Genomic DNA, 72,089 nt, shown 5'->3' with positions numbered 1-72,089 from the left:
CACCAGGTTGCCTGCTGGAGTGACCTTGGAATGCAGACCCTGGACTGGCAGGAACTCCTTGTGCTCTAGTCCAGCTTCGACCAGCTTTGGGGAATGAGCTCTCTAAGTCTGAACTCAAAAAGGCATTTATTTAGCTGGAGTGCTTGCTGGCTCTTTAATCGGAGGTTTGGACAATTTGGGGGTCCATTCTGACAAGTCCTGCTGATGCCTTTAGAAGATGGACCATGTGGTGGACGTAGGTGCTGGGCCATTCTTGGAGAGCAAATGTGACCGCTCTGACCTCAAAGGGCAGCTGCCAGGAGAAATGGGGGTTTTTTTGTTTGTGTTTGGGTTGCCATTCCTTGTGGTGAGCATGTATGTGTGTGTTTGCCTGTGAAGCAAGATGCGGGTCTCTCCTCACCTTTTTCCGGGGGGAACTAGGGGAGATGAGGTGTCTGGTGCACATGAGAGATGCAAAGAGCAGCAAGAAAGAATCCGGTTAAATAGCTGCCTCAAGCTTTGAATGGAAGTTGATCTGGAGGGTTTCGGTTTATGAACCTAAGTCCAGGAGAAGTTAAACCCCAACATAAGAATTCTGAAATTAGGTTTACTCTAAGTCAGTTAACTGCTTTGGCCCAATGAAAATGGAGGAAAGTTTTTCATGGTCTGAGATGCTAGAACTTAAGGGGGATAAAGGTTTTTAAAAAGCTTCCTAGAAGCTCAAAAACTTAAGTTCTGGGTTTTCTGTCTAGTGTATTTCTGATGCATATCCTGAATGGAGGTTTCTCTAGAACAACTTTAAACGCTTGTCGTTCACGTTGGCCACTAATGTTGGAAATTGTCCTAATGGTGGCTTCCCCACCAGTGGAGAATGCAGAACTTGTGATCTGCAAATCTGAACCTCCCAAAGGAAAGGTCCAGGATTCGTGCCTCTAGTGGATGGTTTTCCTTACCGCTTCTGGCATGGCGGGCGTGGAGAATGCTGCACAGAGGGCTGCTGGTTTTTTAACGAGAGCAGCGAGGTGATGCATTTTTTTTGAGGTGATGCATTTTTGAGCCTACGGATCAACTCTTCTTTTGATCTGAATGTTGGGGTTTCAGAATTCTTAAGCCATCTTATTTAGTCTGTCTCGAGAACATAGAGCTTTTCTGTTTGACACACACGGGTTCTGGAGAGTAACAAGGGTAATTTGGGTTTGGTAAACTGCAGACCCGACTGGTTATTGCAGATAATATTTGGGAAAATACTTTATGACTAATGATAAAGGACAGGGAGCCCAAGTTCCTCTTGGAAGACCAAATGAGAGATGGTTGGGATGTGGCTGGTGCAAAGGCAACCTATTCTTGGAGTCACAGGTGAGAGTAGAGTGAAAAGGTAAGAAAGGGGGATGGACAGCTCCCAGGAGCACTTGGAGCCTTCAAATGGGATGCTCCGAACTTCCAAAGCAACTGCCCTTTGAGGAAGAAAGAGAGGAATTCAGAGGCAGAAAGGGAAAAAGCATTCTGGGGAACTTGGTGTAGTGAATGACTGTTTAGACTGAGCTACCTGAACACGTAAGAGATTTTGCAGTGACATTAGTAAGTATATATATACTTATTAATGTCATATATATGTCATCTATACTTATAGATAATAAAAATATACATCTATATACATATTGTAAGTATATACTTAAGACATTAATAACTAATGTCTTTATCTTGTATTATCTAGTATGTTATATATACTATTAATAATGCATTTATTAGAAGTATATACTAATATATTAGTATATATACACATATATGTTTACATATAAGTATATATACTTCTACATAATATATTAATATATCATTTATATACAATATAATATATATTAGTTATAGATATTTATAAATTAACATGCATATATACTAATATACTTATGTGTATATATACTAATAAACTTATATATGCTTATATATAAGTATATACTTGTACATAATATATTAATATACCATTTATATTCAATATAATATATATTAGTTATAGATATTTATATATTAGTATGCATATATACTAATATATTTATGTGTATATATACTAATATACTTATATATCCTTATATACAAGTATATATACTTGTACATAATGTGTTATGTACAAGTATATATGTATACATAATATTTATAAGTATGTATAATATATTTATCCATTATAAGTACATATACCTATCACATTTATATATTAGTATATGCACTTATACGTAATATAATAATATATAATTATATACATATGTATGTAATATAATTATATATAATTATATATTATATAATAAAATATAAAAATATATAATATACATAATATAATAAAATGTACTATTTTATATGTATATAATACGTAATAGTGCATGTACATTGCATGATATAATATTGTATATGCATGTAATATAATAGGTAATATAATAGCTATACCAAATAACATATTATGTATAAGTACATATATTTATACATAATATATTTATATAATATATATACTAACATTTATATATTAGTATATATACTTATATTTATAGTCATATATATACTTATGCATATCATTTATATATTAGCACATAACATTATACACATCATGTTTCTATATTACTATGTATACTTATATAATATTCATATATTATATGCATGTATACTTATACATAATATATTTACATAAATAGATATTTAGATATTTCATGTATTATAAGTATATATAAATTACTAATCTGCACAATTATAATAGAAAACCAACCAGTTTTAAAATGGATTGAAATGTGCCTTAAATCTCTATCACAATGTGATTTCAAAGAGCTCCCTCAAATAATAAAAATTAGGATAGGCTGGAGCCTAAAACAAAAGAGTGTCCCGTCTAAAGAACTGATGATTGTTAGTCTTTATAAGGTGCTTGACATTCTTAGGTCGTGTTGAATAACTGAAAACTCAAAGGTAGCTCTAAAACACACTGTCTTCGAATCTTCAGTTTACTGATTTGTAAACTGAGTAAAAATGCTTAATTTGATAGCTACTTAAACCTAGATTTTGGGGGGGTTATAGAGTAAAAGAGGGCTCTGGTATTCCTTTGAAAATTAAGGATTTTCTGTAATTTTGATTTTAATTGTCTAAAAGGCTGAGAAAGACATATTTATGGTAATCAAGATATAACATAGAATCAGGTTTGTATAAGGCTCAGAAGGACCAATTAGGTGTTTTTTAATTTTGAGAGCACAGATTACATTTTGTGCCACCACGGATATTCATCATTTTGTTTTTTGGTATTCACCCATGAGAAGCTAGCTGTAAAAACCATCTGTTGTTCCATGTATATAAGTGGTTTTGAGTTGGTATCATTTCATTTTTTATTTATTTATTTTTTTGATTTTTAAACCCTTTAACTTCTGTGTATTGACTTATAGGTGGAAGATTGGTAAGGGTGGGCAATGGGGGTCAAGTGACTTGCCCAGGGTCATACAGCTGGGAAGGGTATCATTTCATTTTAAGAGAAATTAAACATGACCAATCTCTTGATCATATTTGCTTAATTGGGGCTACAATAACTTACTTATATTTGGAATTTTTTGACTCAACTAGGAAGTCCATTTATAAACTTTTTGGAAACTAATTAGCTTATAGCAAAGGAAATTAACTTCAGGCAGCTGAGAGTTGCGCCTATACCCTAGCAATTAGATGTTGTTGGGTTGCTATAATACTAGGTATTATTATTTCAAGTGTTCATTTCTGGTTTAATGGTGATCTTCAGCTTTTCCTTAATCATTCTGGTACATCTTTGTGCTTTGTGGGAATCCTTATGGATTCTGCTTTTCTGAGAAGAAAAGGTTCCCCCATAGTGACCTAATTTTTTTGGAGTTTCTAATGTAATTTTCCAGACTGCAACCATTACATAGAAATAATAAAAAATATATATAATGTAATTTTTTAAAGGTTACTCCGATGGCTGTTTTTTCTTTTTTTTTTTTTTGTGGTGATGGTGGATTGGCTTTATCTCTTCCTCTTTAAGTCTGGAAGATTGATTTTATTCAGCTGCCATTCTCTAATGAATGGAGCCACTGGACAGGCAGTTGTTGGAAAGGATTTTCCCTCCTGGGAATTCCCAGTGACATCCTGTACCCAGTCCTCAAGGGTGGTAGAAAGTATTAAAATTTATTGAGGTTGAATTTGCTAGATTCCTTATTGATCTTTTTGTCCTGTTTCAGAGAACTCAGTCAGAACCCTGGGGCTCTAACTATTCCATCCCAGTCATTTCTTAGGGAGCCAAACCTCCCTGACAATGTCACTCCACAGCTGGGACCTGAAGGAGTCCATAGAAGATACCTGTTCAAGGACACCTTCCGGCCAAATGGAGGTAGGACTTCGACAAGTCAGAAGACTCCTACTATGGCTAAGTATCCTCTTTGCTCTCTCCCTTCTTTCTATTAGTTTTCCTTCAACCCTTGTTCCTGAGCCAGCTAAAGAATTGGACTTGCTGATTTTCCCCAGAATTCTAGTGATCCTGATGAGTGAGGTCCCTTTTTAAGATTGACAATTGGCTACAAAAGTCCTAAATAAAATAAAATCAATGTAGCTAGGAGACTACAACAATATGTCACCAATATTATACATTTTGAGCAAACAGGATTTATACCAGGCGTGCAAGGACGGCTTAATATAAGGAAAACTACCCACATAAATGGATATAATATCAGTAGATGCAGAAAAAGCCTTTGAAAAAATATAACCCGCATTCCTACTAAAAACACTAGAAAGCATAGGTCTAAATGAATTTTTTTCTTAAAATAATATGAAGCATCCACTGAAAATAGTCAGCAAGTGTTATTTGTAATGGGGAGAAGCTAGAAGCTTTCCTAATAAGATCAGGAGTGAAACAAGGATGCCTATTATCACCCATATTATTTAACATAGTATTAAAAATACTAACAATAACAATAAGAGAAAAAATTGAAGGAACCAAGAACAGGAAAGGGATAATACTTTATTTTTAAAGTTAGTTGAAACCATTTTAGCAAAGATATAAAATAAACTTCCATAAATCTTTTCATATGCTACTAACAAAATCCTTCAAAAAGTGATGGAAAGAAATATTCCATTTAAAATAACCACAGATACAATAAAATACCCAGGAGTCTACTTGCCAAAACAAACCCAGGAACTACATGAATATAATTATAAAACACTTTACACAAAGTTAGATCTAAATACTTGGAGAAATATGAAATGTACATGGATAGGCAGAACCAATTAAAATGACAATCCTTTCTAACCTAATCTACATATTCAATGCCATCCCAGTTAAATAACCCCTCCCCAAATTTTATTGAATTAAAAATAAATAATAAAAATAAAATAAAATAAAAAATAAAATTCATTTAAGAATATTAAAAGAATTTCTTTAAAAATGTAAAGGAAGGCAGTCTAGCAGTACCATATTTTAAACGTGCATTATAAAGCAGTAATTATTAAATATATATAATATAATATATTTAGATATATATAGTATATCTAAATATCTAAATATAATTTTATACATAACATTATATATAAAATACAGAAAAAATTTAAATTAAATTACAAATGGCTAAGAAATGGGAAGGTAGATCAGTGGAATATAACAGATATACAACAAACAGCATTAAAAGATTATAGTAACCTTGTATCTGACAAACATAAATCGATATTTTGGGGATAAGAACTCAAAAACAAATATAGATATGTTTGAAAAAAATGCCCTAAATCACTCTTGATTAGAGAAATGCAAACCAAAATAATTCTGATATCTCACAGCCATCAGACTGGCCAAAATGATGAAAGGGCAAAATGACAAATGTAGGAGGGGATGTGGAAAAATGGGAATACTAATACACAATTGATAGGGCTGTGAGCTGAGCCACCTATTTTGGAGAGTAATTTGTAACTACAAACAGAGTTCTAAAACTGTAAACTCGTGTTTCCCAAGGAAAAAAGGAAAAGAATACACATGTTCCAAAATATTTATAGTAACTCTTTTTTGTGGTGGCAAAGGATTGGAAATTGAGGGGCTTGGAACATTTGTGGAAAGGAGTTATTAGATAGATATTAAGAAAAGTCAAGTTAAACCTATAATAGACGTGATTTCATTGATGTGTAGGCTTTTTCTCTGTATATGGTTTTATAAAATTTTGAATAAAAAATTTTAGGAAAAAAATTGGCATTACCCTAACCTGAGAACTAGAAAAATTGGAAAGGGAAAAAGCTAGTCCTCACAGATAATGACAGGAAGAAAGTTTCAACTCAGTTATGTTTATTTAGTCATGAGGTTTAACAAAATTTAATATTTAAAATTAGAGATTTACAACAAATTGTCCAGAGTGCTGTTTTATGTAAGGCGTAAATTGTCTTGTATTTATTATCTATGTAAAATGTAATTAATTTTTCAGTCTGATGTTAGAAGAATTTAGAAAGGATAGGGGAGCCTGATTTTTTTTTTATTGGAGATGGTTGTAATAACGTGAGAGTTATATTTAACCCTAACCACAGTTGGAGAGAATTGCCATTTGAGGTTAAAATTTATAGGAATGTAATTAAAAGAAATGCTATGAAATGAATTGGTCTATGATGTCATTAGCCCCAACTGGGTGTCTCCTGGGAGCTACAGGTATGGTTTTGTCCCTGGGAAATCTGAGAGGGTGCTCAGCTGGATTCGCTAGAATGAAACTTCATTTGTATACCTGGCAAGTTCTGTACACAGATATGCATCATAGCTAATTTCCATCTGGCATTAATTAATATTCCACACTAGGGGGACACTTCTCTCTTATTTTTTTGTCCCTCTTTTCTCTTGGTATGCTAAGTTTTCTATAATCATGAAGATAAATACAGTCGCAGATAAAGATGCTGAAACATAAAAATTAGACATGGAAGTATATTGAATTTTAGTCATTTTAACAATCAAGTGGATGGATACCATTTGTCATCTTCCTGGTACTCGTTCTCAGGCCTTTAAAAATATGAGGTTATAAGAATAATTGGAAAATGTTGTAGTAGTTTTTGCATAAATCTATTTAGTGGAGATTCAGTGAGGTTAATTTTGATTAAGTTAATATAGTTATTAGTAGAAAAGTATGACCTACGATCTTGGTATCTTAAAGACATCCAATCACTGAGATGTGATACTTGCTTGAAATAAATTCAAAAGGTTCTGAAATAAATTTAAATAATAAAGTTAAGGTAAGTGAAATGTCCAATCCATTTGAGCATGCTTATGGTTGTTAAATAAGCAAGTAAGAAGCTAAAGTGAATTAATTTTCCTTTTAGATCCTCAGCATCTCATTCTCCAGAAGGGCAAATGAGAAGTTTGAACTTAAGTTTTAATTGTTGAATTTGTCACTTAACCCCCATTGCCTAGCCATTATGTCCTTCTGCCTTGGAACCAAGACACAGAATTGGTTCCAAGATGGAATGTGACGGTTTCAAACAAACAAACATCCTGTCCATAAAATCTCGCTTGATGCCTTCACCACCTCCATTGTTGGCACACTCTCCCAACTTCTCTGGATCTTTTCCCTCCTAATTTTTATTTGCTTATCTATAAATAGTTTGTATCCCTGAGGAGAAGGCAGGTTTCTGGAGGACAGGGACCACTTCCTCCACCATGTTTACCGAACTCAAAAGTGGCAACTTGATGATTTCCTTAAACACAGCTGGTTCAACCGCATGGGTTAAATGTTCTAATGAACAGAGTAGGGTTTAAGAAGCACATTGAATCATCTCTAACAAGATAAAAAGCTTTCAGGGTTCCCTTCAATCTGCTGGTCCATGTGTCTGTTGGTTTCTGTTCATATACAAGCTGACAGACCTCTGGGAGTTCCAAGGACTTTGGTTCACCAGGTAGCCACCAATATGGTGGAGGTAGAGAAAATTATCCAGATAATGGTCTCCTTCAAAAATAGTAGAGCATGTAAGTATGCATTGGCCTGGTGAAATTGGTGTTACCTGGAAAGTGGTTTTGGGTTCTGATGACAACATTTAAGTAAAACAGATTTACAGCTACCAACAATTTCCTTTTGGCCCCAAGGAAAGCTTGTTCCAGAAAAGTATGCAAATCCAGGGGCTGGCAACCTCATCTCTGTGCCATTCTAGTAAGACAGATGGCATGAGCTGGATTAAGTTGGACCATTTCCCCATTCTCTGCAAAAACAATAGGCAAGGTTTAGTGAAGAACAGGCATTCCTGAAGTAGGAAGGCAAGAACTGGACCTGTTACATAGATGGAGCCCCCTTTCCCTGCCTCCTTGTTACACACACACACACACACACACACACACACACACACACACACACACACACACACACACACAAATCTGCACACAGTGGGGGGCTAAGAGTATCGAGGAGGAGAGGATGAGATTAACTTCGGTTATTTGCCAGGTCTGCTCAGTAGACGGAGAAGAATAAGATGGTCATGGGTGAGTGACCCATCCTTTTTTGTTCAAGCACTGTTCTTGTCCTTTCCCTATCCCCCAAGAGGGTGCTTCTGGGAACTGGGAAAGCTTCATAAATGGTTCAAATCAGGAGGCAAAGTACTCACCGCATGTGCTAGGAAAAAAAAACATGGTTTAATATGAGCATGGATCTTGACTCTGCTCAACCACCATTTTTTTCCCTTTCCTCTTTTTTTTCTCTCTCTCTCAACAATATCTTGTTGCATTGCCAACTCCAGTCATGACATTGCCCCGGGCAGAAATCAGAAAATGAAGAATAAGCAGAGAGGTACTCTGCCCAAGACAGAAAAGGTATCGAGTTCTAGGGCATAGGATGAAGTGTGGTTTTGTTCCACTCAAACAATCCAATCCCTCTCATTTTACAGATTTATACCTATGAGATTCTCAGTGGCAGAATATAGGACAAATTAGAAAATTCAATGTCGATTTGCTAGGACTGAGAGGTTGGGAAAGGAGCCAGCTGAGTGGAGAAGAGATTGGGTTAGGTAGGGGCAGGACACAAGTATGGACTGCTCCTTCTTAAGTCACACTTGCCTTGGGTTCATCCAGTTCTCCATTTTTAACTGAGGTGGTTGGATGAGATGGCCTTGGAGCTCCCTTCCAGCCAATGCCAAAAGTTAATAAAGTCTGAGAAAATTCCAAACTGAGGTTAAAGGGGGCTGGGGAGAAGCAGAACAGTGGATGAAAAACGAGGGGAAGTGGCATTAGAAAACATTACCCTGAATTGCCTTTCAAGCCGTACTAGGTTTTTGGAGAAAACGCAGAAGTAGTAGGAGGCTCTTGTCCTCCAGGAGAAGACAATTCCAGTAATACAAGGGTGAGCAGTAAAGCCACTTAGGAAGGGCTAACTGGGAAGAAGAGCTCTGGGTCAATTTTGAGCAGGGCTTTGAAGGAAGACTCCATGTAAAAATAGGGATGGGGAGAAAGACATGGCCCAGACTGAACTTGTTCACCTTTCCACAAGCTTTGGGTTATTAATTATTGAAATGGGGGCAAACTGGCCCACCTGTTTCCTCTACTACTTTAGTAGTCATTTAGGTAAAACACCAAATGGGTTGCTTGAAGCTTTGAAGGATCCAGGTATTGCCCACAAGTCAAATTATTTGGAAAAGATTAAGCTTTCCTGTCACTTAGATAAATCCATACATTTTTTACAATATAATCTAAAGAAGTTAAAGGAGGTGGGAAAATGGTAGCAGAACTGTGTTGTATTAATTTCTCACCTGGGGCAATTTCTGTTTCTAACTACACCCTCATCTTTTCATCCCTCCTTCCTCTCCCATTGTGTCTTAGGAGGGAGGGACAGACGCCAGCTTTGACTGGTTTATTTTTCTACTCTTTAAAAAGATATTCCTTGAGAATACACGTATAACACAGTGGAATTGTTTGTCATCTCTCCAAGGGGGGGAGACAACATGAATCATGGAACCATGGGAAAAATTTCAAAATTAAATTTAAAGAAAAGGTACTCTCCAGGTCCTCTTCTCAAAGCATACTGGAAATCCTTAGAAAGAGGGCTGAAGGAAACAGTGGGGAAAATGGGGAGACTCATCCAGTTTTTCCTGTGTGTGAGAGATCTCTTCCACTAGAAGCCTTCAGAGGTGGGGCAGCTAGATGGCTCAGTGGATTGAGAGCCCGGGAAGAGGTGGTAAGTCAAAGGTTCAAATCTGGCCTCATTCACTTCCTAGCTGCATGCCCCTAGGCAAGTCACTCAATGCCCATTGTTTAGCTCTTTGGAACCCAATACACAGGACTGATTCTAAGATGGAAGATAAGGTGGTTTTGTTTGTTTGTTTGTTTTTTAAGTCTTTGCAGGAGTTAGGATAGAGAGCAAAGACTGGAGCTATTTAGAAGGCTAAAAACACACTGGGATTTTGTTTCATGTTGTCTTCTGGGTCTGGGTCACCTATTCAAACGGGGCTGTGAGGTGGGCATCCCCCACACTAATCCCGTGGATGGGCATCCCCTCCTGGCTCCGCTTGTGTTGTAGCTTGTCCGCCACGCTTCCGTCGTGGGTCCTTTCGGCCCCTGGGAAATTTCTCCCAGAGCCTCTGCTTTGGGGAGAGGCCCAGGGTCTCTCGTGGTTGTGAGCGGGGGAGCTCCCCCTCGGGAAGAGGAGCGCCCTGCCTGCGGGTCCTGCCTCTTTCTGCTTGTATCAGACTCTTCAGCCCTTGGCAGCGCCGGGCGCACAGAACACCGGAAATGCTCACCACCAGGCTGTCCCCCGTCCGACCTCTCCTCCGTCGGTTGGTCAACATCCGGGACCCCTCTTTGTTTTCTGGCGGGGCGCCTACGCTGCCCTTCCTTCGTTTTCACATCTGCAGCCCCTCTTCTTTTGCGGACCGTTCCTTCTTGGGTGGCATTCTTTGTTGGCACCTGCGGGGAGCGCCCACTCCCACAGGCAATCCGGGCTGCTCAAGGGTGCCTCCAACGCCTCTTCCATTTCCAGCGTCCGCTGAAGGAGAGCTCTCTGGGTCCCCCATTCGCCCGTAGATCAAACCAGGGCGCTCTTCATCAACTTGAATGGTTCCGGAGGATGGTGTTTTCAAGGTTCTCCAGATTGATGGGAATCCCCCCTTCCCCCCCCCCCCCCAAGCACGCCTTTAGCTGCTCGCTTTGATGTCTCGCTTCCCGCACATCGTCAGGTCACTGAATAAGGCTCTCCGTTAGGAAGTCATTGGAGGAATCTTGCGGGAAGAGAGCGTTTGAAGGGCTTGGCGCTCCTGAATGCTTTTGTAGCGTGACAAACGAAGCCCAGCGGGATGTTGTATCGGCTACCTTTCAGGGAATGGTATGACGGTAAAGATTTTAAAATTAAAATAAAAACATAGACTGTGGAATGCTCGACGAAAGCCTGGCTCTCATTCCCCAAGGCACCAGCCCGGGAAAGTTTTCAGAAAAACCAAAGCCGTCAAGTCTTCTAAAAAAGCGCTTCCAGTCATGAACCGAGAAAGGCAGGTTACAACTGCCCGGAGGGATCCCCTCCCACCTCCCGAGGGCAGAAAAGGAAAGTCACAAATCCTCCAACACAGTGCTCTGTGGTGGTGGGGAGTTAGTTTGGAGCCAAGCCCAAAAGCCAGCCTGCCCTGTGCCCCAGCCATGAGCACCAGCGAGTCTCCGTCTCAAAGAGGTGAAAATCGCAGGGATGCCCAGCCACCGGGAATGCCTGAGCGAGTTGTTGTGGCTACCAGGAGCGGGAGCGGATGGTTTCCGAAAAACATGGCGCAGCTTCCGCAGTCTGAGCAGGAGAACTTCATAGAGAGTCGCAGCAGCCTCGTCCCAGGGACTGCAGAGAAAGGTTCCGTGATTCTGCTCCGGACCGGGACCAAAGGCGATTCCCAAAACCCCAGGATGAGATGCTGTCCGCTTCCGGGGCGTGAATGGCTGCAGGCAGACGGAAGTACGCTTTTTTGGAGGGGGGGGGGTGGGGCAGTGTGGTGGACGTGGAAATGCTTTAACGTGACTTCTCGGGGATAGCGGTGGCTGTGTATCCTAACGCTCGCCTTCTCAGTGGGAGGAGGAAGATCGAGGGGCTTTATTTTTTTTCAACCCTCATCTTCCATCTTAGAATCAATACTACATATTAGTTCTAGGGCAGAAGACTAGTAAGAGCTAGGCAGTGGCGGGTAAGTGTCTTGCCTGGGGTCACACAGCTAAGAAGAAATTGAGTCTAGATTTGAATCTAGGACCTCCTGGTCTGGCTCTCTAACCACTGAGAACCACCTAGTGTCCCTCCAGCTAATTTATGTTTTTCTAGAAGTCTTCGGGCCATTTTTACATAATGTTTTAAGATATTCCCAGAATCCCGAGGAATTTTTAGTGTTGGGGGAGACTCCCCGCCCCCCCCCAACTCTATAAAACCTCACAGCCGGTCCCCCAAACACATACAAACGCAAGCATGGAAACCATAGGCTGCCGTCCCGTGAGCCTATTCAACTCCAAAGGTTTCTCCTCTGATCCCCCAATTCCCGTGAATCTAAAGACCCCACCCGCAGGGATACCGAGGGGCTTCCCTCTCTGGGCAGACAGTGGTACGGAGTCTGCTGCCCTTTCAGAGAAAGCCCCGGAGGCTCATTTCCTTGTTCTCCCTGCTGACGCTGCGCTGTACACGAGGGTCTGTACACGAGGGTCATGCACGGGGCTGAGTGCGAGTACAAGAGAAATGAATTCATCTCCAAGAATAATCTATTTCAGGCAATGTCATCTTTTTATGCTTTCATTTTAACGTAAGAAACTAAATATGGTGATAGGGGAGCCTCCTTGACTAACTTGGCGCTATATCTGGTGATAAGATTTTAGGAGAACGATATTGGTGAAGGGAAGCTTCCCTCCTGCTTGGCCCAGCGCAGGGCACCCCGACTTAGAGAGGGCGCTTGTCGTCTCTCCGGAGGGGCCTGCTGGTTCTACCCAAAGCTCTCTGGTTTTGGTCTGCACATGGATTTCAAGAAGGAAAATGCGCTCCCCCAAACCAGTTATTTTCCAGGCCCCGTTATTGATCCTCGTGTGAAAAGCGGTTCTATGTTCCACACTGGGCAGACAGTAACTCTCCCTTCTGCCACGGAAAATTAAACTCGGCCGACATTGCTCCCGTTTTTAAAGCTCAGAGCCGTTTGTGCTCAGGACCCAAACTAATCCAGCAGCACCTCTTCACTTCACAAATCCACGCCAAACCAACACGTTTAAAATCCATTTTTATTTATCTTCCTCCTCACACACAGAACTTAAGGCGTCTCCACACGTCACAATTCTTGCAGAGTTATAAATCACTGTAGGTGGGTCAGGTACCTTTTTTATCATTTGATCCCTAAAGATGTGTTGGCATTGAGATAATGACAGTTAAACCAGTGTTAAATCAATACAATATTTACATAGCACAGCACATTAAGCTTTATAGACACTTGGAGATAAAACCACATTAGAACAGGACAAGACCACCATTATTAGACGTTTAGAATCAGCTATTTACAGGTCCCTAATATGACATGTCTATGTCTGCACACTGGTCCAATGGGGCAGGCAAAGGCAAAGGCAGTTACTCGGAGGACATTACACTCAGAATCTGGAAGCCCATTATTATGCTACCCCCAACGTCCTGTACCACCCTAGACTTCTCCCACGTGGTTTCCAATTCTAGAATGGCAGGTCCCGCAGATACGAAATGAAGATAGACAACACAACGATAACTCTGTGGAGGTGGGCTGCTCAGCCTAGTGAGCCAGCATGACTTTGAAGGCGATGTGGCCCAAGAACTTGTCCCGTTCATCCTCGTTCTTCAGGTTGGGCGACCCTTCCACCTTGCACTCTATGCTCGCCTCCTCGGAGCCGTCCTCAAACGAGACCTTGAGAGCGACCAGCGGCTGCAGGTAGTCCTTCTGGCAAAGACAGAGAACAAGAGGTGGGCACGAGGGAAGAACCTGGCCGCAGGGCGGGAGAGCAAAGTCAACTAGGCCCAGACTGGGCAGAGGGCAGAGGCGCCGAGAGGCGGGGCTAGGTCCAGGCCGCCCCCATCACCCACCCTTGGGCAAGGCCCACGCTGAGAACGCCAAATCAAAGGGGGGCACGTCTTTGTGGGCCACCACAGAGAAGAGACTCTCAAGCGGCAAAGTGGCTCCAAAGTTCTCGGAGGGAGCATCTAGCCTTGTCCTCAAGCGAACCTTTCTTCATGGGAACGTGGAGCTCTATGTAAACTTGCAGTTTTATAACAGAAATCAAGGACGGAACAATTTGCATGATAAAAATCCACTTGACTGAATTTTGAGAAAACACCCTATCTGACGTGCTAAAAGGCCAAGCGAGCTAAAAACCCGCGCATACTTACCTGCATTTTTTTCCCATAATATGGAAAATACATTAAGTCAAGCTTTCCAGTTTGTGGGAAAGTTCTTAGCGTCACATTTTCTTCCTAAAGTTTAAAGCACAAGAAAACCACGTCAACAAAAGAAAGAGGGCGCCAACGCTAGAAAAGTCATTTTCATCATGAATGGTATGGAGGAAAATGGCAATACGAGGGAAAGGAGGGCCTGCTACTTTTCCCAACTATTAGGAAGTTAAGATTCTCAATGGGAGCCGGAGGGGCCGGGCTGGTGCTGGCGTGGAGAGCGACTACTCGTAGCAACTGCACTGGGGACCTGGGGAGGCTGTGGGAAAGCAGTCACGTGGGCCCCGCCCCGCCCCGCCCCGCCCCTCTCTGGCTCCCGGGGGTCTTTCGGGGATTAGGAACAAGTTAGGAACAATTCACTGGAGCTCTCCAAGGCGGTGTGGCGCTCCAGATCTTAATAGAAGGGCCGCCACCTTTGCGACTTTCTAAATGGATTCCTCAATCTAGACTGCAATGCCTGGTTTACAAACATCCGAACATCTCCGATGCATCGACCTAAATGTCTGGATCACGCTGCAGCACCCACACAAAACCACACAGCAAAAAACTTAAGGACTTGCTTTAAAAAAAAAAAAAGCGGCCTCCCTAGAGCCCCCGAGTGTGCGGACAGCCGCCGCAGCCGTCCTCTCCGCCAGAAAGCCCACCTGACCAAGCGTCCCGGCCTGGGCGCAGGCTTGAGCTCTCAACAAATCCATTTTTCTCAAAACTTTCCATGAATCTAAGATTTCGGTTTTACAATGTAAGCATTTTGTATCCCAACATAAACTGGGTCCAACACACTTGTGTTGCTTTGCTTCCCTTGGGCGGGCCAGCACATTCTCTACATCAAATCACAATCCTCAGCCCAAGTTCTGCTCCTTTTACCCAGCTCTTCCTAAGCAGGAAAAGGGAGTGAGCTGAGCCCCATGCAATACACTAGAGACTTTCTAATGTTCGTTTTCAAAGACTGCTAGACAGGATGTGGGGGACCAGAAGCTTGGGGTCCTTTAGCGGGAGAAAAGGGGGGGGAATAATAATATACATATATAAATGTGTGTGTGTGTGTCTAGATCCAGGAAAGACATTCTTCTTCTCCCAACTGGGGGTGAGGGGAGCGCACTCCAAGAGGAAATGGGCTTAAATTGAAGCAGAAGACATGCATATTTGAAATGAGGGCCGGTTATAGAAAATATATATGTTTGTCTAATTTGGATTTGCAGCATGAAGAAAAACAAAACAAAAAGATATTAAAACTATGTAATAAGTTTGACTAAAGGTCTGTGAGGGAAGGAAAAGCCAGTGTCATGTACACCTATCACCCAAAGGCAAGAGTCTGCATGAACCTGGAAAAAACTAGATTTAAAATCTGGGCACAAGGAGTTCCAGTGAGGTGCGCAGTCCCCACAGATTCCCCAGCTGAGCCTGTGTCTGGGCATGGCTGTGGCTCCAGATTCCCAGGCTCTTTCCACGAGGGCTTTCTCATCACCAAAAAACTAAATGAATGGCATAGTATTCTCTCAGCAACGAACTAAAAAAAGACAGACATTTTTCAGATTTAAGCTAGTTCTATGGAATTTTAAATATTGTTTTCAAAATGATACTAACCTTAACACTACACTGTATATATGGATTTCCTTCAGGTTTTAATCCGATTATCTAAGGTAAAGAAAAATAGATTAATTTTCATATCCTATATAACATTATAGTTTCACCCTGTTCCCAATATAATGGAACCCCTTTATGATGCTGGGGGACAAGTTAACATTAAGTCATATAAAGAGGGGGATCTACCACACTGTATTTTGAAATCCTTTGCAAACCATTTTTACTCTTTGTCTAGGCCTCTTTATTCATGCTTGCTATTTCCCCACCTCCTAGCATACGCCCAAGAGGTTCACCTGTTTCACCTGAACATTCAGGTAACTCAGAAAATACTAATGCTTTATGACTCCCTCCCTCAACACTCTTGAGTGCAGCCTAAACCACATTAAAATGCAAATGAGAAGGAAACAAACTAAAATACAATCAGCAGAAATCCTTGGAATTGGGTCCTGGGGCTGCCTCTACTTTGAGCTGGACCCCCTGCCCTTGATGCACTCTCTCTGCACACCCAGTTTATGCCAATCACAACATGTAAAGAGTTTGGTAACGAGGACATCTTCATAATGAATTATCACACTCCAGTAGGTTACTCTTGCCGGCATTTCCCAAATGATTTAGTCCTCAAATCACTAACTGAACATTTTGGGAAAAGTTAGTTTATATCAAGACATTTCAAATGGTAACAAACAGGAGGATCAGCCTAGACACAGCAGTAGTTATCCTCGGGGGTTGCCATTGTTTTTAAAGGTACAAAACTGCTCCTTTCTGAAGTCATGCCCAATTGACTGTTGTAAGTGATGAAAACAAATACTGTAGTGCCCGGGTACATGAAGCTGATAAACTCCAAGGGTCCCTGCTGCAGATCACAGCTGCTAGGATCACATTAACAATGTTTCTCCAGATGATCAGAATGAAATTCTGCATGTACCACATTTATTAATATTTATCTCAGTTCTAAAAAACAGGCTTTGTTATTAAATAGTGCAGAAAAATCTGAATATACTCACGTTGTGATTTAAGCAAAGAATTTGTCATTTGAAATGAATCTGACTGTTACAAAATAAAATCTGCAAACGCATTAATGTATCATTTTAGTTTACAGAATATTTCAATCAAAATAACCCAGTAACAATGTAAAAAAGTAGGGACCTCCATTATTAATCTGCAAAAAAATCATTCTCATAGGTCTAGATATCATTTCATTGTTTTGCTTAAAATTTAAGATTACTCAGTTTTCCTCTAAATCAACTGAGTCATAGAATTTCATTAAATTCTGGAAGATGGTAGCTCAAAAAGTTGAAAAAAGCATCCAATGGTACATTGCTGAAGCTCCCAACCCTCAATACATACTTACTCGATTCATTTTCAAAATTATACAAGGACTTCCTTCATCAAAGCCAAAACTGGTGTCATTCATTCCAGAGCAGAGTTCAAGTAATTTAAGAGAAAATTTACAAGCCAGTTTAGACTTGCTCTTTTGTTCAAAAAAGATTCCACTTTCACAGTCTAAGTTTTTTTCTTGCATACTGTCTTCATATCCTTATGGGATTAAAAGAAATAACATTATTTGCACACCAACCTCAAACTATCCAAAGATAAGCAGATTTTGTAGGTATGATAATTTTAAGGGAAAGATTTCAAAACACAAATTTCAACATCAATTCACGTGTTTCTTGTCTTTTTTTTTTTTTTTAAACTATAGGACTATTTCTTGAAATGTCTTTTTGCTATTACGACCACAGCAGACTATTAAGTCCAATTTTTTTAGTGTTTTCCTCATGAACATGACAAAGTTTTATGGATATATGTATTTGCTATCTTCCTAGCCTGATATTTTTCAACTATTGCTTGGCTCATTGCTAACTCTTTCTTGTTATCCACTCTTGAATAAAAGATGAGTGGTGGGACTGTGCTGTCATTTGTCCTTCATTGCCACCTGATGAAAAATATGATGACTTGCAAAGAGAATAAATATAAAATATAGGAATTAAAGAGAAGGGAGTGTACTAGCAACTGCTAGATAAGGAAAGTCTCATGTAGGGGGTCCTTGGTATAGAATTATAATAATGATAATTTGATGCTTAATACTTTGAATATTTTTTTCAGATCATGGGTTCTTAAGCTTGGGTGCATGAAAAGCTCCCAAGGGATTGGTGGATTTCCCAGAGGAGTGCCTTTGAACTTTTATGGGGAAAACTGTTTCTTTTTAGTAATATAATTGGGTTTCATTTGTAATCCTATGTTATTTCACTTTATTTATTTAAAAACATCCTAAGGAGAGGTCTGTAGGTATCAAAAGACTCTGGGGGGCACAATATCACCCCCAAAAGTTTTTTTAGGGTAGGGTAAGATATAATGATTATTATCTTCATTTTCTTTTCTTTAAAGCCAGCCACACAAACTTTATTTGCTCCTATATGGAGTTCTTGAATAAGAATAATCTCTATTTACTATGAATTCACTATATTGACCTGCTCATCTATGCTCTTCCAAATAAAACTGGCAAGAACAATCAATACAATTTACTCTAAAAGACAGAAACATCCAATTAATTTATATGAAAATTATTCACCCTTTATGTTCTGTATCTTGCCTAGAGTATCCTAGTGAGTCAAAATTATTTGGAGAACACCATTTGCTACCTTAAAGTGAAGAAGAGCCCCTCTTCTCTCCATCCCCCATCCCTGCCCCCTCTTCCTTGAGCTAGTGAAGACCCAGTTAAACTTATTAGAGATTTGAGTTAGCATTCTGGAGTGATCGGAGGACCTCAAAAGCTGAAGGAAATACTTGTATCCAGAGTCCAGGCCTTCCTGGATGTTAGAAGGAAAAGTAGCTAAGGCTCTACAGGGGAATTCTAGAACCTCCCAAGTCCTCAAACTTCTAATGATAGATATACATTTTCACTTCGGAAGGAAATAAAATTTAAACAAATCCCTTTGACAAATAAAACACACGTATAAGAAAATAATCTCACTCTTTAAAAAGTGTCCAACTGCGGTAACATAATGTTCATAGGAGGTTTTTTCAGAGGTATTGACCAAGATCTCCAATGCATTCGTTGGTCTGGGGACAATTGAAAGCCCTGTAGAATCAAAAGATTAAAAATCAATTTTCACCTCAGAAATGTAATGACCAATTAGAAAATCCACCCAAAACCCTACAGGCAACCAACTCCTGTCCCACCCCCTTCCCCACTCCTTTGACTTAAAGGGCAACCTGGGAGGCAGCCTACGACCTTCCCCATTTTACCCTTCCCTATTTTACGGTTGAAGAGAAGAAGGCAGGCAAACCTCAAGTGACTTGCCCAGGGCCATCTTCTTGACTCCAGGCTCAGTGCTCTCTCCTAGCCCAACAAGGAGTCAAAGATAGCACAAACAACCCCACTCCCCCAGCCCACCCCAAACAAAACCTCCTCAAGTTCTTGGATATTAATTCCTTGGAATAAACCTTTTTCCCCTCTATCTACTGCAAGTTACATTGTTAGGAAAAAGCTATTTTACAACAGAATGGTCAGGGATTGCTCCCAATTTCAAGTGAAAAGGCTGTGGGGTCCCACCTGGGGAGGAGATCAGGTCCCGGTACTTTGGTGTTTCCTCATTCAGTGTCTGCAGCATCACCCACATCATGAAGGAGAAGAGAGCAGCAAGGAAGCCATAGAAGACCAGGTAGAAGAGAAGGATCAAACCTGCAACGGGACACGCTGGGCCTTGTCACCCTGCCCTGGGCACCAAGGAAACCCATCCAAAGAGGCCAAGCTATGGAGGCAGCCATGCAAACAGCCAGTGGTCTTCTAGGAGACCATCTCCCCTACAGGGACCCCTGCCCTCCAGCCCCCCAAAGCCTCAGGGGATCCCCAGGGTCAGGACAGGACTGACCCAACCCAGGCAAGACCCCTGGACTGGAAGCTGCATTAAATGCAAGAAGAGCTGACCAAGTTCCCTATTCTTGGTCGTTTTTCTCTTTTCACACTTGATGAGGTCTTGGTAGATACCAGGTCAACCATCCATTTCTGGCCCTTGAAGCAACATGGCTCAAATAACCAAGGCTCTAAAAGTAACAATGGGCATTGCTGGGGGGTGGTTCGTAAATGAGTTGTTAAATGCCATTAACATCAGGTTAGTGTTTTATTTAGATGAAAGCTCAAATTATTTGAATTAACGTTTTTCCCAGTAAAGGCTAGTTCTAGTGGAAGGGCTAGAGCTGGAGCTGGGTGGGTTCACCAAGTCTATCGGCATGCCTGAGGCACTCTGTTTCAAGAAAGGATGAGGAGGCTTAAAGCAATGTCTTCTTGATTCAGAGTAACACTTTTACCAGAAGATCAAAATAGGGGGAAGAGGCTAGCAGAGAAGAGACAGCAGAACCGCCTGCAGACAGCATCACTTCCCTACCACATAGCAGGAGCCTGTTTCAGAAAAAAGAGAAAGGAAGACCCGACTCAAAGAAGTCATCATGTCAGCAGGGAGGGAGAGTCAAACAGAGTTGCAATCCATAGGATCAAGCAAGAGAACACAAATGGTACTTTGAAGTCTACTCATTTGGATAAAAATAAGGTCAATGATTAGGAAAACTTACCTGCATTTTGATATAAAGTATTATCACACCATCTCCTAGGAACTGATGTAAATCTCCAAGATAAGTATTCCAGCTGGGCTTTTGGAACCCAAACTCACTGGATTAACCTCCCTTCCTCCCCCCACCTCTCACATGCATTTTCCATTTTATCTGTTTCTCTGGTAAAGGTGTGAATTGTTCCAGTCACTATGGAAAGCATTCTAGAAGGACCCTCAAAGTGACTAAGTTGGGCCTATGCCCTTTAAGCCAGCAATATCTTTATACCAAAGAGATCAGAAAATAGAAGATTACCCCTGTGCACATTTTAAATTTTTTCTATGTCATTTTACATTTGTTCTTATACCTTACTTGGACATATTTTATGTTTGTAGCAGCTCTTTTTGTACAGGTACTGCACAACGCTCACAGGCCAAAGGAAATATGAAGAGAACAGTTTCTGAGAAACCTGGGCAGATTTGTATGAACTGATGCCAAGTAAGGGGAGCAGAACCAGGAGAACAATTTATACAATGACAAGACTGTAAAGACAAACAACTGGGAAAGATTCAAGGACTTGGATCAATGCAGTTGCCAGCCACAATAACAGAGGACTGAGGAAGAGGTAAGGTTACTCCCACCCTCCAGACAGAGGATGGACAGACTCAAGATGAAGTTTGGGACACAGTTGTGGACAGGGCCAATGAGGATATTTGTTTTGTATATTTGCTTATTTGTTACTAGGTCTTTGTTTTTTCTTCTTTTTCCAGTGCAGGGAAAGGAAGGAGAAAAGGGAGGGAGAGAAAAAAAATACTTCTTAATTGAAAAAAAGATTTTTAATACATTTCAAATCAAACAGGGAAAATAGAAGAAATCAGAAAAATGCTTTAAAAAGACAAGATATCTGGGCACATTTGAAATGTTTTAAAGTAATATTAAAGGACATTCCAATGTGTTTTTGCAATACAAAATGTATCAACTGGCCTTTATATCTTTTCCCTAAATTGAGTTTTTGTTTCCTGAAAATAGCGGTCTTGACAAGACCAAAAAACATATTACAATTCAAATGATTTTTACTCCTTACTAAACATGAAAAACCATCCATCAGGAGACAATGACTTGATCAAAGGACTGTGCCTTCTGCTAAGAAAAAATACCCCCCAATAGCAGTAAATCATGAAAAAAAAAAAAAAACCAAACCTACTGGTTTAAAATTAGTAATTATAGCTCTCAACTAAATTATAATGGTCACTTTTACCAAAGGATAATTTATCTTCATATAATTGCATAGAAACATTTTGGGGGTTTAAGATTGATGTGGGGGCAGCTGGGTGGCTCAGTGGATGGAGAGCCAGGCCCAGAGACAAGAGGTTCTGGGTTCAAATGTAGCCTTGGACACTTCCTTGCTGTGTGATCCAGGGCAAGTCACTTAAGTCCCATGGTCTCACCCTTACTGCTCTTCTGCCTGAACCAATACACAGAAGTAAAGGTTAAAAAAAAAAAAAATGGAGATTGCTGTGGATCTGACCTGGGCATGGCCCTGCTCTGCAGCCAGCAGCTGCATATTGGAAGGTAAAGTACACAGATAACCGGCAGGTCTGAAGAATACAGAAGCAGATCCGGGTCCATACAGTTCTCAAAAGACTTCAGTCATTCAGGAAATTTTTTGAGAAGGTAAATAAATGATGAGCTACATTAAAATGCTGTTTGATGAAGTCTCATACTGATGTTTTTATTCATTCAGTCAAGTGTCTGCTAAATGCCCATTTGGGGCTGCAGCTCCTGGCCTGGCCCCAGCCCTGCACCAATCCAAGTGGCCTTGGAGGCCCTGAGCATGTCGGGAGGGGGACACGGCGGAGTTGGTGGGATTCTCCAGCTCAGAGCTCTGCAGAATTTGGAACATGAATGAACAATGGATCTACATTTTGGAAATTTTGAATATTCTCAAATATTCGGATGAAAAAGGCTTACCCAGGAAATGCCTCCAATACAGTCTCCTTTTAAATCCCTGAAAAGTTGTCCTCCAAAGACAGTGAGGCCCATCTCCTGACTGTTCCCCCAATGTTGGCCTCCAGGCTTTCTTCAGGTCTTACTTAGAATCCCACCTTGTGCAAGATTTCTAGCCCCTTCTTGCTAGCGCTTTGGAGATTCCGAGTGGATTTGCTTCCATCTTGTTCACACTCCTATCCCTTCCCAATCAACCTGGGAATGCCTTATTTTTGCCCTTTGTATCCCTGTGGCTTAGCACAGTGCCCGACATCAGGAACAGCATGTTAATGTGACTTTTCTCTACAGCAATCTTACCCACCATTCCTAGAATAGAATTCCTCTTAACTTCCACCTTTTAAAAGTCTTCTATTCCTCCTAAACGGGGCCTTTCCAGAGCCCCTTCCTTCTGGCTTCTCTTCAGAAAGTGCCAAAATGGTAGCAGCGATCATTTTTACAGAAAAATGTATCAACTGTTGGTTAAGTAAATCTTCAATTCAAAAACTGTTATTTTTTCCTTTTTAATGTGCTTTTGCATTTGATGTGTAAGTACAAAAATAAACAAGAGAGTCACACACACTGAAAAGCTGGAAAACTTGCTCAACCAGACAATCGTGCTGAGAATTAACAGCTCTATCAACCTACCTCTCAGCAGTAGGCTAAGCAAACTTCCTTCTTTTATATCCTTCCTAAGGCAGGGAAGTAGTTAAATATTTCCTCCCTAATTTGTTATTGTTGTTGAATCATTTTAGTGGTGTCTGACTCTATGTGACCCCATTTGGGGTTTTCTTGGCAAAGACACTGGCATGGTTTGCTATTTCCTTTTCCAGCTCATTTGACAGATGAAGAAACTGAGGCAAACAGGATTAAGTGACTTGCCTAGGATCATATAGCTAGTAAGTATCTGAGGCTAGATTTGAACTCAGGAAGATATCTTCCATATTCCAAGCTCAGTGTTCTACCCACTGTGTCACCTAGCTTCCTGAGACACTCCCTTCTCCCCTAATATTTAACATCTAATTATTTAAAAAAAATACTAAGACCCAAGCTGGAGATGAAAAGATAAAACCTAAAGCTCATCCCTCCCCCCAAGGAGTAGTAAACAGGGGATACAAACCTAAGCAGATAAGAAAATGCAAGACAAAATTCTCTCAATGCTCAAATAAACAACCAGGTCAGGCAGGCCAAGCAGAAGTGAAGAACACCTGGAAAGGGTGCCTAAAATCAGATTATGAAGGGTGAGAAGGCTGCTTTATTTTCTTATGGGCAACAGACAAAGCTAATGGAGCCTGAGGGACAGGGTCTGATATTGTGAACAATTAGCCACAAGTCACAAATGGGAGAGGGAGTATTAATTGTCAGAGAAGACATTAAATGACATACAATGGTTAAAAACACTATTATAAAAGTTAATTGGAAACTTGACATTTTGGGCGGGGGGGGGGGGGAAGGTGAGGAGCATGACATAGTAATCCAAAGACATTAAATCCAATGCTACTATATTAGGTTTTGTAACACATTTTAATATATACATTTGATTAAGTGAGCCCAATACTTTTGAAATTTAAAATTCAAATAAAATGAAGTCAAACTAACTTGGATAGATCTTCATCTACAACGAACATTCTAATTAATTAGTCTAAGAGTCTCGTTTTACAGGTGGGGAGAGCCAGGATTGCAGCTTCTGCACACCTCTTAATACCTAAGGAACTGTCCAGTTTTCTTTCCAGACCTACTCTTCCCCATCCACAAGTCGATGAATATGGAGTTTCCTGTTCTCTCGATAGGATGGCCTTCCATTATTTTCCCTGGGGGTATAGATTTGTTTTATTATTACTTTTAAATAGTTATATAAGGCTTTAAAAGTGTACAAAACATATACCATCTCATTCCATCCTTACTACAACCTTGTAAGGCAGATGCTACTAACCTTTTACAGTGGAGGGACTTACTATGGGGTCAAAACTAATCAAGAACAAGAAGTATGATTCAAATTGAGGTTTTGAATCTCACGTAAAGCAGGGCTTTTCCTGTTCTACATCTCTTCTCTTTTTTGCTACCAAACAGTAAACCACATGTTGACTAACAATAAACAAAAAATAATGTCAAAGTCAACAAAGGAGTCAAAGATTTCTTTTGGGATCTCCTTTTTTGGATCATTAAATCAACAATTTGGGATAGGGTGTGTGTGTGTACATAGTGTAGTCTGAGTAGAGAAGACTTTCTTTTTACATATTCCACTTTTAAAACGGGGTTCTATAAAAATTCACCCAAGTACTCTGTACCATGACAACTTACCATGGAAGGCAAAAGCTTCAAAATGTTACTTTACTCTATAATCAATCCCTTCTAAAGAGCACAATATCCTTCTTGTAGTAGGTATTTAATAATAGTTTTGTGAGATAATCCTATTTCTTTCATTTTAATTCCTTATTTATACTTTTTAAGTTGACTGTTACTGCTCCCCAGTCTTAGAATATTCATGGAATATTTAAGCAAAAGAAAACCTGTCGGCAGTCACATTTGATGTAAGCACTCTACTCCTTTCCCCTCTTCACTTGACGACTGAAATTTTTTCCTAGTTAGCTCTCTAGAATCTGATGCCTTTTAGAAGGTCCCTGCCCCTTTTAATGGCTGGTCACTGAGCATATGGTGCTCCCGGTTTTGCTTCCTTTTCCCCCCTTGAATCAATTCATAAATGTCTTCCAAAGTCTCTCTGAATTTGTCAAAGTGCAACAATATAAATTGATTCCGAGACCTGATGGACACCCTTTTTTGGTTTCTGGTTTTGATTCTGGTTACCACAAAGTGTTGCTTTGAATATTTTGGCACCTCTATCTCCTTAGGTTATTTGCTCAAAGAGGATCAAAATGTCCTGCATTTTTGTTACGCTTTCCAAAAGCAGTTCAAAATCCAACCCATAATCTATTAGTGAAACCCATTCCTTTATCCCAAAGCAGCCATTGTGAAGCTACTGAAGAACTGTGAGTTCCAGACTGGTGAGTCCCAAGCGGTGACAATAGATCAGCTATAACCTACCAGGGACAACTGAAGTTAAGGGCATCTACAAAGTTTAAATCTTTAAGAAAAATAAAACCAAATCATTTGAAGCAATAATCAAAGTAACAAAATTCTAAATACAATAGCCAAGTGTGGATATTGACCTTTGAAGTTCACCCTAACAGGATTTTAAACAGCGGTGTTCCACATTCTGAGGCGATTCATTTAAAGAACAAAAACAAAATCCTATAACCCCTTACCTTCTGTTTTAGAATCAATAGTAAATACTGGTTTCAAGGTAGAAGAGTAGTGAAGGTTTGGCAATTGGGGTTAAGTAACTTGCTCAGGGTTATACATCTAAGTGTCTGAGGCCAAATTTGAACCCAGGACCTACTGTCTCTAGGCCTGGCTCTCTATCCACTGAGCCACTTAGCTGCCCCTGGCGACTCATTTTTAACTGGTTATACCTACACACTAAGGACTATAATTTTTTGGTGGCCAAAACTGACATCAGGATAAACAATAGCCAAAACTTTATATTTGTTTCTCCCCTCCCATCATTCTTACAAATGTCTTCTGACCTGTTAAGAATCTGGGGAAGACCTCAGTATCATTTAATAAAATTGTTCCTAGTTTTCCCTACCTCAGGTGCATGGGGATCTGGTGCCAGGAGTACTGTGAGGGCCTGAGGTGGGCTTGGCCACAGGGAATTGGTATGTGAAGCAGGTTGGTACTGAGGGAAATGAGGAAGAGGAGAGTTGGGGAAAAGGATTCTCCTAATATCTGAATAAATTTGGTGACCTAAAAATGGGAAATGAAAAGCCAAACACTGCAAAGAGACTGCGCAAGTTTTCCTCCCACTAAGACCGCAAATATAAACTAACTCAATGACACCCATCTATACAACAGTTAAGAAAAACAGCCAGAGTCTGGCTGGGCAATAAATGTAGCCTTGCTTGTCTGTAGGTCACTCTTTGTTATAAGTATGGAAAGGTGCAGATGTAGGTTTTCCAAGAAACAGTTCCAGTGAACTATATCACCCAAAGTCACATTACCCTCAGATAGGGCATGGCACGCTCCAGACAGGCTAAGTGGCATCAATCAGCCAGAGGTCCCTAAGAATCTCGCCCTGGCCTCCTAAGTGCTGCCTAAGCTTGGGGAGATGGCAATGCTGCTGTCCCTGCCCTGCTCAGACATCCCTAGAAGCCTCTTTGGTTTTGGTTGCCACATTTTTGTTAAAGACACAAATAAGTGAGGAGTCTAGAAGCCAGAGATTCCCTGGCCAAACATTTACCTGAGGAAGGCCAAAGATAAGAACAAAGACTCCATATATATCAACATCCCTGTAGCTATACCTTTCATGATAGCAAAGAACAGGAAAACAAAATACAGTTGATCAGGGATGGTGAAGTAAACTATGGTATGGGAATGTTACTGAGTTATAAGAAACAATGTGAGAAACACAGAGAAACCTGTGAAGACCTGCATGAACTGACAGTATCTATTGACGACTACAATGATGTACCCATCCCCACCCAATCAAAGTGATGAAAAATGATCCACAAGAAGCACAGTAACAAAAAGGTGGGAGAAGACACTCCCTGTTTGCAGAGGGAAGGTCCACAAAAGTTGCTCATGGCACATTATTTTAAAACTTTTCTGATGTATTGATTAGTTATGCTGACTTTTTTCCTCTATAAAAAAGTACTATTTGAATCATGTAACCATGTTAAAAATGAATATTAATAAATGTTTAAAATTTTAAAAAAAGTACTATTTGTTGTATGGGATATTTCTTTGATATGGGGAAGAAAGCTTCAGGAAACAATGGAGATGTAAAAATATCAATAAAAACTTATTTTTAAAAAGATAAATCAGTTGAAGGAATGGGAGATGTTTGGAAGTATTTTAGGGGAAGCATGACAAGTATTTCAATAGATTGCAAGCTTCTTGAGGGCAGAAATTGTTTTTTTAGGACTTAGAAAATGCTTTTCAAAGTCTATGTAGGATCAGCAGAGGATATATAGGAACTTTCCTCTCTGGGGCAGGATAAGGACCAATGGATTTGAGGTGGAAAGGGGTCAATTTGCTCTTGACATAAAGAATTACCTAACAAACTCCCAAAATGGCACAGACTACCAACCTTAAGAACTGAAGATTTATGACCTCACTGGAAGGATTCAAGCAAAGGCAAATTGGCCAGTGATGACATACTTCTTAAGGTTTGGATTAGACTAAATGGCCTCTTCTACCTCTGATTCTGTGTGAAAACATGATCTCTTTATCCCCTAAAAGTCAGGGTATAAACTTCAAATTAATCCCAAAAATTCATTTCATGAGTGTCTCCAAGTGTTGGGTTTCCTTCTTTGTTTTTTTGAGTGTATTTAAACTATTGCCATAACAAAGGAACTCCATTGGCTCTTTTAGAATGACAGCTCAATATGTGCTCTACTTTGGTTCTTGGGAGTTAATAATCTTTGGCAGCATCTCCTAGGTCTGCCTGTCTGCAGTCTCTTAGATCCAAATCCAGAACACTTGCCCATTTGAAGAGAGGCAAGTCTCAGTGCAGACCACTTCTTGGAAAACAAGCAGAAGATGGCTATTAATAAAGGCTTTGAGAATTGTTATTTTAAATCTCTAGCTTTTTAAAATAATTTTTAAATACTGAGTTTAATATTCAAAAGAATCATTTTCACATAAAACTAAAACAGAAAAGGAGCATTATATACAAAAATGAATAGTCTTTCCTTTTAAGTATAATAAGTTCAACATACTACTTGCAAAGCTGTCTGGCTTATCTGCATTTTCTTCTGACCTTCTCTCAGTTCACTTTTTGCATCTAAAAAAGTACCTTAGCAACTCTCTTATTTTCTTTCCCATCTTATCACTAATTTTCCTCAATCTTTCTCCCTTGTGTCCAAATACCCCATCAAGAGAGGAACTGGGTTTCATGCTTCTTCACCATTCCTTGTCATTATTGGTCATTTGGGGCCTTGCTCAAAAGTCCCTAGATCATTCAAGGTTCCCCTCTTCCCCCCCATCCCCCAGGCTGTTATTAGTGAGACAATAGTTTTTTAAAAACAGGATAGGTGGGATAGGTGTTTATTATACACGTATCAATTTCTATCTCCACCTTAATTTCAACTTTTTTTAAAAACCGTTACCTTCTATGTTAGAATCAATACTATGAATATTGCGTACTGACGCTGAGGCAGAAGAGCAGTAAGGTCTGAATGATGGAGATTAAGTGTCTGAGGCCAAATTTGAACCTAGGACCTCCCATTTGTAGGCTTAGCTTTCAATTCATGAAGCCACCTAACAGACTTCACTTCAACCTTGTTTTGCAAGACCATTTGGGCTCCTTGACTCTAATAGAACATATCAGTAAACAAAGGTAGAACATGAGGGCTGTGACAGATTTAAGGGATATTTTATCTAATAGGCACTGAAATCTAAGGAATAAAAAGGATTGACATGGCTGTTTTTATCAAGATATTTTTTGAATGCCATTCAATGAAAAAGTCAAGATATATAAGAGACTGTAGTTTCATGTCCAACTCTTTTGGCGTTCTACTCTGTATATGGAAATGCCCATTTTTATTTAGAATAAAAATAAGTTTGTTGCCAAGTTTGGGGATCTAATTAAAGAAATGGGAACTTATTCATAATATTCAAAATATAGAACAAGTGAGTTTTTCTTCATAAAAACTATAGATGCCAATTTAAAACTATTCCCAGTAAAAATTCCCTGCCCTTGTGACACTATCTTCCTATTGGTTTTAGCTAGAACTCTTCCTTAGAGGAACCTATGCTATCTATTCCAAATTTAACAAGAATAGACTTCTGGGTTAAGATGGCTGTAGAGTAGAACAGAACACTTAACTCTCCTCACAACCAATCACCAGCATACCTCCAAAGGACAAAAAAGCCAAATCCAGATGAAAGAAGGGACCCCACAATAGGGCGCAGTATCAAAGATACGTGGGATTTGGGCACTTCCATACTATAAGGGGGGGAAATAGCTTCCATCAAAACACGAGATGATCAACCCTCCCCCACTCCACCCGCAGTACCAGAGTCAGAGGCTGCACACCAGAGTTAGAGGGACTGTTGGGGAGTGGGGGTGGGGAGGGTGGGCGAAAATCTAGCTTCTTGGCAGCTAACTGGGACCACCAGGAGCTTGACCCTGAGACCAGCAAGACTTGAGACCCCAGGAGGCTAGAGAGTGCAGACCTTGGGTACGGGAGTAGAGCTAAGAGAGGCAGCAGACAGTGGAAGTAGCTCAGTGTGTTGAGACTCAGGGGAGAACCTCAGGCAGAGGAGCAAGCATGGCCCAATTTCCGGGCTTGAGGGACTAGGACAACCGGGGGCTTGACCCTGAGAACAGCTAGATTAGAGACCCTAGGAGGCTGGGGAGTGTAGACCTTAGGCACAGGATTAGAGCTGAGAGGGGCTGTGGACAGCAGGCCTATAAGACAGTGAAAGCCAGGAGACTTGCAAAGTAGTCTCAGGCAAAAACTGCTCCTTAGCTCTATACAAAGAGAGTCTGCCTGCCTCACTCAAACTTCTTCTTCTTCTTCTTTTTTTTTTTTTGAGAGAAAAAGTTAATATTTTATTTTTTATTTATTTAAATAGTTTATTTTTTTATAAAAAATTTCCATGGTTACATGATTCATGTTTTTACTTTCCCCTTCAACCCCCAAAGCCCCCCTCCCCATATCCAATGTGCATTTCCACTGGTTTTTAACATGTGTCATCAATCAAGACTTATTTACATATTATTGATAGTTGCATTGGTCTCACTCAGACTTCTGACTGAGAAAAACCAGAATAATGATGACAAGCAAGGCCCAAGAAACAACCACCAAAAAGACCAAGAAAAAAGCGTTAACACTTGATAACTTTTGCACAGAAAAAATCTAGAAAGCAGAGGAGGACAAACAATTAAAGACATCCAAACCTTCCCAGAAAATGAAAATTGGTCACAAGCTCTTGTGGAGTTCAAATCTGAGATCATGAGAAAGATGGAAGAGATCTGGTAAGAAAAGTGGGAAATAGTTGAAAAAGAAAATATTAGTTTAAAAGGCAGAATTTCGCAGTTGGAAATTGAGGTTCAGAAATCAAATTAAATGATAAGTAAATTGAAGACCATAAATGACCAGCTTGAAGCTATGAAGAGCCACATAGACCAGACCGAAAAGGAAAACCAAAAGATTGTAGCTGAAAACCAGTTTTTAAAGGCTAGAATTGGGCAAGTAGAAGCCAATGAGATGATGTCATAAGACAGCAAGAATTAATAAAGCAAAGTCAAGAAACTGACAAAATAGACGGAAACATGAAATATCTCAATGAGAAGATAATAGATCAAGAAAACAGGTCTAGAAGAGACAACATGAGAATTATTGGTCTTTTGGAAAAATCAGAGACAAATAGAAATCTAGATATCATACTACAAGAAATTATCCAAGAAAATTGCTCTGATGTCTTTGAACAAGAGTGCAAAATAGACACTGAAAGAGCCCACAGAACACCCTCTATACTAAATCCTCAGAAGACAACTCCTAGGAATGTAATAGCCAAATTCAAAAGCTTCCAAGTTAAGAAGAAAATATTACAAGAAGCCAGAAAGAGACAATTCAGATATGAAGGAACACCAATCAAGATTACACAGGATCTGGCAGCCTCCACACTACAAGACCTCAATGCTTGGAACATGATATTCAGAAAGGCAAGAGAACTGGGTCTACTACCAAGGATCACCTATCCCTCAAAACTGACTGTATACTTCCAGGGGAAAGTATGTGGGTTCAACAAGATAGAAGATTTCCAAGTATTTGCACAGAAAAGACCAGGACTAAATGGAAAGTTTGATATCCAACCACAAAAACCAAGAGAAACATGAAAAGGGAAAGAAAGACAACTCTTATCTTTAAATTTCCTTCTTCAAGGGCTACAATAAGATCAAATTTTTTGTATTCCTATATGGAGAAATGTAATGTGTAATTCTAAAAAATTGTATTCACTATTAAAGTAATTAGAAGAATTAGTCATAGGGAGAAGTTGGAGTACTAAATGGTCTAAGATGATATGGGGGGGGAATATAGGGGGGAAATAGAAGATTCCCCCCAAGAGGAACTTGAAGGAATAAAAAATAGTATAATCTATACCACACAAAGAGGGCATGGGAAGGGGAGGGGGTGAATACTATTATAAGGAGAGGAAGAGAGCGTTAACAGGAAATATTTAAACCTTACTCTCAGCGGAATTAATCCTGAGAGGGAAGAGTAGGTGGATCCATTAGGATATCAAATTCTATCTAACCCTATGGATAAAGTCAGAAGGGATAAACCAAGGGGCGGGGCAGTGGTGTGGGGAGTTCATAAAGGGAGGGGAAGGGAATTCATTAGGCCTTAAAAATAATAAGAGGGGAATAAAAAGGGAGGGGGTGGAAAGGGAAATAAACTAAGGTAGGGGACAAGGGGGACTGATTTATAACAAATCACTGGTTTAAAAGGAAATAGCATAAAAGAAGGGATAGAACTAGGAGAGGAAACCAAAATGTTGGGGAATACATAGCTGATAATTATAACTCTGAATGTGAATGGGATGAACTCGCCCATAAACGGAAGCAAATAGCAGAGTGGATTAGAAAACAAAATCCTACCATATGTTGTCTCCAAAATCACACATGAGGCAGGCAGACATAAACAGGGTTAAGGTCAGTGTCTGGAGCAAAATCTATTGGGCTTCAACTGAGAAAAAGAAGGCAGGAATGGCAATCATGATTTTTGACAAAGCCAAAGTAAAAATAGATCTGATTAAAAGAGATAGGGAAGGTAATTAAATCCTAATAAAAGGCAGTATAGACAATGAGGAAATAACAGTACTCGACATGTATGCACCAAATGGTATAGCATCCAAATTTCTAAAGGAGAAACTGGCAGAGCTCAAGGAGGAAATAGATAGTAAAACTATACTAGTGGGAGATCTAAATATTCCTCTATCAGATCTAGATAAATTAAACCAAAAAAGAAATAAGAAAGAGATAAGAGAGGTGAATGAAATCCTAGAAAAATTAGATTTAATAGATATGTGGAGAAAAATAAATAGGGACAAAAAGGAATACACTTTCTTTTCAGCTGCACATGGTACATTCACAAAGATTGACCATGTACTAGGGCATAGAAACATGGCAAACAAATGCAAAAGAGCAGAAATAATAAATGTAACCTTTTCAGATCATAATGCAACAAAAATAATTATCAGTAAGGGCACATGGACAGGCAAATCAAAAACTAATTGGAAATTAAATAATATGATTCTCCAAAATCAGTTAAAGAACAAATCATAGAAACAATAATTTCATTGAAGAGAATGACAATGATGAGACATCCTACCAAAATCTATGGGATGCAGCTAACGCAGTACTCGGGGGGGGGGGGGGGGAATTTATATCCTTGAGTGCATATATTAACAAATCAAGGAAGGCAAAGATCAATGAACTGGGCATGCAAATCAAAAAACTAGAAAGGGAACAAATGAAAAATCCCCAGTTAAAAACTAAATTAGAAATTATAAAAATCAAAGGAGAAATCAATAAAATTGAAAGTAAAAGAACTACTGAATTAATAAATAAGACTAGAAACTGGTACTTTGAGAAAAACAAATTTAACAAGAATACTTCATTTGGCCGTCTTTAATGCCTTCCCCTCCATTCACTATAAACACAAAGATTATGATGATTATTTCCTTTTATTTTTCAAAACAGAAATAATCAAGCATGTATAAAGTGCCTGCTTTTGTCACAAAGTACTAACATAAGAAGAATCAGCACCCCAAAACACTTCACAAGATGTGGATCTCTTAAGAAGTTAAATTGTTAAAAGAAATCCATATCCTCACAGAGAGAATGGTCTCCAATTTAAGGACTTGTATCTCCAAAGAGTAGGAAGGCCTACACACCCAAACAGAAAGCACTCTATTCACTCTCAGAGGCAGCAGGATTTAAAATAAAAAGTATAGGACTAACAGTTTAAAAGCTATGAGTTTGAATTCTCCCTTCTTTCCTTCCTGACTGATAAGGGTCACACACATACACAAGCTTTATAGAGCCAATATTTTCTGATTTGTTAAAATGGGGATACCGCCCTCCCCCCAATAACTGTTTTCACAGAGCTGTTGTGAAAATCAAGTGGCAATGTACATGAAGCATACTGGGAAGTGCTTGATAAATGGAAAATGTTCTTATTCTTACTAGGCTGCCCAGTTTTCAAACCTCTGGTTGAACCAACTGTTTGGGAAACAACAAATAGCAATATGAACCAATGGTAATAGAACCAGCAGAAGTCACATACTAGAGGGAGAAAGGGAGGTAAGAGAGGAAGAGGAGGAGAGAGAAAGGGGGAAGAGGAAGAGAGACAGATATGAAATTTAGAATAAATTAAGAGACAATAGTTTTTAAAGGGAACTTTACTGATTTAAAGCTCATTTAATACCAAATATATAACTTGGATTGCTCATAACATAATTAAATGTAGCAAGCATATTTGGTAAAGAAACAGGAAAAATGTTATTGGGGAGGAGGGGAGAAACTTTTTCATCTTAAAAAAAACATCACACTCAAACCCATCCCCTACACCAATGTACCCCCCAGATAGCCTTTCCTTACCAAACCACCCTTAAGACAATTCCCTCCTAATGTGAAAGAAAGGCACATCTCTGATAAATGGGGCTATTCTTCTCTGGGATGTACCTCCCCCCAGTGCCAATTAGACATATAGACAAATGATAGTAAAACCAGAAATCCTTCTTGTAAAAATCTAAGATTTATTTTAAGACATAATATTCTAAAGAAAATGTGGTTTGACAAATAATTTTCTCGGAGAGTCTGAGTCTCTGTTCTGGACACCAGATTCCCAAGAGACAAAAAACTAGGCTGACTGAATACAGTATCCTAGGAGAAACATATGTTAAAAATTACATTTAAAATTGCAATTAGCTTATTTTCTGATGATTTGCTCCCTTCTAGTATCTCTAGAAAAGGACCATATACATCCTTTTTTCCCATCTTTCCAAGCATTCTCTTTTTCCATTCCTTTCTCATGATCCATTCATCTTTTCTTTCTTCTTATCTCAAGGAAATAGTTTTGGTGTTGTTTAACATTTTAATCAGTGATTTGGATAAAGTTATTGATATCAAGCATATCTAATGGGATGATGACACCAGGCTGAGATGACAGCTAAGACAGAAAAAGCATCAAGATACAAAAAATAAAAAAGATTAATATATAGTCTAACAAAATTAAATTTAATTTAGGTAAACATGAACTTACACTTTAGCTTCTTTTCAAATTTCAATTTCAAATACAATATAGTGTAACAACTGAAATTCTCAAGAGGCAGTATTTCTTAATTTTGAAATTATTTATTAATTGATCTTTCAAGACATCTTAACCTGGTCAGGCGACTCTCTCCCCAATCCACCAGGATAAAAAAAGAGCTCTTCCTTCCTTTGGCACAGGTTTATGCACCACGTGTGAGCTCACTACTCAGCCCCTCTCCTGGACATCCCAAGACATCTCTCATTGGTAAACAGCCACTGATGAGGTAGATTTAGAGGCCTCAATTCCTCCTTTATTACATCATCACCAGAGGAGTGTTCTTGCTCTAACCCAGAAGACACCAACACATTCAGCCCAGTGGAGTCCAACATGGCTTCTATGGCTTGATGACTTCCTTTAATCCGAGTTCACTATGGCTGCTCAGCCCTGTCCTTAATCCTTTTATCCTTAAGAAGGATGAAAGATCCCAACCCATTTTCATAGGTTGGAGGAAAACTGGAAGTCTGGAGTTTTACACCAAGTTTCAGACTGATTGTGGGAGGCTGGAGGGGAAAATTATTCACATAATATCACAATTCAATATTATATTTTTCATAATAGGAAGCAAGGTTAGATAGCAGTTTGCCTAAAAAAAGAGCAACAATTTACTAGCTCATTTTTCCATTTAAAAATCATTTCCTGATATTTTAAAAAAATTTGTCCTTTTGGTATTTGGTAATAAAAGTCAAACCAGTAATAGTCTTAAAGCCAAAAGTAATCTCTCCTACAAGAGATTAAAAATTAAATATCTTCATCTTAAATCATCTCAAAATAGATGAACTAAACTGCTAGGAAAATCCCCAAATAAGCATATCATATTTTAGAAAAACTATTGTTTATTGTATTTGTGTGGCCCCCAAATTCTGTAAAAAACACACAACTGGTAGTGATGAATGGATTTCCTGGATGAATCACTGTAGTCTGACAGGATTGTATTTTTGAAAATTTAAATCAATATTCATATTATGAGTTCTACTATAACAGAATTTTGTTCTTAGCCTTCCAGCAGGTTACTTTTCTTTCCTCAATTTTTGAGAATACTTTCTATAGTTTTGAAAGAATTCTGCACCATGAGGTGCAGGGGTTTTTTCCTTTGGTCATTCCTTGTCAGTTTGTTCTTTAATTTCTTGAGATTGGAATGTTTAAGATCTCTTTTTGGTCTTTTGTTACTTTATATTTGAGAAGGCTTGAAGTTGTATTAATAGATTTCTTCTGTCTTCTCAATTTTGTTAGCACATGGCTTTTCAGAGCTGGGTCTCACTCAGTTCTTTTGGTTTTGTTGTGATTTCTCCTGGTTCATTTACTTTTTTTTTGTCATTTGATTTTTCTGTCCTCTTCTTTTTAATTAGATTGGTTTATTAATTTTAATAGTCTTTTCAAATAATAGCTTTTAGTTTTGTCATTTTTACAGTTGTTTTGGGCTGGGTATCTAGAGTATCTATTTCTCTTCTAATTTTGAAATATCTCCTCTTTGTAGTTATTTTAGACTTGTTTATTTGCTTTCTAATTTTTTAAAATGCATAGAGTTCATTCATCTACTCTTTTTCTATAGTTAATGTATATTTGTAGAGATGATTTTTCTGAATGCTTTTAGCTGCTGAGAAATTCTGGTATATGTTGTATGTTACCACTATTACTTTTTTCCTCATATAATTGTTATTTTTGATAATTTGGTTTTTATTTATTTTTCATTTAGGTCCTTATCCTTTGTTTCCAGTCTGATTGCTGTTTTTATTATGCTATATTTATTATTTATAGCCTTTTAATTTGTTTTTTTTTTGTATTTCCTGTGCGCCTTGATAAATGACCAATTTTTGTAAAGTTCCATTGTTGCTGAGGAACACATATATTCTTAAGTACTCTTCTTTAAAAGGCACCAGAAGTCTTTTTTAGCTCTAGTTTCTCCTTCAAAATGTCCACCTCTCTGCTTTTTCTTTTCTTTATCTTTCTGTTGGTCTTGTTTAAAATATTTCAAGGGATATTTTAAGGATAACAATTTAAAGAACATTACTATATATCTTCAAAAGAATAGTGAATTTGTTTTAAAATTTTGCCTTTTTTTTGTTTATGCTTGTAACCTGACTTGCAGTCAAAATTAAGATCTTCTATACCTTAATACCAAAAAGCCAAAATTAGATTATAATCAAAAAGAAGAGATAAACTATATCTTGGGTTTATACTTGTTTGGTTTTATTCACTTAGAAGATTTACTCCCATACCACTATAATAAAAACTCCAAATAACTAATTTCTAATGTGAAAATGTATGACAATGGGAGTTCTACCAGCACAAACTACCTTTGGAGTCCAAAACAACTATTTAGGGGTAAAGAATATTTTTCAATATTAATAATAATCAATCCAAGTCTAACTATAAGATGGGAACAAATCTCAGTGTCCCTCTAAACTTCTGGGTCTAAAAAGCTATTCTAATGCAAGCATTTAGTAGATTTATGACTTCAAGCTATCAGTGCCTATACATAGTAACATTTTAATTAAAAGCATTCCTCGTGGGATTTTCTATTTAGAGCTACAAGAGACTAGAGAGACCATAGAACCTACTCAGTTTTACAGATCAAGAAGCTCAGGCAGGATAACTGTACTCATCCAAGTTCCCTGGAAGTTGTAAGGAGTTGTAGGATTTGAACCTAAATCCCTCCTCTAAACTCCAAGTTCAGCTGCCTTCCCTCTCTGCCAGGGCTTTTTTACTAAATATTGTCAAGGTTTCAACTGGACTCCGCATCATTTCAGAAGAGCCTTCGGCATTTCGGGTGAGAATCCCTCAGATCCAACACCTAATGAACTGCTCTGCCTCCTTTAGAGGGAGATCCCCTCCGGTGAGAGCTTCTCTCTTCCTGGCTCCACTTCAGTGTCTTGCCAGGCCGGATCTCGCCAGGGCCTCCCCTTGGCCTCTTCCGATCCCACCTTCCGCCATGTTTCAGAATGCAGGTCCTGCCTGGGGCGTGTCCCCTGGCACCCGCACACGTGGTCAGAGGACCGCCTCCACCACCTCGGGGAGGCCACGGGGCCTCCTCTGCCCCACAGAAAGGTCTTCCCATTTCAGCCCCCCACACTCCTTTCCCGCCTGGTTTCGGGTCACAACTGCTTCTCCTATAAGGTCAGTTTCGAAAATGCAAATTGTTTCCAAGGATATCAGGATATCCTGATATCAAGATATCAGGAACCCGTGGAGCCCAAGAATTTCCCAGGTATCTACACTGGATTTTGTCCCAGAAAAAGAGCTGGGAAACGACCTCTAGTCCATGAATCACATCCCAAGCCCACCAGCCGGAGCAAGCCTCAGGTCTTTTTCAGTGTAAACCTAGATCTTCAGGGGTAGTGGGGGCTGGGGGCCAGAAGACCAACGCCCCTCCCCCTTCCGCATGAGGAAGCAACCCTGCCTGTGATGGGGTGAAGCGTTTATGTATTTAATGATTTATCGCCCATAAAACATGCGGCCCTTCTAAGCTCCCAAGACAAGGTTGCTGAGAATGGAGGCTGGCAGGAGGCCCCGCTGTATATGTGTCTATACCACCTCTACACTGGGCAACGACCACGTAGGGTCAGGACGTGCTCTCAGGCCCTATGTGAAGCAGCTCCGGGCCTGAACGACTCCCATTTTACAAATGGAGACCTGGGGTTCCCACGAGGATGAATGGATTTCTCTAAGGCCCCTGAGGAAGAAGAGCGGCGGCTGGAACTTCAATCCTGCTCTTTTGCTTTCTAGACTCCCCAGGAGAGAGTCTGAGACCAGGAGCCTTGGGACCAAATCCGGCCCCGGGGTGTCTGAGGCTGTAGCTGCCCGTTCACACTTCGGGGGACCCTACTCCACCCCCCGCCCCCCAGGCAGAAGCGATGGCTAGCGACCTGACCGCAGAGCTTTCACTTTAAGAGCTCACAGACGGAAGGGAAGCGGGATTCGGAGAATGGGGCGCCGCCACAGACCTGCACTAAGAGCAAAGGGAGTAGGCTGGCAGCGAGGTTCCACAATGGACAGAGAGCCGGACCTCCGGACGGGACCTGGCCTCGGACCCTTCTGGCTGGGTGACCCCCTCCAAGTCACCCCACTGCCCAGGCCTTCCTGCTCTTCTGCCCCATCACCCATACGAAGACAAGGCCCGCTGGGAGGGACCCCCATGCTGGGCCTGGGTTCCCTCCCCTACACAAAAAGGCAGAAATAAGGCTGCGGAGCGTAAGCCCATTGCCTTCGGATCCCTGATAGGAAGACTGAAAGCAGCCCTCAACAGCCCCAAGATCGAGGTCTGTCATTCCCTGAAAGTCACGTCTCTTGTCTGTAAATGATGCTGGACGAGCGCCCAGGTCCAGCCCCAAAGCGGCCATTCTAGTTCCGACTGCCAGCCCTGTTCAATAAATGCAGAGAAGTCCGTTAAGCTGCCGAGCCTTTCAGATACAGATGGGGCTGGGAACCCTCCAGCTGAGCAGCCCGGCGCCCCTGGGGGTGTGCCTCGTCCCTCTCTCGGCCTGCCTCCAGTCTGGCCCCCGCAGCTCCAGGGCGTAGTCTTAAAGCTGGGCAAGCTCCTACCAACAGCAAACCTTGCGTCCCCAGGGCCGCCGGAACCCCATTCAGAAGTCATTGGGAAATAGTTAAGAAACCAAAAGGCCAGATAAGACTCCACAGAAGGCTCTGGGGAGCGCAGGCATGGCTGGGAGAAGGCTCCGAGGAGGTGCACCAGGGAGCGTTTCCCAGCTGGTCTGCCCGCTTGGCGCCCCTGGCGGGCGGTGGGGGGAGGGGGAGATGAACAAGGTGGGGGAGCCTGCTTATGGGCCAGGCGCCACGTGCAGCGCTTTACACTATTTTATTCTCTAAACAACCCTGAAGTAAATGTTATCACGAGTCCCATTTTACAGGTGAAGAAGCAAATAAGGATACGTGACTTATCCAGGGTCACCCAGCCAGCAACTCTGGGGCCCTCTCTCCACCATCTCATCTAAAGGCAGCATGGAGGATACTCCCGATCTCCACCTCCTCATCAATCAGCAAACACTGCCTAAGAACTGGGGTGCAAAGACAGAAGTGAAGCAGCGCCCCCCACCCTTCTGGGGCTCAGACAACATGTGGGTTTGCCTGTCTACACGGCTGCATGTCTATACAACAAATCTAAGACAGTCTGGGGAGGAGCAGGGGGAGCAGCCAAAGTTCCCTTGGAGGAAGGCCCTGAAGCCAAGGAAGTACCAGGGGATGGCCCAGGGCAGGGCTGCTCCGAAGGAAGGTTCCTACCTAGTCCTTGGTGATCAGGGACTAGGGCCAGTTGGGCACCATCTGTCTGAGTCAGGCAAGATGGAGGCAGACAATGGTAAAGTGACTCACCCAGGCTTCTATGTTTCCTGAGTGAGGCTGGATTTGAACTCGTCTTCCTGCCTCCAATCCAGCACTTTCTCCACCTCACCACCTAGCTACCTCAGGAAACACTTTAATTTTGACCTTTCAACAATTAATCCATCCAACACCAAATTCAATTAGTTACAAAATGTTTCACAACCCAATTTCAAGCAAAATATCTCCAAACCAGTCTTCCCCACCTCTGCTATCTCTCTCCTTTCCGATCCCATAACATTTCAAACTGCTACATTAATTTTGCTAATGAGGGAAATTTCAAGCTTTAACATGTCTGAAAACAAACTCATCTTTCCCTAAACCTGCTTCCCTTCCTAATATTTCTCTGCCAGGAACGCTGTTTTTCCCAGTTATGAATGCTGGTAATAGTCCACATCATCTCTACAATCTCTCTGGTCATTCTCATCATTACTATTCCCTCTTCTACCTCCCAAGTTCAGACAGACCCTGTCTTGCATTAGGTTTTAATCACCCAACCAATACCTGGCATGTAGTCTCTCATCCACCAATATGCTACTGCCAGATGGTTCTCCAAATGCCCAATTCTGAGCATATTATCGGATTTACTCCCAACTTGCCTTTCAAACACTCAGCCTGTCATTTAGGCTGTCTAACACAGAGCTTTGCACATAGTAGGTACTTAATGTGTTTGGGGATAATTTGAAGAGGATTAGCACCTTGAAAGGGAAGATCACTAAGTTTCTTGGAAAAGAGGAGGGTGTTCCCTATTCCCTCCACCCCAAAGTCTTAGGCAGAAAGAAAAGAGCCAATGCTCTGCTTGTTTATTTGGTTCAAGGAAGACTTAAATGCAGCAAGATGATCAAAAAAACTGTGAAAGTGATTAGGACAGTTTTAGATTAGTACAGAAAACCAGAGACTTTAGTCTTTTAGTTTTTGGAGGACAGTTAAAGGAAAGTCATTAAACTAAAGGACCAAGAGGTCAATCTAGAAGGAGAAAAGGACTGAGAATAAAAGTTCATCTCCAGAAGAAGGCAGTAGGGCAAGGTAAGTGCTATAAATTGGAAGTGGGGAGAGGGAGAAAGAGAGAAAGGGAGAAGGAGGGAGGAAGAAGAGACAGAGACAAAGAGACAGAGGAGAGAGAGACAGACAGACAGACACTGAGAGAACAGGGAAAGGGAGTTGGGAGTGGCTGTAAAATTCAGAGGAAAACCAAGTGAGAGTGGAGATTGAGGTTTCCAAGCAGAGGGAGAACAAAGAAACCCAGTGACAGTCATGTTCCAAGTTCATCACCTAGAAGAATAAGCAAATGAGCTCAAAAAGCTGTCGCCTCTACAGAGTATCAGGGCAATGGTGTGTCCCCCAGAACATTTCAATGTAGGGGGACAACATTACAAGTATCTCTAGGGACAGAAGGTCAAAGGGGCTGGGTGGAGGGACTGGGGTGGGGACAGAACCTGAAAGATGAAGTCAAAGATCTTCCTGAAGATAAGGGAAGAAGTGTAAGGATGTGCCTCTTGGGATGCTCTGAGGAAAGTGATGCCTATTTTTCAGGACTGGAATTTTCTAAGTGCTACCAGGGAAGGAATCACCTAGGAAGGATGATTTGTTTCAAAGGAGAAGAGATGAGTATCGGGGAGTGGGGTTCAGGCCTCTTCTCCAGCTACAGAGGCCAGGTAAGGACCCTTCCAGGTCCTACCAAAAAGGAGGACCATGACCAACGTGTGCCATAAGCTCCTGGAGAGTTGCAATTGTTTTATCTGTCTTTGCACTCTCTTGGGTACTATGCCTAGCACACTATGGGCACCTCACACTGGCTGCTTTCTTAGGGCCTATAAACACACCCATGACTCCTTTATACTTGATAAATCCTACCATGCTAGCCTCCTCTTTTGCTGGCTAGCCTTCTTGAGAAGGTGGTCTACAATGAGTGCCTTTACTTCCTTTCCTTACTCTCAGCTTTCTGCAAAGTTATGCTGCTTTTTTAATTGCCAAATCTCATTGCCTTCTCTCAATTCTTCTCCATCTTGCTCTCTGAAGCCTCTGATACTGTCAATTATGCTCTTTTCCTTGATACTCTACAGATCAGGGGTCTCGAGCCATATCTGGCTCTTTTGAGGGCTAGATATGGCTCTTTCTGCAGGAGCCATAAAGTCAATTTTTTTTTTCAGGTGCTGTTACAAGAGCGGCACTGTGAGCACTGTATGGCTCTCATGAAATTATATTTTAAAAAATGTGGCGTTTATGGCTCTCACAGCCAAAAAGGTTGCAGACCCCTGCTACAGATCCTTCTCAGTCTCCTCTGCTATACACCCTTTTATCCAGATCACCCCCTCCTAACCTTGGGTGTCCCCCAAGGCTCTGTCCTAGGTCCTTTTGTCTCCCCCTTCTACCATTTCCTTTGGGGATCTCATCGACACTCATGGATCCAGTTACAATCTCTATGCCGATTCTCAAATCTACTTATCCATTCCTAACCTCTAGTCTCCATCTCCAATTGCCTATTGAGCATTTGCTATCCTGCAGGCATCTGAAATTCAATCTGTCCCAAACCAAACTTACTCTCTTTCAAAGCCCTCTCCTTTTCCTGTTAACAGTGCCACCATACTCTCAACCCTCCAGGATCACAACTGAGGTGCCGCCCTCAACTCTTTATTCTTTTTCATCTGCCATATTCATCTCTGCCAAGTCCTGGAGGTTCCACCATTGCCATACTTTTTATATGGGTCCCTTCTCTCACCACCACCCTGGTGCAGGCCCTCCTCACTTCATGCCTACTAGTTGTCCATACTGCTACAAGTCTCTTTCCATTACAGTCAATCCTACACTTAACCATCAAATTTATCTTCCTAAAGCACATCTCACCATGTTACCCTCCCATTTAACAAATCTCAGTGACTCCCAATCACCTCCAGGATCAAATATGAAATCCTATATGGCATTCAAAACTCTTCAAAACCTGTCTCCCCACACCCCCAAGCATTCCAGTTTTCTTACATCTTCACGATCCAGGGACATTGGACTACTTTTCTTCCAAAAAGAACCCCATCTCCTGATGCTATTCATTTTCACTGGCTTGTTCCCCATGCCTGAAATGCCTCCTTTCTCATCTCTGTTTTCTGGTTTCTTTCAAGTTCCAGCTAAAATCCTGCCTTCTACAAGGTCTTCTTGATTTCCTTTAATGCTAGTGCCTTCCCTTTGGAATTATCTCCAATTTGCCCATAACTGTTTGCAAGCCATCTTCCTCCTTTGATTGTGAATGCCTTGAAAGCAGGGGCTGTTTATTCCTTTGTTTTTGTCTCTTTGTATTGCCAGCTTGACACAGAGTAGACATGCATTAAAGGCTAATCGACTTGTTGCTTGAGATTGGCTTTGGTGATTCATATGTGTACAAATAATGCCACTGGAACCTAGAAGAAACTAGGAAAGATGATAACTGAAGTCCTTCCTAAGGGCCTGTGCAGTGCTTTAATCACTGCTATCTACTGGAGGTAAGGGAAAAAGAGAAATTCTGATTCAGAAAGAATATCTGGTCAAAGAGAGTGTCTGAGAATGGGATTTGGATTTCTGAAATATGACTGAAGAATATAGGAATGACAGGGCTGGGGATGCCCTGACTAAGGCAGATGAGCATACATTTACTTAGCATCTCTCAATCTAATCAAAAGGGCTTTTCAGCGAAAGGGGTAGGGTGAGAGAAAACTGCATATCTCTCTCTCTCTCTCTCTCTGTCTCTGTCTCTCTCTCTCTCCCCTCCCCTCATCTCCTCCTCCTCCATCCCCCCCCTCCTTCTCTGTCTCTCTAGATCTCACAGACGGAGTAGTTTAATATAGGCAAGATGGCCTGAAGTTCATAGGAGACATAAACTCAAGAAAGGATCCAGTACTAAAACCTATGGCCTTCTATATCCATAGCTGAGGCAATAAGTAAGCAGAGGTCCAAACACAAAGAGGCAAATTTCATGTCCTAGGTACAGATTATTGAGACTTGATGGAATGAGAACCATGACTGAAATGTGACCCTGGATAAACAGACCTCAGACAAAAGAAATAAGATGGGACAAATTACTTGGTAATAACCAGGATGACTATGGTTCATTTATACACCCAAACAACTGGACAGGTTTTCTCCAGAGGCATTTGTCTTCTTGTTCCCAGAATGGGTCAGTATCTGTCTCTGATCATGGTAAGCTGTGGATGGGAAGGAAGGGACCTTAAGAGATCACCAGACCCAATCTTCTCATTTTACACAAGGGAATCAATAATGAATCTGAAGGAGGTTGTGACTTGCCAGAGATCATGGCACTAATTAATGGCAAAGCCCAACAAGCCCCCAGGTCTCCCAAAAGACTGGCTCTTGACAATATACCACAATGCCTTGATCATGCAGTTGTGCCTCAGCTTCTATAAATCTATATGGATGCTAATAGGCTCTACCAAATAAAATACTGTGTAGATGAAAAAGTTTTTCAAAAGAAAGGTATGAAATAAAATCCAAAACCCGTAATTTGTATATAAAGGAGTTTATATGTGAAGAAACCTAGAAACCAGGCTTTCTCCTATTAGGAGAGGGGAGCACCGAGGCAAAGATTAGGGAAGGTAAAAACTGAATCAATCAAGTATTTACTAAGTGACTGTGTGCCAGATGCTTGGGAATGAGACAGGGTGAAATTAAGAAAACTCCTTATAACAACATTAAGAAAAAACCAAAAGCAGTCCCTGTCCTCAAGGAGCTTAGAGTCTGATGAAGAATTAGACTCTGACTATACACTACAGATCCCTTGGTCAAAAAATTAAAAAATAGACAAAATATCTGTAAAACATCACAAGCTTGGCATAGAAGCATGACTGGCGAGTGTTCTTTCTGTCAAAACCAATAAAGCTACTAACTTCTTGAATTAAAAACAACAACAACAACACAATTTCATCCTTCAAGAGGTGGAAGAACCAGCTAAAGGAAATTCTTTCTAGATTTGATTCTTACTAACAGAAACTGGTTAATGGAGTAGAAATGATAGGAACTTTGGAGAGAAGAGATCAAAGTTGTTGGGAAGACTAACATGAACTCTGGATTTTGGGAAGAGCAGATTTGTATATGAGCTTGGAGGAAGAATCCCACAAATCGAGTTCTACAGGGAAAGTTAATCTGGAAGGAATCAGAAACACTCAAGGATGAAATTCTAAATAAAGAGGGAAGCAATTTTGAAGAGGAAGAAAATGGGAAGTTGTCTGAAGAGGACAATACTGATATACAATGAACTCATTAGCACACATTCTTTAAAAAACCCTTACCTTCTGTCTTAGTATCATTTGAAGACAGAAGAGCAGCAAAGGCTAGGCATTTGGGATTAAATGACTGGCTATAGTGAGGAACTGTCTGAGGCCACATTTGAACCCAGCTTCTCCTGACTCCAGGCCTGGTATTCTATCTTTGTCTTATAGGTGCAGCCAGGTAGCACAGTGGACAGAGAGCCAGGTCTGTAGTTGGGAGGACCTGGGTTCAAATCTGACATCATACACTTCCTAGCTGTGTGAGCCTGGGCAAGTTACTTGTCCCCAACTGCCTAGCCCTTGGTGTTTTTCTGTCTTAGAACTGATACTAAGGGGGCAGTTGGTAGCTCAGTGGATTGAGAGCCAGGCCTAGGGAAGGGAGGTCCCAGGTTCAAATCTGGCCTCAGTCACTTCCCAGCTGTGTGACCCTGGGCGAGTCACTTAAGCCCCATTGCCTAGCTCTTACCACTCTTCTGCCTTGGAACCAATACACAGTATTGATTCTAAGATGGAAGGTAAGGGTTTAAAAAAAAAGCAAAAAAACTGATATTAAGATAGAATATAAGTCTTTTAAGAAAAATAAAATTTAAAAGATGTGTACAGACAAAGGAACAGACAACAGAGCATGGAGGCAAAAATATGTCACTGTAAGAATAGAGCCAGGAAAGCTAAAAGATAAGAAATAAAAAGAAAGCTTTAAAAAATTTATATTGGGAAAAATAACAATCTGAGAAGAGTTAGGACCACTGCTGGGAGTGGCTGGGACGATAACTGACAAGAAGGTAAAAACCTTTAATCTTTATTGTGTTTCTGTTTCTGCTGCCAGGTAAAGAATTCAGGATTGGAAGGGGCAGAACAAAACTAACAAAGAACTGATACTCACCATAATGGGGTTTAAGAATATGCTGAGCTGATTCCTGATGAAATAAGTCCCCAGGCCTCTAATGGTGGCAGCTAAGGGAGCCTCTAAGGCCTGGGGAAGCTTCCCCTTTTCTGGGGCTCAGTTTCTCCATCTCATTTATGATGAGTGTTTAAGGGACCTCGTGAATATCCTTTTCCAACCTAAATATAATTAAGTCCTTTATTTTTAGAGAGGCCTATTTCAAGGTACGGACTACAGGTCATTCTATAACAGCATCTCCTACTTACATAATGATTTAAGATTTAAAATGCTTTCCTTACAAAACCCCTGTAGAGTTATGCAATGTAAATATCACTGTGTCCTTCACAGGTAAAGAAACTGAGGCCCAGAGACTGACTTGTTCATGATGGAGAGGAGGAAAAAAACTAGGACTCTGAACCAGGTCTTCTGACTCCAAATCCAATGTTCTTTCCACTATATATTCTGTCTACTAAGGGTAAAGTTGAGGGGATGGGGGTAAGCTAGCAGAGACAGGTTTGAAAGCTGGGATTTGAAATCAGGTCTTTCTGACTCAGAACTAATTTACCATCTTCAAACTTTTCTTAAACTTTATAGAAATGTTCTACACTCCAGTAAGTTAACTTTGCACAAAAGATATAAAATGAAATAAAATTATAGTTCAGAAATATGTTGGAAAGAGCCTGAATTTGGACACAGGAGGTCTGAATTTGAGCCCCAATTTGGATAATAAGTGGCCTTGCTCATTGAACAAGACATTCTTACCCCAGATTACTCACTAATCAAATGAGAGTAGGTTGAACTAGAGGATTTTTAAGGTCCCTTCTGGATCTTTAAGGAATTATGAAACTGATATTAATCTCTTCACAGTCAAAAAGACTGGTGACTTGGAGATCTTAAAGGGAGGTTTTCCAGCAAAGACTAGGAATGTCCTTCAGGGAAGAGGATTCTTATTGAAATGTGGGCTAGCTATCACTTTTAACTGTGGAAGTCTTTTAAGAAAGAGAAAATCCAAAGTAAGTTCTCACTGTATCTCCCCAAACTGCTTAAATCTGTTAAGCTGCCTTAGCCATTTCCTGGCTGTGTGATCCTGGGCAAGTCATTTAACCCCAGTGACTTAGCCCTTACTGCTTGCTGTTCAGCTGATACTTGTATAGGTTCCAAGACAGAAGGTAAAGGTTTAGAAAATCATTATAGAGCTCTATAGATACTCCTAGTGGAGAAAAAAAAATATCTTGCTTAAACAGAAAAACCAAAAAATTTAATCAAATAAATTGCTAAAAAGGTTCCTTAGTTTAAGCTCACCGAGTTTAAGTTCACCTGAGAACCCAACTTCTGGAAGACTTTTTAAAGTGTCCCGGAACTACCCAAAGTCAGACTCCTTGGGTTGATACAATGTGCTTCTGTGATTCTTCCACCAGGGCATATATTCAGCCCACACGCTTAAAGCACACACACATTTCCCTTCTTGCTGGCTTGGGGTGCCAATGAAGAAGTCACAAGACACCGACGGGAGTGGAAATTTCCTCTTCCCCACCCAGTGGGGCCGGCAGGGTCTGATTTCCCTGAATGGCTCAGATGAGGAGGGCAGTTGGCATCGAAGCCCGCGCCCTCTTCCGACCGAGGCTGGCACAAAAGAAGCCGGCTCGGAGGGAGCCCCCTGCCCTCCCTTGCTCGCTTTCTCTGGGCACAAGAAGGACCTCGTCCAACTCCAGGGAAAGCAAGTTCAAGTCTCGCACGCGTATGGGGGCGGGGGCTACCTTTTGCGGAACTCGAGTGTACCCCATTGGGGAGTTAAGAGTAACCAGGCACCCGGAGCTGCCGCTACACATGTGCCCCCTTTTTAACCAGGGGGCGAGAGCCCAGCAGGGATTAACAGAAGGTAAGCCCGGCAGGGGCAGCTTGGGGACTTGGGAGACTGCGTCCTCGCCCCACCGTGTCGGGGCGCTTCCAGCAGACAGACAGATAGCGGCACATGCCCCCCCCCCCCCGGCCCCACGCGGTGCCCCCTCCACGCCGGCCGAGCCAGGTCAAATGAATGGGAGCCCCGGCCGGGTGGGAGGTGGGGGCGGGGGCCTGGCCGGCTCCTCCCCTCCCCCCTGCGCCCTCCCCGCTGTCAGCTTCTATTTTTAGCCTGAATGTAGCGGGTCCAGAAGCTGCCTGGCGGCGCGGGGGTCCAGCGGGCGGGAGAAAGGAAGGGAGGAAGGAAAGAGAGAAAGAGGGAGGGAAGGAAGGAGAAAGCGACAGGCGCGCTCACACACACGCCGCCCAGCCCCGGGACGCCCCCCGAGCCTGCCCCAACCGCCGCCCGGGCCGCCCGGCCCCGTACTCACTCCAGCTCTCCACGGTCCGCCCCAAGAACTCGCTGGTCTCTGAGTTGTAAATGAAGTTCCTCCAACTGTCCTCCTGCTCGTCTTTCTTATCGTCCTTGGACATGATGGGCGCGCGTGGGGACAGGAGAGGTCCGCGTCAGAGCGTGGCTGTGTGTGTGAGTGCGTGCGAGTGTGGTTACGGGGAAGCCGGGGTACGTGAAGGGGGAGACTCCGGGAGGAGGAAAGGGCGGAGGGACCGAGGAGGACCAGGACGGGGTGAGGAAGGGGGGATCCGGTCAGCGTCCGGCAGCGGACTGCCCAGCAAGAGCTCGCGAGGGACCGAGGGGGATCACACGCTCACACACCCGGAGAGAATGGGAGGGAGGGAGCACCGAGGCGGTGGCACTTCCTCGCTGCTACGCGCACTCGAGCCGACTGAGCTGGAGCCAGAGCTGAGGCCACCGCTCGGCCAGCCGGGCTCTGACGTCGGCGCACGCGCTAGCCAATCGGAGGCGGAGGCTGGGGCGCGAGCGCCGCCACCACCGCCGCCGCCTACCGCCCTCGAGACGCATCGTTGCCGGAGGCGGGCTGGCGCTCGCCCGGAGTATTGGGGAGGGCTGGTGGGGATGGTGGCTGGCCGGATGGTGAGAAGAAGATGTTTGGGGTAGGTTGGGGGGCTGGGCGCCTCCGCCTGCGCGCACTCCCAGGGCAATCCTCCTGGCCCCCTCCCCCCCCCCCAGCTGGTGTCTGTCCGTCACTCCGTCCGGGAGAGGGGAACGGATCCAACCGCGTCCTGGAGGAGACTACTGAAATACGAGTTATTTGCAAACATTTTTAGTCGTAAACGAGAGGTCGGTGTTGCTCTCCTTCGGATTGTTTGCAAACATGCCTTTTTGGAGTTTCTTGGGCTATGCGACTAAAACCACGCAGTTTCGATCCGATGAGAGTGGGAGGGTGTTTAATCATGGGAGGAACTGATTCTTCCTCCCTGGAAAAACCCTTCATTGCAGGCATATCTTTTCAACCCAACAAAACCCTCTTGTTGCAGAGGACATTGACTCCCATGGAAGCCAATGAAATTGATTCCAATGGAAGCCAAGGATACTGACTCCAAATCCACCCTGCTCCTTTTAGAGAAAGAGGTGTCCGATTACTTCCAAGTTTTGTATACTTTCTAAGTTTTTATTATTTGATATTCCTTTTAAGGTTTTGGACAATCCAATTCAACAGCCATTCATTAAGCACAGGCTACCCTCTTCCTCTCCCTCCCCTCCCGTGCTAGGTGCTATCTACCAGCGAGCCTTCTAGTTTTAAATCAGTGATTCGACCTTTCTGTGTGTTTCTGGCCCTCAGTTTCCCCCTGTGCAAAATGGGGATTTGTGGCTCAAAGGCTTCCAAGATCCCTTCCAACTCTAAATCTGGCCTCCAGTGAACTTTCAGGGGCCCTGCCACCTCTAAAACTGGACTTTTACTATTCTCATGAAATAGCTATGATAGAATTTGCCTTAAATGCAATTAGGGTTAGGGCTGGAAGGGATGCTCCAAAATTGTTCACTTATGTAAAGTTGGTTTTAAAGTTAGTGAGGAAAGGCCCCAAATGGAATAGGTTGATTTACTCCAATACAATGACATTCTTATTGTATCGTTGTTGTCTACTTCCTGCCATCTTGTTTCTCAGACCGTCAAGTTTTTAATCTGACAGAAAGTAAACCCTCCAGCTAAAGTGTTACTGCTTAAATAATACAACAGAATCTTCAACTTTATAAAACATTTCTTCTGCTTCCTGAACTCAGTGAAGGGTGCAGGTGATTGGACCGCATAGATCGCCTTCCTGCCACAAGGTGGGGCTGAAGAACAGGAATGTTTTTACACCAGGAGAAGCATTGAAGAGTTATGAATTTGTGGAAAACTTACTTTGAAGGAGAAATGGAGAATCGGCCGTTCACTTTCTCATGTAAAAAGTACAATATTCAGAAAAGTTTCCACACCTGCAATATATGCTGTGACCTAACATGGGGAAAGGAGTTCCCAGAACTCTGGAATCTTTGAAGTTATTCAGAACTGGAAAACTGCTTTTATGCATCAAACATCAAATTACAATCCAACTCGAAAAGTTAACGCAATGGAGAGGGATACTTTGGAATGACTCCTTCGCTTTGCCCCAGGCTTAACAATAAAAGCAAAGACATTTTATGTTAACTTTCCTGAATCCGAACTGAGGGAAGATGAGTAAATGACTACGAGAAATTTTTGCACATAAGGAAGGTCATAAGCAAGCAGTTGATGCTGGTGGAAAGTATAATTGATTTTCTTGTGAAATGTTTTTTTGGGTTTGTTTTGGTTTTGGTGCCAGTTTGCAGTGTCATAAACCAACACTGCCGGAACTCCAAGAGATCTGCAGAGACATTTTGTGGAACTTGGCTTCCAATCAGGATTAGACATAATTCAGATCTGGGCAAACACAAACTCTGATGCAGTCTTATTAGCAGTGCTTACAAAAACAGTGTTATTAAAGTGTAAATAAAAACAAAAAGTATTGAGGAAGGGCTCTGCAATCCTAAAAGCTTATCATCATGATTCTATTTTCAAAAAGTCTAACTGCCCATAGGTGAATAGCAAAGGAGCTGAGGCAAATTGATAATTCACATTTCATCCTAAATAAAAAAAGAGAAGGCAGAAGTCAAGGAGCTTACATTTTCATACTAGAAACCCAGAGCTGGTGGTACAGTGGATAGAAAGCTCAATGAAGAAATCTTCCAATCTGGCCCCAGACTGTGTGACCTTAAGGCAGGTCACTTATACTTTCTGTGCCTCTGAAAAATGGGGTTAGCAACAGAACTTGCCTCCCAGGGTCCTTGTGAGGTGCTAATGAGATAATATTTGTAAAGCACTTAGCACAGTAACTGGCAATAGTAGGTGTTACATAAATGCCAACTATTATCATTACTTTTCTACTACATGTCTTCCATGTGAATTTGCTACACTAGGCATTAAGGAATATATAAGGCTGAATATAGTAAGATGAAATTTAATAGGGATAAATGCAAAGTCTTTCACTTAGTAAACAAAAATTTGAACTCACAATCACCATATGATAAGAAGGCAGTTTAGTTGAAAAAAAAAATCTGAGGATTTGAGTGGATTGTAAAGTCAATCTGAATCAACAGTCTGATATGGAAACCAAGGGAGTTAAGGCAACTTTAGCTTCATTAAGAAAGGTATAGTATCTTGGATTAGGGAGGTTATGGTTTTATTGTACTCTAACTTGGACATACCACAACTCAATTCTGAGTGCCTAACTTAGAGAAGACACACCATAGAGGGAATCCAGAAAGAGACAACGAGAATGATTTAAAGGCTTCTAGTACATGCAAGAGATAATTAGTTTAAAGAACTGGGTATGTTTAGCCTTGAGAATAAAAGATATGGCAGGCACATAATAGCTAGAAGATCATAGAAGATGGAGGACATTTTCTGCTTGTTCCTAGAGAGAACTCCTAGGGTGAAATCAGTGATATCTGCAAAGGAACATTTTAAGGCTTGACGTTAGTGGGGAACTAAACTTCTGACGTTAAGGGCTATGGAAAAAGAATGGACTGTTTTGAGGAGTACAAAGCTTTCCTTCTCTGAAAGTATTCAAGCAAACTCTGGATGACCCTATTGGTGATAATATGTAGAGGGGGTGTTCATTCAGGTCAGGATTGGACTAGATGGCCTCAATTCAAACTAAAGAAAGACTCCCTCTGAAGAAGGAAAAGCATGGAGAAGAAAGGACCCAAAGAGAACTGAAGGAGAAGATAGTTGACAAGTCTAGGTAAATATGAAAGTAAAATGGATTGGTAACTCTAAAGAAGGGGTTAATGAGAGAAGGGAAAGGAAGTTGGGTGTGGCTGTCAAATGTAAAGGTGATAAAACTGGTGTAAAGCTATAAAGTGGTGGTAAAAGAGTATCAAAGTGTTAAGAAAGTGATAAGAAAGTACTTATAAACAATATAAACTCTGAAAGACAAAGCTGAGGATCTTAAGCACAAACCTACACAATAAATATGTAAAAGTGAAATCTTTGCATACCATAAGCACTATAAATTTAAGCTGTTGTTACTGTTCTTCTACCTTACTTCCTGTTTCTTTCAACAGTATCTTTCCAGTTTCCCAGTCCCTGAGTTTTTCCACTCTTCATTTCACCCTCTATATCCAGTTGTTTGCCAAATCTTGCCAATTCTATCTCCAGAACATTTCCTTGGATGCCTTCCAGTTCCCTCCCTCCACTCAAAGTGCTACCATCCTAGCTCAAGCCCACATCACCTCTCACCTGGATCCAATAGTCTCCTACCAGTCTCACTGCCTTAAATCTCTTTCCTCTATAATCCAACCCCCACTCAAGCTGCCAAATTGATAATCCTTAGATATAAATTTTGCCAAATCATTCTCCTGCTCAAGAAACTCCAGTGGCTCCTAGTTGCCTCTAGAACAGTGATGGGCAACCTTTTGAGCTTGGTGTATCAAAATTCGCCAAAAAACCGAGCATAACTCAGGTGGTGTGTCACTTCAAGAGAAAAAAAAAACAGAATTTAGTGATATTTATAGTTTAAATAACAAAAATGTATAATTGTAATATATAACTGTATATAATAAACCCAAATAGGTAAATTAATAGAGGTAGAACTATAGTACACAGAGTGTCTGTACTACACTACAGCAAATGTTTCATCCTCAGCATGCAGCATGTGGCCGTGTGTCATCAAAAATGGCTACGTGTCAGTGTTGACATGCGTGTCATAGGTTTGCCATCACCACTCTAGAATAATATGTACTTTTCTGTTTTTCTCTTAAACCCCTTCATGATATAACTCTTGCTGACCTTTTGAGATTTATTATGTGATACTTTTCTACATTTCAGCAAAACAAATCTACTTGATGCTCATACACATTCCATCTCCTATCCTTACACCTTTGAATAGATTATCCTCTATCCCTAACCTACATGGAGCCCTTATTTCCGCTTCTTAGCTGCTTTAGCTTCTTTCAAGTTCAGCACAATCTCTGGCTTCTATTCTAGCAGCCAGTTGCCTCCCTGTCCGGAAAATATATTGATTTACTTATGAGTTCTTGTACCCCAGAATGCAGGAGGTGAGGATGCCTAAAAACCTGTCCATGACTATGCCATTCTAAAAAAACACCCAAATGCCATCTCCATAGATTCTCATCCTGTATCTGTTCTTCCTTTCTAAGCCAAACTTAATTTTTAAAAGCCATTCTCCACTACCTCTCCTCTCATTTCCTTCTAAACAAAAGAATTGTGATATTTGTTCTTGTCATTCAACCAAAATAGTTCTGTTCAAAGACTGTAATGATCAGCTAAGTGCCTCATCTAATGATTATCTTCAATCCTCATCCTTCTTGACCTCTATGAAGCATTAGGCACGGTTAACTCTTCTCTCCTCCTCGATACTCTTTCTTTTACTCTCTGGGCTTTATTTCATTCATCTACTCCCTGCAGATATAGGATCCTGAAATGTCCCTCCGTTATGCCATCAACCCCCTTCTCCCATTGTTGTGTTCCTCATAGAATCTCTGTTTTGGAGGTGGGGTCCCAGGCTTGCTAACCTTGATTTCCCTCACAACTCTGCTTCTGACTTTCTGGTCCTTGGATACCATGTCCATCACCACCCCTTCAATGATAGTATCTTTTCTGACTCTACAATATTCACCTCCCTTTTTTGGTTGTGTGTTTCCTTCTCCTATTAGAAGGGGGCAGCTAGGTAGTTAAAGAGAACGAGAAGATAGTTGGAAATTCTAGGCAAGTATGAAAGTAAAACAGGTTGGTAACCAAAAAGAAGAGGTTAATGAGATAGAGTGATGGGCCTGAAGTCAGGAAAATCTGATTTCAAATCCAGCCTCGGATACTTCCTAGCTGGGTGATCCTCAGCAAGTCACTTAATCTCTGAATGCCTAACAAAAGGATCTATGGAGAAGAAAATGGCAAACCACTCCAATATTCTTGCAAAGAAAACCCCATGGACAGCTGTGGTCCATAGGGTCATGTAGAGTCAGATATAACTGAACAACATTCCCCTTAAAATGTAAGCTCCTCAAGGGCAGAGATTATTTTTCTTTTTGTTTATATTTGTATCCCAGCACTTAGTGCAAGATCTGGCAAGTAGTAAATGTTTAATAAATGCTTATTGCCTCTGACTTTCCGTCCCTTTGTCTATCCTCCCACTGGTCCGACCATTCCTTTTGAGTCTTCTTTGCTGGCTTATTATGACTATCACACTCTTGAACTGTGAGTGTACCTTAAAGCTCTACCCTGAGCCCTCTTTTCTTCTCTCTCTGCATTCTGTGACCTCATCAGTTCCTGTCAAGTCTATCAAGATGATCTAAAGATATATAGTTCCTTCTCCATCCCCTTTCCTGAGTTTCAGTCTTACATCACTGATTGCCTATTGGATATGACAAACTGGATATCCTAGAGACACTTCAAACTCCAAAAGAAAACTCCCCCCCCCATCCTCTCTCCCAAACTTTCCTGTTCTTGGTAGCAGGCACTTGTCATCCATCATTCCAATGACCCAAATTCATAACCTCATGGCCATCCTACACTCTTTACTCTAATTTACCCTATATTTTCATTAAGTTTTGAAAACCTGCTGTTTCAACCTCTACACATTTTTTGCACTTCATTTCTACCATACAGTCAGTACTCTAGTTCAGGCTCTCATCAACTCTTTCTTGGACTAAAATAATAGCTTCCTAATTAAACCTATATGTCTATGGGGTATATGGGCATTGAAGGAGGACTAGCACCTCTGATGTGAAGGCTTGTCAAGCCCTTTTCAGGACTTTTCATCCCTTTTGATGTCCACTTGGAACTCCATTCTCACTTGTGGCTCCATGAAGCTATAGCATGCATAGCAGCCACACTCAATGAACCATCTCCTTAGATGGGCTAAGATTGAGGGCAACTTTTGGACCACAAACCTTAGGTGGAGTGTCTATCTCAAGTACCCGAGATCGTGGAGGGAAGTGAAGACTTCCCTTGGAGGAATGGGCAGATAAGAACAATTGGTTCCAATGGCCATGAAGGTGGCAGAAGCAGGTTTTGTGGAGGTCTTAGAGCTTGTTCTCACATTGAAGATGCCTAGGTCACCCATTGCATCTTGGGTCATCACCAGTCATGCTGACTTTTGTCTTGCCATTAGACATTGATAACTCTGGAAGAGAGAGTAAGGCTGATAACTTTGTGCAACTCTACCTCACTTAAATCCTACTAGTGCACAAGTCAGAACATCACCCTGTGATGTCAGTGGTCCTCTTAGAAAAAGAAGGACAAATGACAACAACAACAACCTTTCCCGACTCTAATCCATCCTCTATATAACTGTCAAACTGATTTTCTAGACCATGTCACATCCCCTACCCAGACTCTGGTGACTTCCTCTTGCCTTTAAATATAAATGCCACTGATTAGGGCTTAAAGCCTTTCACAGTCTTGTTCCTTCTAGTCCTTATTGCTTTCTTATATTTTGTTTCTTTCAAACTGTATTCTTGCTGTTCCTTTGTGTTGTCCATTTCCCTTAACTTCACTTCCCTTACTGGACCCCTTAATCCCACTATGGCTGGAATACACTCTGTCTTCACCTATGCCTCTCAGAATTCCTGGTTTTCTTCAAGTATCAACTCTAGTTCCACTTTCTGAATGAACCTTTTTCTGGTTCCTCTAGCTGCTTGTGCTGCCCATTCCTAATAAACTTCCGAGTTTCTGTTTTCTCTGTGGCTCGTATAGGTAATATACGTGCACATTGTCTTCCTTGTTAGAATGTAAACTCTATGAAGATGGGAGACTATTTTACTTTTGTGGCTGTTCTTCAAGCACCTAGGACAGTGCCTACAAAACAGTAGGAGCTTAAGTAGGTACCTGTTGATTATTTAAAGGGAATCACACTATGGAAGCTGTTTCTGAAAACTTGATGTAGATTTTGAGACTGTAACCTAAAATATAAGGATGACAAGTTCCTGGTTAAGAATGGATGGCACCTTTGAAAGGCTGGTAAGAATATTTGCAATGTCTTGCAAATCTAATTTTAAACTGAAAAGGGGAAGGAGAAAATTGTCCATGCATAATCTACCAAAGTATTATAGAAGTAGTAAAAATATAGGAAGAATAAAATTGAGATACCCTGAAGTTCAGCAGATTGTTTCATAGTTTTTATCATTTTTTCTAGTAATATTTTATTTGTGTTTTTTCCCCAATTATATGTAGGAACAATTTTTGCCATTTGTTTCCTGATGTTTTGTGACCCAAATGTTCTCACTCCCTTGCTCCCTTTCTTCTTCCTTCCCTAAAACAGCAAGTAATCTGATATAATACAAATGCTATCATGCAATACATATTTCCACATTTGTTATGTTGTGAAAGAAGGCACATTACATAAAAAGGGAAAAGCTCATAAAAATGTTATGCTTCAATCTGCATTCAGACTCCATCAGTTCTTTCTAAGGTAGTGGGTAACATTTTTCATCATGGGACCCTTGGAGTTGTCTCAGATCCTTGCATTGCTGATAACAGTGAAACAATTTACAGCTGATCATCCTACAATATTGCTTTTACTATGTGTAATGTTCTTCTGGTTCTTCTCACTTCACTTTGCATCAATTCATATAAGTCTTTACAGGTTTTTCTGAAATCACCCTGTTCATTTCTTATGGCATAATAGTATTCCATTATAATTCCATATATAATTATAATTAGATATTATTACAACATGTTCAGCCATTCCCCAATTGAGGGATGTCCCCTCAGTTTTCAATTCTTTTGCCACCACAAAATGTTGCTATGAATATTTTTGTACAAATAGGTTATTTTCCCCTTTCTTAGATCTCTTTTGGATTTAGACCTAGTAGCAGTATTGCTAGATCAGAAGGTATGAAGTTTCATGGCCCTTTGGGCATGGTTCCAAATTGTCAAGAATCATTGTATCCGTTCACAATCCTTCAACAATGTATTCATGTTCCAAGTTTCCCATATCTCCTCCAAGAGTTATCAGTTTCCTTTTTTGTCATATTAGCAAATATGATAGGTGTGAAAGTGGTACCTTAGATTTTTTTTATTTGCATTTTTTCTGATCAAAATAATTTGGAGCATTTTTACATGACTATAATTTTAATTTGTCATCTGAGAGCTGCCTATTCATGTTATTTGACCATTTGATTTAGTTTTCTAAATAGTTGAGAATTGAGGCCTTTACCAGAGATGCTTGCTATAAAAAATTTACCCCAGTTTTTTGTTTCCCTTTTAATCTTGGTTGCATTGATTTTGCTTGTGCAACTCCTTTTTAACTTAACGTAATCAAAATATCTCATAATTTTCTACTTCTTGTTTGATTAGAAACCCTTCCTTTATTCATAGGTCTGACAGGTAAACTATTTTGTGCTCCCCTGGTTTGTTTATGGCATATCACTATTTCTAAATCATATATCCTTTTTTACTTTTTCTTTGTATATGTTATGAGATTCTGTGCCTCATTTTGGACAGATTGTTTTTCCAGTTTTTGCCAAATAGTTGCTTAGAAATTGGGGTTTATCAAACACTAAGTTACTATGATCATTTACAACTATATGTTGAGTGTCTAGTCTTTCTTTATTTTTTTAACCAGTCCCATATTATTTTTATGTTTACCACCAGTATGGCTAGATCACCTTCTTTCATATTTTTCCCATTAATTCCCTTGATATTCTTGCCCTCTTATTCTTTCAGATGAATTTTATTACTTTTTCTAGCTCTATAAAATAATTTTTGGGTAGTTTGATTTGTATGGCACTGAATAGGCAAATTCAATTTAGGTAAAATTGTCATGTATAGCCATAGCCTGACCATGAGCAATTAATGTTTTTCTAGTTGTTCAGATCTTACTTTGTTTGTGTGAAATGTGTTTTGTAATTGTGTTCAGTAAACCCCCCAGGTATTTTATATTGTCTACAATAATTCTAAATGAAATTTCTCTTTCTCTCTCTTGCTTTTGGACTGTTGGTAGTATATAGAAATGCTGATGACTTATGTTGTTTTATTTTAGATCTTGCAACCTTGCTAAAGTTGTTAATTATTTCAATTAGTTTTTTGGTTGATTCTCTGGAATTCTCTAAGTATACCATTTTATCATCTGCAAAAAGTGATAGCTTTGTTTAGTCACTGTCTATTCAAATTCCTTCGACTTCTTTTCCTTCTCTTATTGCTATATATAGCATTTCTAGTACAATATTGAATAATAGTGGTAATAACTGGCATCTTTGCTTCACCCCTGATCTTATTGGGAAGGCCTCTAACGTATCCCTATTTCAGTTAATGTTTGCTGATGTTTTTAAATGGATGCTAGTTATCATTTTAAGGAATTCTCCATTTATTCCAATGTTTTCTAGTGTTTTTAATAGGAATGGGTATTGTATTTTGTCAAAACTTTTTCTGCATCTATTGAGATATTCATATGATTTCTATTGGTTTTATTATTGATATGGTTGATTATGCTGATACTGAATATAATACTGAATACTGAACCAACCCTGCATTTCTGCTGGTCTGTTCTCTATTTTATTGATGTAAGCACTTAGAGAAATAAAATTTCTCTTTGGTACTGTCTTGGCTGCATCTCATAAATTGTTCTTTGATCCCATACATTCTTCAGGACAAGATTGTTTTTTCTAATTGATATCTAGTCTTTCTTTCTATAGTCCTTTGTTAAATGTAATTTTATTACATTGTGATCTGAGGAGGAAGCACTTAATTTTTCTGCTTTTCTGCATTTGGTTGTGAGGTGTTTGTGTCCAATTCCATAGTCAGTTTTTGTGAAAGTCCCATGTACTGCTGAAATAAAGGTATATTTTTTCCTATTCTCATTCAGTTTTCTCCAGGGGTCTTCTATATCTAACTTTTTAAAAATTCTATTTATCTCCTTAACTTCTTTCTCATTTATTTTTCATCAGATTTGTCTAGTTCTGAAAGGGGAGGTTAAAGTCTCTCACTAATAAGTTTTTCTTCCAGTAATTCAAGTGACTTCTCCTTCAGGAATTTGGATGCTAATCCATTTGGTTCATATATGTTTAGTACTAATGTTACTTTGTTGTCTGTGATATCTTTTATCAAGATGTAATACTTCTTTGTCTTTTTGATTAGATCAATTTTTACTTTTGCTTTATCTGAGATCATGATTGCTACCCCTGCTTTTGTTGTTTCAACTGAAGCATAATATTCTGCTTGAACCCCTTACCTTTACTATATATATGTCTCCCTGCTTTAAATGGGTTTATTGGAGACAACATATTGTATATTTCTGTTTTTTTATCTACTCTGTTATCATCTTCTGTTTTATGGGTGAGTTCATCCCATTCACAATCATAGTTATGATTACTAATTGTGTGTTTCAATTCATCTTATTTTTTCCCTATTTATTTTTTCTCTCTTTCCTTCCAGCTTTTCCCTGTCCACAAATATTTTACTTCTGATACTGCCCCCCTCAGTTTACCCTCCCTTTTGTCCATTTCCCTTTCATTTATTCCTTCTCCCCTCCTATTTCCCTATAGAGTAAGATAGGTTTCTTTAGATGAGTGTGGATGCTATTTCCACTTTGAAACAATTCTGATGAGACTAAGGTTCAAGCATTGCCTGCCACACCTCCCATTTCCCCTCCACTCTATTGACTCATACACTTCCTTATGTGAGACACATTACTCCCATCTATCTCTCTTTCTCTCAATGTGTTTCTTTCACATTCTTTTTGTTTTCTTATATCATTCTGTCATATTTAACTTAGTCCTTGCCCTCTGTCTATGTATATTCCTTTTCACTGCCCTAATAGTGCTAATTTTCTCAAGTATCTGAAATACCTTAAGTATCCTAAGTACTTAATTATTATACATATCTTGAATATCTTAATTACCACTTTCCTATTTGGAATGTAATGAGTTTAGCCTTACCAAATCCTACCTTAGAATGATATGTCAAGTTAAAAAGTAATTGGTTAATTTATCTCCAATTCAATACTGTAATATAGTTGGTAAAAAAATAGCCTCTCTGAACCTTCCAGATTCTTACAATTTTCCTTTATTTTGTTTCTTTTTGTGTGTTTCTCTTGGATGTTGTGTTTGATCATCAATTTTTTTGTTCAGTTCTAGTTTTTTCATAAGGAATGCCTGAAAATCCTCTATTTCATTAAATGTCAATTTCCCCCCCACTCAAGGATCATGCTCAGTTTTGCTGGGTAGATGATTCTTGGTTGTAGTTCTAGATCCATTACCTTCTAGAATATAATATTCCAAGATCATATTCTGGTTCTTTGTAGAAGCTGCTAGCTCCTATGTAATCCTGTCTGTGACTCCATGATATTTGAATTTTTTTCTTTCTGACTACTTGAAGTATTTTTTCCTTAACCTGGGAGTACTGGAATTTGACTATTCCTGGGAGTTTTTATTTGGGGATCTCTTTCAGGAGGTAATTGGTGATTCTTTCAATTTCTATTCCCCCATCTTGTTCAAGAATATCAGACAGTTTCCCCTGATGATTTTTTTTTATAATTTTTTTTATTTTAAACCCTTAACTTCTGTGTATTGACTTATAGGTGGAAGAGTGGTAAGGGTAGGCAATGGGGGTCAAGTGACCTGCCCAGGGTCACACAGCTGGGAAGTGTCTGAGGCTGGATTTGAACCTAGGACCTCCCGTCTCTAGGCCTGGCTCTCAATCCACTGAGCTACCCAGCTGCCCCCTGATGATTTTTTGTAATGTAATGTATAAGCTCTTTTTTTGATCATGGATTTCAAGTAGTCCAATCATTTTTAGTTGAGCTCTCCTTGATCTATTTTCCAAGTCATTTCTTTTTCTGGTTAGATATTTCACATTTTCTTCATTTTTTCATTCTTTTGATTTTGTTTTATTGTTTCCTGATGCCTTATGTAGTAATTAGCTTCCATTTTCCCAATTCTAATTTTTAGAGAGTAATTTTCTTCCCTTTTTCACTTGACCAATTCTACTTTTTAAGAAGTTGTTTTCTTCACTGGATTTTTATATATCATTTAACAAGCTGTTGACTTTTTCTCTCATCTCCTCTCTCATTTTTTCTTTTCTATCTTATAATTTTATTTTTGATTTCCTTTTTGAGCTCTTTCAGGATTTTTTAGGGGCCTGACACTCTTCTATGCTTTCCTTTGAGGCTTCACATGTTTTCATTTTGGCATTGTTGTCCTTTTCTGAATTTGAACTTTGATCTTTACTATTGCAAAAGTAACTTCTAAGGTCAGTTTTTTCTTTGTCTTTTGCTTGTTTTTCCAGCCTTTTCATGATCTGGTCTATATGTTGCTCTTCTTGTTGTCAGTTTCCCTGTGTTTATGGGATTGAGTTGGATTCTATTCTCCCTGCTATTAGGTCCCCCTGGGTGTTGAGTGTCCTGGATCAGACTGGATTCTGCTACCTCTGCTGTTCATCTCCTGATGTGTGGCCTGGGCTATATTACTTTCCCCTATCATCCCAGTGAAACAAATCTTTCCTTCTGTCCTTCTACATTATCTTGGGCTGAAATAATGTTTCACTCTATCTTTTGTTGGTTTGCTACTCCAGATTTTGTTTCTGCGGTATTCTTTATATGGTTATGGGAGGTGGGTTTGGGCAAGCTTAGATTATTCCTTACTCTTCTCCATTTTAGCTCATGGAAGGGGAAGTCACAAGCTTGTTTCATACTTTAAAAATATATATCTCCAGTACATATATGCCTGGCACATAGTAGGTGCTTAATAAATGTTTTCTGATTGATTTTGCAGAAGACAAAATCTAAGAAAAGAGTGGGTCATAAAACTCATGACCTTACAAACTAAGATGCTTAATTTGGATGAATAGACTCATAAGGTTCGTGTTTTACAAGGTAATAAGATGTACACATGATATAATGGAATTCCATTTTTGGAGTCAGGAAGACCTGAATTGATTTCTTCCTTGTACACCTATTAGCTACCTGATTGTTGGCAAATTGCAGCCTCTCAGGGTTCCAGAAAACTATTTAACATTATAACTTACAAAATAGTTGATTTATATCTATGGAAAGAGTTTCCACACAGAGGAGCTTGTCAAAAGTTGTTAGAATTAAGCATTAAGGCTTTGCATGTGTGAGACCCTGGTCTTGAACCCCAATGTCTCTGTCTGCTTTTGCTAAAAGGCAGCCTAGTGTAATAAGTCTTGCCTCCCAAACTTCTAACTCTGTGATAAAGGAAAGTCAGTCAACCCATCTGTACGATGAAGAGATTGGAGTAGATGGCCTCTAAGGGCCCTTCGAGCTCTAAAAATCTGATGTAAAATTTAGACTCTGGGATTTGTTTACCTTGTTGAGAAAAATGATGACAAGAATGAGGATGGCATTTGACTCATTTTAAGAGAATTATAAAAAAAACCCTAAAACAATGTAGTTGAGAAAGAAGCTAATTAGTCCTTGCTAGTATTGGCTGTTGAAGAATCAGGCATTATTACCCTCTGATCCCATTGCCCATAGTCTGTAAATAATTTTTTTTCCTTCCCAAAGAGATCTAAATCTCATGGTATCTATTTAAGATAAAGACACAGATTTAAAGTAAAGCAGCTATAGACTGTATACCTTACCCATGCAGGTTTGACCCAGTAAAACGAAATGAAACTAAATAGACAACTCTTGGGCTTCTTAAAGAGCACTATTTGGGGGAGCTTTTAGCTTTCCACCAAATTTCCCCAGAAATATGAATGGCTCAAACTAAACCCACAAAAATAATAATTTCCCAGTAATTTTATCAAAATACATTAATCTTGAATTTAGAGTTAACACAGAAAACACAAAAGTATCTCACTTTAATTGTACAGGCTTATCTAAGCACCAGCTAGCCTATGCTGATTTTCAAAGTTGCCATGTTTGCTTTAGAATGATATGTCAAGTTAAAAAGTAACTGGTTAATTTATCTATAAGTCAATACCACAATAGTGTGACATGGAGAGTTGGTAAAAAATAAATAGCCACTCTGAACCTTCCAGAACATTTTCTTTCATCTTCTTTCTTCTTTTTTTTAAACTTTGACCTTCCATCTTAGTATCAGTATTGTATATTGGTTCCAAGGCAGAAGAGTGATAAGGACTAGACAAGTGGAGTTAAGTGACTTGCCCAGGATCACACAGCTAAGAAGTGTTTGTAGGCAGATTTGAACCCAGAATCTCCCATCTCTACCCTGGCTCTCCATCCAATGAGTCACCTAGTTGCCCCCTTACTTTTTTCTTATGCAATAAGAATATGGAACTCTTAACTATGAAGAACTGAGTTCACCTAGATGATAACAAAAAGATGATGTCTCCAACTATATCCATCCCTAGCAAGGCTCAAAAGTTGTTTGGACTGGAGAGTGAGCCCTGAGTCACCCTCATGATAAATCTCAAAAAAACCTTGAGATGCTTAGAGAGTTTGGTTCTCTCTCAGGAGAATGAAGTGTTCTTTCAGCAGCCCGGTTGAAAAACACATCCTCAAGGTTTAGTGGTCCCCATGATCTGTATTTCAGGGCCTGTCATGTGTATTACGATGAGCACCTTACTCAAAAATTACCCACTATCAAAAGCATTAGTGGTGAATGCAAGAAAACTGGGAATACAGAGATTCTCCCCCGGCAGAACATTTGAGGGTCTGGTGTCTTGGAAACTTAAAAAGCTTACTGTTGCTCATCACTCTAAGAACTCTGTCTCCTAGCTCACGGATCCCAAGCCAGGTTCGAGCTTGTGACTTCCCCTCAGGATCTGAAGAGACATCTGACAAATTCGCAGCCCAGGAACTGCTTCGTTTTGTTCAGATGAATAAGTTGGGCTTCAGCCCAGCTCCCTAGACAATTCTCAGAGAGTCAGTGGCCTTATTTTCTTGGCTCTGTTGTTGTTGTAATTGAGGGGGAAAGCCTCAACCTGCCTAAAGGTTTCCTCCACACTCTTTTCAAGCTTTGATTTTATTTGGTGGAAGAAGAATAAATGTCAAAGTGACATCATGGCTTCCTTTCTGGCAGGAACTCTAAAGCTATCTGAAGACTGAGTAAGAGAAGCCCCAGTGAGAGTTTAAATGTCACATTAGGAAATATAGCAGTAGAGTTTCCTACGAGAATGAATAGCATGTCCAGAGGTATAGTCACTTATATTCTTGGACTTATAATTCTCGTGATGCTACTGACTCCAAGGCAATGCTGGTCTCAGTTTCCCTGTCTGTAAAACACTATATACTCTGTTTTATGAGTGTTTTGTACACAAGTGCTCCTTACTTATAACACTTTCTTTGGATGGTTCCTTTGAGTATATGTTCTAATTTGCTTTAAAATTATTTTTGCCCATGTCTCATCTCCCTTCCTTGAGGGTAGGAACTGTGCCTCATTGAATTTTTGTATCTCTTCCAACTTCACAGATCTCAATCAAATCAAGTCAGTCTTTGCATATTATATGTCATAGATGTTTAATAAACATTTGTTGAATTATTGAATTGAATATGAGCAGATATGCTCAAGTGTAGGTTTGGGGAATGAATGACTTCTTTAGAATTTATCTTACTATTTTTTATAACTTGTTTTCCATTTATAAGAGGGAACTAATACTACTATTAGGAAATATTCCATTTGATTTGATTAACATTAAAAATGTCCACATAGTAATCATGAAACTGTCCCTCTACTCAAGGAACTTCCCTTGGGATGAGGGCAGAATGTAGACAGGGGAATTTAAAGTACAGAGTATACCAAAAATCTTAGCCCAGTTTTAAGCTTTAATAACTCCAGAAACAGAAGTATAAATGCTACAAACTTACAAAATCATCATTGACAAGCTTATTTAAAATTCTTTCCCACTGATTTTGTGAATTTGGAACAACATTTTTTATTTCAATTTTAACAAGACAGAGTACTCTGCCATTTTGAATTCCCTCTGTGATAGTTGCCAGATGGTACGTCTCAGACCGGTAGAGGAAGAAGGTCCTTTTGTTTGATCATCTCAGTCAGGTGACCTATTTCCATTAGATTCTTTTCTTGTGGGATCATGTTAAAACTGTCATAGATGCATCAGAACCTCATTCTTTGGATGATTTTAAGACTAGGCTTGCAAGTGCAATCCTCTCAGTCACTGAGCAGCAAATTTTTACAAAGTTCAAAAACCAACCAGAGTAATGTATATAGCACAAAATAGTGGTCATTATCATTTTAATAAGAAACATCGGTATTAAAAATGTTAAATAATTAACCTTTCAAATGCTTTTTGGGGTGAATTCATAATATTTATACTTCTGAAGTTATTTCTATTTCTTTATTTTTTAAACCTTTGCCTTCTGTCTTTGAATTCATATTAAGTATTGGTTTCAAGGAAGAAGAAATGGTAAGGCCTAGGCAACTGGCATTAAGTGACTTGACCAGGATCACATAGGAGGCCAGATTTGAACCCAGGATCTCCTATCTCTAGACCTGACTCTCTATCCACTGAGCTATCTAGCTTTCCTTACTTTTGAAGTTATTAAAGCTAGAAATTGCACTAAGATTTTTTGGACACCTTGTCTAAATTATAGGGATACAAGATAGGTCAATACAAAATACAAAAAAAATTTTTTGGGAGGAAGAAACCATTAACAACTGGGGCCATCTTGAAAAACTTCCATAGGAAATGACCTTTGAGCTCAAGTGGAGATTCTAATAGGCTGAGATGCACAAGGTATGCATTCCAAGCATGAAGGACAACTTGGGGAAAATTTTGTGTAGAGATGGGAGAAAGCATGTTTGACATGAGAGAAGAGCTAGTTGGCAGGCCAATTTAGATAGAAAGTAGAGTGTATGCATTGTTGGGTTTGTACCCCAAAGAGATCATAGATAAACAGACTTTTATGAAAATATTTATAGCTGTGCTTTTTGTGGTGGCAAAAAACTGGAAAATGAGGGTATGCCCTTCAATTGGGGAATGGCTGAACAAATTGTGGTATATGCTGGTGATGGAATACTATTGTGCTCAAAGGAATAATAAACTGGAGGAATTCCATGTGAACTGGAAAGACCTCCAGGAATTGATGCAGAGTGAAAGGAGCAGAGCCAGAAGAACATTGTACACAGAGACTGATACACTGTGGTAAAATCGAATGCAATGAACTTCTGTACTAGCAGCAATGCAATGACCCAGGACAATTCTGAGGGATTTATGGTAAAGATGCTACCCACATTCAGAGGAAGAACTACAGGAGTGGAAACAGAAGAAAAACAACTGCTTGAACACATGGGTTGAGGTGGACATGATTGGAGATGTAGACTCGAAACTACCACACCAATGCAACTATCAACAATTTGGAAATAGGTCTTGATCAATGACACATGTTAAAACCAGTGGAAATACACATCTGCCATGGGGGGGAGGAGGAAATCTGGGGGGGGGGGTGTGAAGGGGAAAGTAAGAGCATGAATTATGTAACTATGTTAACTTTTCAAAAAAATATTAATAAATGCAAAAAAAGTAGAGTATATGAAGGACAAGAGTATGAAATAAACCTGGAAGGGCAAGCTGGAGCCAGTTTGTGGAGAGTTTGTATTTTATTTTAGAGGCAAAAGGAAACTATTGTACATTTTCAAGATGGTCACAGGTGGGTCTTGGGACTATTTGTTTGGAAAGTGTGTGGAGGATGGATTGGAGAGGGAAGATACTAGAAGTGAAGAGAACAATTATCTTAAGAGTCTAGATGAGAGGTGAGAGAGGACTTGAACTAGGGCAGTGATGGTGAACCTTTTTGAGATGGAGTGCCCAAAATGGCAACCCTCATGCCACATGTGAGCAGCCCCCTTATTCTAGACAGGGGAGGGAGGAAGTGCTCCCATTGGGCTGCTGGGCAGAGGGGCGAGTAATGGGATGGGGTGGAGATGGGGAGGGGAGCAGCCCCCTCTGGCACATGTGCTATAGGTTCACCAACACAGAACTATTGTATTGGTTCTGTAATTGGAGAGACAGACAAATTCAAGTGTCATTGAGAAAATAGAAAAAGAGATTTGACACTGATTGGGTATGATTTAAATAAGGGAGACAGAGGAGTAAAAGATGACTTCAGGTTTTCAAATCTGGAATCCTTCAACTGAAATAGAGAAGTTGGGAGTAGCAATAGATTTGGGAGAGATTTTAATGAGTTCCATTTTGAATAATACATTTATGTCAGGCTTTATAAAAATCATTCCACATTTGTCTTTTTATCTTCATAACACCCTGTGAGGAGGCAAGACATGCATAATCAGGCAGGTAGGTGGTATATATAAATGCTAGCTATTATTCATTTTTTTGGTAATTGGGAAGCATTTTATAAAATAAAGAAAAATAAAAACCATTTAATAAAACAAATAAAATGTAATACAACACAGACAACTTGTTTCTAAACCAATATGCAGCCAAGAGAGATCCGTTTCTGTTTGAGTTTGTCAGCATTGTTATAGGAAGACTCATGAGTCCTCAAGAAACTCAAACAAATTTTGCAATTGTGCCTAATTTATTATTATTGAGATTGTTTCACACAGAAAGTGTCTGAGGAGGAATTGGAACTCAGGTCTTCCTTAATCCAAGTCCAGGGCTTTGCCTCTATTCTCTTAGGCATCTGGCTGATCAATCTTGATCTCCTTTTCTGGATGTCATCCAAATCCTTGCCCATACATTATGGGCACCCCCTAAGGCTCCATTCTAGTCTCTCTTCTCTTCTGTCACTCTATTCTTTAGCTTAAATTGATCAGTTCCAGCAGATCTAACCATCATTTCTATGCAGAAGATATCCAAATCTATTTATCTAGCCCTAATCATTATTGTGACCCACAGTCCAGCGTTAGCTGGAAATCCCATCAGCATCTCAAACTCAACACATTCAAGACAGGTAGGTGGTATTGTGGACAGAGTAATGTTAAAAGTCAGGAAGTCCTGGTTCAGATCCTTCCTTGGACATGAATATCCATGTGGCTCTGGGTAAATCATTTTGACCATGTGAGCCTCAGTTTCCTCACCTGTAAAGGGAGGGTGGTGTTAGACTAGATGGCCCTTGTGGGGTCCCTTTCAGGTTTAGAGCCATGAATCTGAGATATCTGGAGTGATGCCACCCCCCAAAAGGATATGAGGGTCAATTGAGATCATTCATGTAAAAGACTTTGCAAACTCTAAATGATAGTTATTATTATCATCCCTGTTTCATAGAAGAGGAGGCTGAGGATCAGAGAATTTAAGCAACTGCTTTGGAGTTCTATGGTTAAAGGGCAGAGCTAGGATTAAGACTCAAGGATTTTGACTGAAGCTTTGTGCTCCTTACTTTGCTTGAGGACCAAACAAGAGGAAACCAGCTTCAACTGAAGGATGAGGCATTTCCAGTGTCCAAATAAAGAATTCTCACCAAGAAGATTGTGAAAGCCTAGCATGATTCTAAAGGAAGGCTCAGGATCTCTCTGAAAGATCAAGGGGGAAGATGCTTGATTTTTGTCTGAGTCTGATCTAGGTTAGGCATACTTTCCAGTGTACATCCAGCTTGGTCTTTTAAAGGAAGAGATTCTCAACGGTTAATTCTTTGCTTTCAAATAATAATTCAGACAAAGTATAATCACAGAATCAGGTCACTAGCATCATCAATTAATAATCAGATATCCTACATTTGCAGAGTTTGTACTTTTCAAAGTGCTTTCACAGATATTTTGTCATTTGCCTTTCATGATCCCTGTGAGATGGCAATAAGTCTTTTTTTTTTTTAAACTTTTACCTTCTGTCATGGAATCAATACTGTATATTGATTCCAAGGCAGAAGAGCAGTAAAGGCTAGGCTAGGGTTAAGTGACTTGCCCACAGTCACAAAGCTAGGAAATGTTTGTGGTCTGATTTGAAGCTAGGACCTCCCTAGGGCTGGCTCTCAATCCACTGAGCCACCCAGGTGCCCCCAAGAAGGCACCCAGTTTTGAAGGCTGAGGGGTAGAATAAACAACCCCTAATCAAGCCAGTGTGGTATTTTTGTGAATTTACTCCAAACTTTAAGGTATTTTTTTCTTACAAGAAGAATTCCGTTAGTAGATATTTCCCTTAGAGCAGATGATGGTTTGTTTTGTGTTTTATTCAGCAAATGACCAAGTGAGAGAATTGATTTACATTAAACCTCAAGAAGAGGTGCTACTGGTGAGTAGGGAGAATGGGGCGGAAGGAATAGCTACTTTTTCCATTTGGGGCACAACCTGCCTCTTACATCTCAGATTCTATTATCTATCTGTCTGTCTATCTAATCTATATCTAATCTATCTATCTATCTATCTATCTATCTATCTATCTATCTATCTATCTATCTATCTATCTATCTGTCTGTCTATNTCTATCTATCTATCTATCTATCTATCTATCTATCTATCTATCTATCTGTCTGTCTATCTACCTGTCTGTCTATCTGTTGATCTGCCTATCTATCTAATCTAATCTAATCTAATCTAATCTAATCTGTCTTTCTATCTGCCTATTTACAGCAAGATGGCAGGGTGGATAGAGTGCTGGACCCAGAATCAGGAAGACTAATCTTCCTGAATTCAAATATGGCCTCAGATTCTTAGCATCTATGTTCTATCAGGCAAGTCACTTACCTCTACCTCAGTTTCCTTACCTGTCAAATAAGCAAAGATACCACTCCAGTATCTTTGCCAAGAAAACCCCAAATGGGGTCACAGAGCGTCAGACACAACTGAACAACCACAACAAGTAGTAAATAGAAAATCATTTTGATAGAACTAGCGAGGGGAGCAGGAAAGGTGTCATGAAAGGAAGTGGAATGGGAGCCGATTCTTAATAGTATCTACAAATTCTAAGGGGCTGAGGTGAAGAGGGAGAGAATTCCAGGCTTGGAGAAGTCTATACAAAGCCCCAGAGACAAGAGATGGAATATCGCATACGAGGAACAGCTTAATGGGAACCTGGGGAGCCCAGATGACAAAACTGTGGAACAAGCTCGTCAGGGCAGATGGAGCCAGATTGTGAAAGGATTTTCATGTCACCCAGGAGACTTAGCATTTGATTCTGAAGACAAAAGGAAACTCAGTGGAGCTTTTGGAGCAGGGGAGAGTGACACGATCAAACCTGAGCTCTGACAGCTGCACGGAGGCTGCAGGAGAGACGGGGAATACTTGACACGGGGAGGCCTGTTGGGAGGGTCATTTCTGACATGAAGGCTTGAGCTAGGAAAGTGGCTTTGTGAGAAGAGAGAATGGAACAGACGTCAGAGAGAGAATTAATGCCACTTGGCACGTCACGCTTCTGGCTTTTTTTTTTTACTTCTCTGACTTCGTCCCTGCCTACTTTGATCTTTTTTCTTTCCCTTCTTTTCTTTAAATATGGATATTCCAGAGGTCCTACAGTTAGCCCGTTCCTTTTGTTCCGTTTTCTTCTGCAGTGGTGTTATCTGTTCCAGTGGCCCTAGCAATCACACCTATTAGAATGCTTTATGCAGGGGGCATCTGGGTAGTTCAGTGGATTGAGAGCCAGGCCCAGAGATGGGAAGTCCTGGGTTCAAATCTGGCCTCAGACACTTCCCACCTGTGTAACCCTGGGCAAGTCACTTGCCCCCCATTGCCTAGTCCTTACTATTCTTCTGCCTTAGAACCAATACAGTACTGATTCCAAGACGGAAGATAAAAGTTAAAAAAAAAAAGAATGCTTTATGCATCTGTCACATACCGACATGCATATACCTGCAACACACATCTACATATATGCATACCTTTTACATGCACATACATGTGAGCATGTCTACAAGAACCCATACGTTTGCAAGTTTTTATATAAAGTCCCAGCTATTCTCTGGAGCTTCAGTTTTTGCATTTCTAACAGGTGGCAATTTGAATTTTTATTTGAATTTGAATTTTAGTGGCAATTTGAACTTATGATGTTGAGGCAGTTGGTTGCATAATGGTTAGAATGCTATGCCCAGAGTCAGGAAGACCTGAGTTCAAATCTGACCTTAGACATTTATTTGCTGTGATGTTGGGAAGTCACTTAACTTCTGTTTACCTCAGTTTCCTCAATTATAAACTGGTGATAATAATAGTACCTATCTTGTAGGACTTCTATGATGATTAAATGAGATAATATTTGTAAAAAGTGCTTAGCCTAGTGCCTAGCACATAGTCGATGCTATATATGTGTGTGTGTGTGTGTGTGTGTGTGTGTATGCTTAATATTCCCTTACCTTCCTCCTCCAAAACCAGACTCATCAGCTTTTTCTACAAAACAGAACCCCATCTTCCAGACTCCTGTTGTCTTTCAGTCCTTGATTCAAGGCCCTTTGCATTCTAACCACAATTTCCCCATTTTGCTTTATATCAATGATTCCCAAAGTGGGCACCACCACCCCCTGGTGGGTGCTGCAGTGATCCAGTGAGGCGGTGATGGCCATAGGTGCATTTGGGGGCCGTGAATAACTGTAAGGGGGCGGTGATAGTATGTGACAGGGGGTG

The 72,089-nt window shown here is 40.3% G+C and overlaps 1 protein-coding gene across 1 annotated transcript; it reads right to left on the bottom strand.

The window, feature by feature from the left end:
* Positions 1–13,138: 13,138 nt before the first annotated feature.
* ATP1B3 (ATPase Na+/K+ transporting subunit beta 3) lies at positions 13,139–49,029 on the bottom strand. Its single transcript, XM_044670830.1, has 7 exons — positions 48,634–49,029; positions 19,480–19,608; positions 18,898–19,005; positions 17,278–17,462; positions 15,927–15,977; positions 14,283–14,366; positions 13,139–13,836 (listed from the first exon to the last, which is right to left on the bottom strand). The coding sequence occupies exons 1-7, from the start codon at positions 48,734–48,736 to the stop codon at positions 13,672–13,674; spliced, it is 825 nt and encodes a 274-aa protein (XP_044526765.1). The 5' UTR covers positions 48,737–49,029; the 3' UTR covers positions 13,139–13,671.
* Positions 49,030–72,089: the final 23,060 nt, after the last annotated feature.

This window comes from Gracilinanus agilis, chromosome 3, assembly GCF_016433145.1.
Source record: "Gracilinanus agilis isolate LMUSP501 chromosome 3, AgileGrace, whole genome shotgun sequence".
Taxonomy (NCBI): domain Eukaryota; kingdom Metazoa; phylum Chordata; class Mammalia; order Didelphimorphia; family Didelphidae; genus Gracilinanus; species Gracilinanus agilis.
Note: the sequence above shows the minus strand (reverse complement) of the source record. Positions and strands in the feature narration are given on the sequence as shown.

Coding starts and splice junctions, on each gene's coding strand:
- ATP1B3 (XM_044670830.1), bottom strand. CDS start 48,736: ATGTCCAAGGACGATAAGAAAGACGAGCAGGAGGACAGTTGGAGGAAC. Junction 19,006..19,479: donor GGACCTGATCTCCTCCCCAG/GTGGGACCCCAC, acceptor TTGATTCTACAG/GGCTTTCAATTGTCCCCAGA. Junction 14,367..15,926: donor ATATACAGTGTAGTGTTAAG/GTTAGTATCATT, acceptor TTTAAACTTTAG/GAAGAAAATGTGACGCTAAG.